The following is a 72,089-nucleotide window of genomic DNA, read 5'->3' as shown; positions in this document are numbered from 1 at the left end:
AGTAACACTTTTAAAACATGCACTTTAACAATCTAACAACATTTAATCTTCCAAAATGCAAGATTAAGCAAACCCATTTCAAAGTTCATATTAGTTACTCCAAATCGACAAATCGAGCAAACAAAACATATATTCATGTTATACACGAGCCATAGACACTAACTAACACAATTTCAAGTATATAAAACGAATTTAGAGAAATTTATTGATTTTAGAAAGTTACCCAAAATGGATGAAATTGGTACCAAATCGAAGAGGATGATGAGAGGATCACGAATATGTTGTCGGATTTGTTGTGAGCTTCCAAGATTGAATTTAGATGATGAATGATTGAATTGGGTGTTTGTGTGTGTTCTTGCTAGAGAGAAAGAGAGAGAGATGGAGGGATTGAATGGTGGTGATTGGGGTGGACTAGTTGACCTAGTCAACTAGTTTGCCCCGTGTCAATTTTAGTCCCTCGAGTTTAGAAGCGGGTGCGGAAAATACCTAAACGGAATATTTTAAAACGCGTATTAAAATCCGATAACGAGAATATTTAGAATGTTAGCTAACGGAGGTTACGAATCTAGATACGAGGAATATTATCTAAAAAGAAAAAGACGGCGTTAAAAAAAAATAATTTGACGGAAAAATGCGGGATGTTACATTATCCACACCTCAAAAGAAATTTCGTCCCGAAATTTAGTTGGAAGTAGTAGTCGATATCTCTTACTCGAGACTTAGAGTAGTAACTCTACGAATGAGTGAAGGTACTTTCTTGGACATTCCACGAATCCGTATAGTCGGGGTGTTACGTTGTATTGAGGTTCGATTTCACGATCCATGATTTCAACCAGTTTTCCCATGAAGAGGAGTTTGTCATCAATAGTTGGTGCATCTAAAAGGATTGCACATTCCTGTTCCGCATGACACGTTTCTAAGTTTGTTACACGAAATGTAGGATAAATGGAAACTTAATTGAGTCGGAAGTTCTAAACGGTAGGAAGCGGTTCCAATACGCCCCAAGGTTTCAAAAGGTTCGATATTGCGGATATAGCCTTTCTCGATTTCCCAAAATGGATTACACCTTTCCAAGGTGTGGTTTCTCAATATTATGCGGTTACACACTGGGATTTGTGAGGTTTTCATCTAAGTTTGGTATAACTCTTCTGGCGACTACGGGTCATCTCGAGCCCTTCTCGGACTTGAACGATCTCAATTGTTGTTTCCTGATGTAGTTCAGATTTCGGTGTTTGTTTGCCACATGCGTTGGTCCAACGAATAGGGGTATGACATTTGCGGTCATATAGGGTTTCGGAAGTGCGGCGTTAGTACAAGAACGGTAACTATCGTAGTATGAGGGATCAACTAAAAGCGACCATGCAAGTTTGAAACATGTCTTTCGAAGACGTAAATCGTTCGTTTGTTCGGTTCGTCTGTTTGTGGGAGATACACGGTACATGTGTCTAAGCGGGTTCCCAAGGTCTCTTGTAACGCTAGAAGTGAAACGAGTATTTCGATACAGGATAAATGACGAAGATACACCGTGTTGGAATAGAATCTCTTAAGATATGTTTGAACAAGTCAGTTAGGGTTCGAAAAATGTTCGTTAGGACTATTCACCCTCGTGGCGAATACTAATGTAATATGAGGAGTTTCTCTATCCATGGAGAAATGTTACAAGGAGTTTCCTTAACGGAAATGCGAGCGATGAGGATAGGAGTGAAATGAGGACTTTGAATAGGATGAGCTTACATCTCGAGGTTGCCATAACGTGCCTCTAGTTGTAAAAAAAAAATGAAGCCTGAAAGAGAAACGAGATAGTACACGTAGTTGTATAGTTCGGGGTTGAATAATAGTTGGCCGATTATCAGGAACACAATGACATTAAGTCAAAGAAGAGTGAAGTATCATTGGATTGTGTGTTATCTTAAGTTCCAGTAATATCAGACGGTAACTGTGAAATATCAGAGGTGTGTAGTGTGGTACGTGATGACGAGAAAATTGATCGGATCCACAATTTAGTATTCGACTTCTTCGTGCAAAATAACGAATTTTAGTTACGTTAATTTTTGAGTCGAGAGAGTATGCCTTTCGGCGTTCATGTAGAAATATTTCCATGTTTGAGTTCCATCTGTTGCTATACGATTTTAACTAGAAATGTTGGTGTGAAGAATCACGCTCAAGGTTCGAACACGGAGAGGTTTAAAGTTTTCCCTTAGTGAGTTAACGAGTTTAAAAGTCGGGTAACACGAGAAAAGTCAGAAATGAATCTTCGGTGATAACAGGCTAGTTCTAAGATTTTACGAATACAAGTCTGAGTTGAGAGAGTTTCATGATCACGTATGGCTTGATTTCGAGATTGATTGTAATGCCTTGACCATTAACATCATGGTCTAGAAAATTTGACTTCGTTTAACAGAAATTCTCACTCGGAGAATTTGGTATAGAGTTGCTCTTTTCTCAAAGTTCGAGCGTAAGATGATGATGTTGTTCGTTTGCCTTCTTTACTTGAATAAGTTAAGATGTCATCTATAAATGTGATAACAGATTTGTCTAGATAAGTTGCATACGTGGTTTAGGAGGTTCATGAATACGGACGGATTCCTAAATAAATCAAACGGTACTAAGAGAGATTTACAACTAACGTTGCGAGTTCGGAAATGGCTTAGGAGACATCGTCTCACTTAACCCCCAATTGATGATAACCGGAACGGAGGTCGTTTTGGAATACACACGGGATTCATGCAAGAAATCATGAGGTCATGGATGCGAGGGAGAGGGTATCGGTTTTCCAACCGAAAATTACTCAGTTCACAATAATCTATACAAGATGATGGGGAAACAATTTTTTTTTTTTTTTTTTTTTTTTTTTTTTTTAACGAATAGGTTTCGAGCTCCCTAGTTCTATAGGTGTCAAGTCAAAAGTCTTAACGTATATCCTCCAATAAAATTTATAGGCACACAATATTTTCCGTTGGTCACTTAAATCGTCTAAGTAGTATCTAGGGGAAAAAGTGGAATGTAAAGAGCACGAGTCAAAGACTTGTTTATAAAATGTCTAACGGTAACCGAATCGAATAAACATGAAACGTGAGAATTTCGAGAAGAAACATACCCGTGACTAGTCCATCGTCGTCTCGGGCATCCTAGGCGTTGATGTTGAAAGTTTAACGGCGTGCGTTGGGGTTGATTTTCTTGTTTGGGCACGCACTCCTAAAATGACCCGGTTGGCCACATTCAAAACAAACACCCGTCTTGGGTGCATTGTGCTCCTTTTGGGGGACGGGAGCGGTATTCCTACAATCGTGGGCTACATGGCCACTTCTTTGACACTTCAAGCAAAATGGTTTGCCACATTCACCTAAATGATGTTTGTAGCACTCGTTACAATACGGTAGGTGTCCGGTATAACCTTTCTTGCCGTTGGGGATGAAGGGCTTCTTGGCGGGGTTGTTGTAATTGCTTGATTGGGGGGCTTCCCATTTTCTTTTGTTATCACCCGACTTATCCTCGGCTTTACGTGTCGGCACTTCAATCTCGTCCACTGTTTCAATCAATTGGCGGGCCATATTCAAAGCCTCTTGGTGGTTAGCGGGTTTGGATGACATTACTCCTTGTTTGATGCTCTTGGGGAGACCATCCATGTAAAGTTCAACCCTTAAAGATTCGGGGTTCACAAGATTTGGGCACATCAAAGCAAGTTCGGAGAATCGTTGATTATAGGCCTTAAGGTCGTTCCCGACCGCTTTCAGAGCTCTTAGTTCTTGTTCGAGCCTTCGGGTTTCTTCGCGAGGAAAATATTTGGTGATCATCTTTCCTCTTAAGTCGGCCCAAGAGAGAGCGTGGGCTTCGTGGATACCCACCGATTGTACATACGAATTCCACCATGTGAGAGCGATACCGGCGAAGGTGTGAGTGGAATATCTAACCTTGTCTTGGTCTCGACAACCGCTTATGCTAAAGACGGCTTCCGTTTGCTCAAACCATCGGGTGAGCACAACCGGTCCCCCGGTTCCATCGAAAGTGTGAGGTTTGCACCCTATGAAATTCTTATAGGAGCATCCTTCGTTGGAATTTCCGGCTCCATTGTTGTTGTTATGATGATTGTTGTTATTGTTGTTGTTGGAGGAGTGACCGGCCATGGCCGCATCCACGGCAGTGGCTATCATACGTTGGAGGGCTTGTTCGGGAGTTTCGGGAGGAGCGCGTCGACGAGCCATTGTTCCTTCATGACACAAGAATATCGTTGGTTAGTATTTTCAACAATACTAACCGGAGTATGGAATAAGGATAGAGAGAAAATTTTCCTTGACTCGCCCTAAATTCTTTATGTCATAATGTCGGAACGTCCATGTGAATCACCGTAATATAATCCCGGAAATTATATTACCCTGATTCTCATGTGCATTTAACATTACTTCATAAAGTCAAGGTGGCGCGTCAACAAAATTTATCAACGTAAGATCAAGATCGAATACGAGTTAGATATGATAGAAGAGTTCGAGTATAAATGCACAAATAGTCAAGTAATTCCTACTGCAGTCTATATGCCGGTTGTAGTCTAGATTCACCTATGTACCCTATGACTCGGGGTGGACACAAATGAACTCTAAATCCCTACAACCAAGGCTCTGATACCACTTGTAGCGACCCCGACAAATCGTCAAGTGACGGCGTCGGCTACATGGGTCCCATTACCTGATTATAAGTCTTTAAGATAACGTTTGACCAAAATATGTCGCCTTCATTTCAAAATAAAGATTGTTTCAAAGTTTACAAGAATTGTTCAACCAAAAGTTAAGTTACAAGGTTATAAGTACAAATGAAATCTAGGCGACACGGTTTAAAGTAAAGTCAAAAGACGCTCCCTGAAAAACATGTATACTCGACATCCAATGCAAGTATCAAATAATGAGCGGAAGCATGTATCACATATCGTGCAAGACCTGAGAAAAACATAGAAATCTGTCAACGAAAACGTTGGTGAAATCATAGGTTTAGCAAGTAAATTGTATTGAACCACAAGGTTCTTTAAGAATTGTTCAACCAGAATCGTTCACATTCCAAAATAGTATTTGTATCACGAGCACCCAATTATCAAGGCTTAACCGAATCTTCCCTCTGAATTTTGAATTTAGTGTTAGAACTTACACTATACATTGTTGAAATTATATTTCATTCACTAACGGTAGCGAACCGTCTGAATGAGGGTTTGTTAAACCCGTATGGCCACACAACATAATTACACGCTTACACTTACACCCTGCAAGTGGAACTAATGATAATTGGATTGAGGACTTTTGTTCAAACTCGTATGCATCTTTGTATTCGTATTTGTTCACAATGTAAAAGCATGAAAAGTAAATAAGTATGAAATGTATGTGTTTCTCAGCCCACGATGTAAAGAATAAAAGTGATTGAAAAAGTGGGACTATGATCTCACCTTGAGTGCAAGAGTTAATAAAGTACTTCACAAAGTAACGTATGCATGAAAGTTGCTTAGCCTTGACCTAAACAAGTAAGTTGTATCAATTAACCGGTTACGACACAAGGTCGGGTGAAATGTGTTCAATTAGTCCTATGGCTCGTTACGACTCGATTAAGTATAGCATGTGAATCACGTTGTCAAGTTTCATACAAGAAACAAGTATAAAATCATGTTAGAAAGATTGCATAATTAATTGGTTAAGTTTGACAAAAAGTCAAACTTGGTCAAAGTCAACGAAAAAGTCAACATGTTCGGGTCGGGTCTCGGACAAATTTTCTATGCTAGTTATTCATATATAAGCATGTTAGAACAAGTTGCATGCGAATTGGAAGTCTAAAACATGGCAAACATTTCACGTGAAACGGACATTGGAGACAGAAGCTGGGCACGGCTTATGCCGCGCCGCGGCCAGGCCTGTCGCGCCGCGACAATGGCCGTGGCCTGGTCCCAGGCCTGTTTCACTTGTTCAAGACTTGGTCAATTTTCAAACAAACGCAAAACTCAAACCGTAAACAACTAGAAGACGTATCTTATACCGTTGGAAAGCTCTTTTGACAAGGAACACAACTAAACATGTTTCACCAAACAAAAACATCATTTATAATAGCTGAAAACTCATCAAGTGATCATTAAATGTTCATTTTTAAGGTTTCAAATTCTTCAAATGCAATTTGAGTTTCGGGAAACCAATTCACACATATAATATGCCGTTTTGAAGGTAATGAAACATACATTACAACTAAACACTAATAATTAACATTCCATGGCATTCAAGCATCCAAAAATTCATGTCAAGAACTATCAAACCCTAGTCAAACATCTCAAAATCAATAATCATGTTTTTGGAGTTTCCTTAATCAACCTATACATCAAAATGAAGCTAATGATACTAGTAACACTTTTAAAACATGCACTTTAACAATCTAACAACATTTAATCTTCCAAAATGCAAGATTAAGCAAACCCATTTCAAAGTTCATATTAGTTACTCCAAATCGACAAATCGAGCAAACAAAACATATATTCATGTTATACACGAGCCATAGACACTAACTAACACAATTTCAAGTATATAAAACGAATTTAGAGAAATTTAGTGATTTTAGAAAGTTACCCAAAATGGATGAAATTGGTACCAAATCGAAGAGGATGATGAGAGGATCACGAATATGTTGTCGGATTTGTTGTGAGCTTCCAAGATTGAATTTAGATGATGAATGATTGAATTAGGTGTTTGTGTGTGTTCTTGCTAGAGAGAAAGAGAGAGAGATGGAGGGATTGAATGGTGGTGATTGGGGTGGACTAGTTGACCTAGTCAACTAGTTTGCCCCGTGTCAATTTTAGTCCCTCGAGTTTAGAAGCGGGTGCGGAAAATACCTAAACGGAATATTTTAAAACGCGTATTAAAATCCGATAACGAGAATATTTAGAATGTTAGCTAACGGAGGTTACGAATCTAGATACGAGGAATATTATCTAAAAAGAAAAAGACGGCGTTAAAAAAAATAATTTGACGGAAAAATGCGGGATGTTACAATTTGCCTTTCCGGGATGGTAACGAAGCTCGCAATCGTAATCGTTTAAGGTTTCAATCCACCGTCGTTGTCTCATGTTTAGTTGCTTTTGATTAAAGATGTGTTGGAGACTTTTGTGATCAGTAAAGATAGTACTCTTGGTTCCATAAAGATAGTGTCTCCACATTTTAAGTGCAAAGACAACTGCTCCGAGTTCGAGGTCATGTGTCGTGTAGTTTCGCTCATGAATTTTTAGTTGTCGCGAGGCATAAGGAATGACTTTCTTTCATTGCATTAATACACACCCAAAACCATGTTTCGAGGCATCGCAATATACAACAAAATCATCATTGCCTTTGGGGAGTTACAAGATAGGAGCGGTGGTAAGCTTTGTCTTCAAGATTTGAAATGCGGATTCTTGTTCGGTTGCCCAAGTGAATTTTCTTCCCTTATGAGTTAACGCGGTTAGAGGACGAGCAACCAAAGAGAAATCTTTGATGAATCTACGATAGTATCCGACGAGACCCAAGAATTGACGAATGTGAGTAGGAGTAGTAGGAGTCTCTCATTTACTAATGGCTTCGATTTTTGCGGGATCGACTTTAATACCTTGATCACTTACAACATGACCAAGAAATTGAACTTCCTTCAACCAAAATTCACACTTGGAGAATTTGGCATAGAGTCGTTCTTGTCTCAAGAGTTCAAGCACGAGTCGGAGATGTTGTTCGTGTTCTTCTTCGCTTTTAGAATAGACCAAAATATCATCGATGAACACGATAACGAATTTGTCGAGGTACGGTTTGCACACGCGGTTTATAAGATCCATGAACACTGCCGGTGCATTAGTTAGACCAAATGGCATTACAAGAAATTCATAACTACCATAACGAGTCCGAAAAGTCTAACGACCCGTCATAATCCATCTGGACGAATACATTACATTTGGTTACATCGCGAGGTACTTGACCTCTATATGATACATCTTAGAAACATTGCATTCATTTTTAAAAGACAAACTTTCATTACATCGAAACTTGACGGCATGCATACAATTTCATAATATATCCAACTATAATTAACTTAATAATAATCTTGATGAACTCAACCGACTCGAATGCAATGTCTTTTGAAATATGTCATGAATGACTCCAAGTAATATCTCTAAAATGAGCAAATGCACAGTTGAAGATTTCTTTCATACCTGAGAATAAACATGCTTTAAAGTGTTAACCAAAAGGTTGGTGAGTTCATTAGTTTATCATAATTATTCATCATTTTAATAGACCACAAGAATTTCATTTCCAGTTCTCATAAATATACGTCCCATGCATAGAGATAAAAATCATTCATATGGTGAACACCTAGTAACCGACCTTAACAAGATGCATATAAAATATCCCCATCATTCCGGGACTCCCTTCGGACATGATAAATTCGAAGTACTAAAGCATCCGATACTTTGGATGTTGCTTGTTGGGCCCAATAGATTTATCTTTAGGATTCGCGTCAATTAGGGTGTCTGTTCCCCAATTCTTAGATTACCAGACTAAAAAGGGGCATATTCGGTTTAATAATCCAGCCATAGAATGTAGTTTCGATTACTTGTGTCTATTTCGTAAAACATTTATAAAAGCGGCGCATGTATTCTCAGTCCCAAAAATATATATTGCAAAAGAATTTAAAAAGGGAGCAAATGAAACTCACAGTAATGTATTTTGTAGTAAAAACACATATGACGATGTTGAACAATGCAGTGTTGGCCTCGGATTCACGAACCTATATTATTCATATATATTAATACATATATTCGTAATTGAGCAATTTCATATATTATAACCTTATATATTATATATATAATTTGTATATATGTTTAAAAATGGTTATCTTTTATATAGTTATATATTTATATATTTATTTATTCTAAAATTATTTAATTTGTTATGTGTGAATATTTATATAAAGATTGTTAATATAAATAATTTCTTACTTTTATGTAATATTACTTATAAGTATATTTTTATATATGTAATAATATTAATAATAGTTGTATTTGATAGTAATGATAATATAACAAAAATAACATTACATATAATTATTATAATAAGAATCATAGTAATAATAATAATATTGATATTAGCAGTAAAAATGATAATAATAATAATAATTATATAGTTGTAATGATAATAAAATAACAATTTTTGTAACAGTGATAATAAGTTTTAATAATAACAATACTAATAATGAATATAATACTTGAGTTAATAATAATAATAATAATAGTACTACAAATGGTACAATTACTAATATTTACGAAAATAATAATAAGTTGCATTATTTTGTCACTAATTATAATATTTACAATGATAATTTTATTATGTTCATAATAATGATAATAATAATAATAATAATCATAATTATAATAATAATAATACCTATGTAATATTAGTAATAATAATACTAAGTAATAATAATATTGGTAATAATAACAATTTTAACAATACTAATTATTACTATTAATAACAATAACAATCATAATAATAATAATAATAATAATAATAATAATAATAATAATAATAATAATAATAATAATAATAATAATAATAATAATAATAATAATAATAATAACAATAATAACAATAATAAAATTAATAAAAATTTTAAAATGAAACTACCTCTTAAGAGCTTAAAAAGAATAAACTGCTAGAGCCGGGACTCGAATCCGCGACCACCCGCATACCCGCTAACACCCACAACCACTCCTCCGTTTTCTGTCTTTCTGATATATACTGTCCTAAAATAAATATATACTGGTTCTATTATTCATCATCTTCTTCATCTCCAAAATTAGCCAGAGATCGATCCCCTTTAAACACCAATTAATTGTTGTTTTAGAATTATAAAATCAAACAGAACACGACCTATAATACTTGCTTGAATCAATTAAATCAAATAATTAGAAAATTTTGCTGTAACAGACTCATAAACCCGTTTTTAAACTTGAAATCACATTTGGATTTTTATCATGTTTCAGACCACGATCAAAACATGAAAGATGTTTTTAATCTCTCCTAGAAACTAACTGAATCTATAATTTCACTCAAAACCTCAGATCGAAATCGAATTTCATGATGAACTATACGTTTGACTTTTTGATATAAATCTTTGACTTCAAGAATATGTAATGAATATAAAGAACTGGATAATGAGAACTTACAGATGGATTAAATGATGGATTCTTAACACAAATGCATTGTTGGATTTTACAATTTCATTCAAAATTGGGAGTTGAGCAAAAAGTTGCACGTACAGAGTGCTTGTTTCGGTTTTAAAGAATTTTTCTGTTTTCTTTTTATAATTGCAGTAAATAACCTATAGATTGAGATTGAATAATTGATGGGGGACATGAATTAGTCACATGTTTGGTTTATAGCAAGATAATTCGACCATGGAATCAATCATAAACAGCAGATGAAGAAACAAGAAGAAAAAGATAAAACTGATATATATTTCATATGGAATTCGTACAATTCACAGATCCTAATATCAGATAAATAATTGAAAGGTGATTATGACATCTACTGAATGCGTACCATCTGTATATATATGTATATAACCGTATATATAAATAGCCGTATATATACTTGTATTATATAAATCTGTATTTGTATTTTTGTATTTAATTAACTATCTGTTATGTATTTATATCAGTACTTATATAATATCTAATCAATATTAATAACCATTATATATATAAGTAATAATAATAATTCTAATAATACTCATAATACAATAATTTTTATTAATAATAATAATGATAATATTATTAATGATAATAATAATAATTTTTAATGATAGTAATATCTAATGATAATACAAATAATAATTATGATATAACAACTTACCAGTTTCGACTTATATATATATATATATATATATATATATATATATATATATATATATATATATATATATATATATATATATATATATATATATATATATATATATATATATATATATATAATACATATATTAATATTAGTATTAACATTAATAATAATAATTGAAGTAATACTAATAATATTTGATATAACAGTTTAAGCTTATCAAATCTCATATATATTATTTACTAAACTAATAATATTGATAGTACTAATATCATTATTAATAATGTAAGTAATATTTATTAATATAATAATTATATCTTAACTTGTAATTTAATATATATATATATATATATATATTGCACGTAATATATATATATATATATATATATATATATATATATATATATATATATATATATATATATATATATATATATATATATTACACATTATTAACTACGTAATACTTATATTATATAATAACTTATTTAATATTTATATAATTTATATATATCACAATATAATATTTATTGTATACAGGAATCATATATAGACTCATTTTTATAACAACTTGATTATTTTATATATTATTAATTCAAATGATAATTTGTATTTTATTATTTCAAAACATTATATATACTTCTTAAATTCCAATTAATTAATGTACATTTTATTAAATCAAAATATTATACATTATTATATTTATAATACATATACGTATTTATTTCTAAATAATTGTTCGTGAATCGTCGGGAACAGTCAAAGGTTAAATGTATCCATGTAAACAGTTCAAAAATTTTGAGACTCAACATTACATACTTTGCTTATCGTATCGAAATCATATAAAGATTAAGTTTAAATTTAGTCGGAAATTCTCGGGTCATCACAGTAAGCGGTTTTGGAGACATCTTCCCCCTTAACCCTTAGTTGATGATAACCCGAACGGAGATCGATTTTTGAATATACACAAGACCCTTGTAGTTGATCAAAGAGGTCATCGATGCGAGAAGAGGATATCGGTTCTTAATCGTCAATTTGTTCAGTTCACGATAATCAATGCACATTCGTAGGGATCCATCTTTCTTCTTAACGAATAAAATTGGAGCACCCCATGGTGAATGGCTAGGTTGGATAAAACCACGATCAAGTAGTTCTTGTATTTGACTTTGCAATTCTTGCATTTCGGATGGAGCAACTCTATACGGTGCACGTGCTACGGGTGCGGCTCCCGGAATAAGATCGATTTGGAATTCAACCGGTCGATGAGGTAGAAGACCCGGCAATTCGTCGGGAAATACATCGGAAAATTCACTAACAATTGGAACATCTTCGATATGCTTCTCATCGGACTCGACTTTCTTAACGTGAGCTAGAATCGCGAAGAAACCTTTACGAAGTAGTTTTCTAATCTTAAGGCACGAAACGAGGTTAAGTCCGGTGCAATTCTTGTCGCCATAGACAATCAAGGGTTCACCATTCTCGATAGGAATTCAGATTGCATGTAGGTCGCAAAGGATGTGAGATTTCATTTTGACCATCCAATTCATACCGATTATTACATCGAAACTTCCTAGTTCCATAGGTATCAAGTCAATTTCAAACTCGTTACCCAAAATTTTTAACGTACACCCCCGGTAATATGTGTCGACACTTAATAAGTTCCCGTTGGCCACCTCAATGGCATAAGTAGTATCTAGGGGAAGTGGTGAAGTGCAAAGAGTATGAGCCAAAGTCTTGGATACAAAGTATTTATCGGCACCCGAATCGAATAAGCAAGTAACATAAGAGTTGTTGAGAAGAAATGTACCCGTGACTAGTTCATTGTCGTCTCGGGCCTCTTGGGCGTTAATGTTGAAAGCTCGGCCGCATGTGTTGGGGTTGGCCTTCTTCTTCGGGCATTCATTCCTATAATGACCTGTTTGGCCACATTCATAATAAGTGACCGTCTTTGGTGTATTGGGCCCCTTTCGAGCGACGGGGGTGGCACTTTTACAATCATTGGCCTTATGGCCACTTCCTTGACACCGATGGAAAATTAGCTTGCCACATTCACCAAAGTGATGCTTGTTGCATTTGTTGCAAAGTGGTAGGTTTCCGGCATAACCCTTCTTGCCGTCGGAGGTGAAAGGCTTCTTGGCGAAGTTGCTGTTGCTTGATTGGGGGCTTCCCATTTTCTTTTGTTACCACCCGACTTATCCTCGGCCTTAGGTTCTGGAACTACGATTTCATCCACCGTTTCTATCAATTGGAGGGCTATTTTCAAAGCTTCTTGGTGATTAGCGGGTTTGGATGACATCACCCCGTATTTGATGCTCTTTGGGAGGCCATCCATGTAGAGTTCAACCCGGAGGGATTCGGGATTCACGAGAGCCGGACAAATTAGAGCTAACTCAGCAAACCGTTGATTATAAGCCTTGAGGTCGTTCCCAACCGCCTTTAAACTCCTTAGCTAGTTTTCGAGCTTGCGGGTCTCTTCACGTGGGAAATATTCGACGATCATATTTTCCCTTAAATCGTCCCAAGAGAGGGCGTGAGCTTCATCGGTACCCACCGATTATACATAGGTGTTCCACTATATGAGAGTGACAACGACAAAAGTGTGAGTGGAGTATTTGACCTTGTCTTGGTCCAGACAACCGCTTATGCTAAAGACGGCTTCTGTTTGCTCAAACCATCGGGTGAGTACAACCGGTCCCCCCAGTTCCATCGAAAGTGTGAGGTTTGCACCCCACGAAAGATTTGTAGGAGCACCCTTCTCTTGAGTTACCGGCCCCTTGATTGTTGTTGTTGTTGTGGTTGTTGTTATTGTTGTTGGAGGAGTGACCGGCCATGGCCGCCTCTACGGCGGTGGCTACCATTCGTTGTAGAGCTTGTTCGAGAGTCTCACAGCATGGTACCCGGCAAGGAGGCGTTGTTCCTTCAAAACACAAGAATATCGTTGATTAGTATTCTTAATAATACTAACCGTTATATGGAATAAGGATAGAGAGAAAATTTTCCTTGACTCGCCTTAAATTATTTATGTCATAATGTTGGAACGTTCATATGAGTCACCGTAATATAATCCCGGCAATTATATTACCCTAATTCATATGTGCATTCGACGTTATTTCATATAGTCAAGGTGGCGTGTCAATCAAATTAAACAACGTGAGATTAAGATGGAATAGAAGTTAGATATGAATAGGAGAGTTCGAGTATAAATGCACAAGTAGTCAAGTAATTCTTGAGATGACCCGTCCCAATCCATAAGGACAAATACAATAACATATGATTACATTGCGAGGTATTTGACCTCTATATGATACATTTTGCAAACATTGCATTCGTTTTTAACAGACAAACTTTCATTACATCGAAAGTTGACGGTATACATACCATTTCATAATATATTCAACTATAAATGAATTAATAATATTCTTGATGAACTCAACAACTCGAATGCAACGTCTTTTGAAATATGTCAAGAATGACTCCAAGTAATATCTCTAAAATGAGCCAATGCACAACGGAAGATTTCTTTCAAACCAGAGAATAAACATGCTTTCAAGTGTCAACCAAAAGGTTGGTGAGTTCATTAGTTTATCATAATCGATCATTTTCATAATTTAATAGACCACAAGATTTTCATTTTCATTTTCATTTCTCATAAATAAACATCTCGTATCAGGCATTTCGCAATCTGCATAGAGATAAAAATCATTCATATGGTGAACGCTTGATAACCGAACTAACAGGATGCATATAGAATATCCCCATCATTCCAGGACTCTCATCGGATATGATATCGAAGTACTAAAGCATTCGTAACCCGAATGGGACTTGTCAAGGTCCACAGATCTATCTTTAGGATTCGCGTCAATTGGTGGCAATTATAATAAACACCAATTCTTAGGCTACCAAGCTAAAAAGGGGCATATCCAAATTTGATAATCCAACCATAGAATGTAATTTTTGATTACTTGTATCTATTTCGTAAAACATTTATAAAAGCAGCGCATGTATTCTCAGTCCCAAAAATATATATTGCAAAAGCATTTTAAAAAGGGAGCAAATGAAACTCACAATACTGTATTTCGTAGTAAAAATACATATGGCGTCATTGAACAAGTGTAGTGTTGGCCTCGGATTCACGAACCTATATCATTCATTTATATATTAAAACGTATACTGGAAATCACATGATTTCATTTATTAGTTACATAAAATTTATATATATTTGTAGTTATTTAGGATTTATTCTAAACTTCATTAAAAACATATTCTTTATTTATGTATATCATAACTTATATGTTATATATATTTATTTATATATATATATATATATATATATATATATATATATATATATATATATATATATATATATATATATATATATATCATTACAATAATTAATATCTATACTTTTAGTTATATTAATATCTATATATATTTATATACACATATGTTTAGTAATATATTTAAAAATCAATATTGTATAAGTATTTCAAATGTTAGCCTGTTTGATATACAATTATATGAGATATTATTTTAATTATAGTATATGTAATAAGCATCTTTTATGAAACTAATATTTATTTGTTAAAAATGATAGTTTTGATGATAATAAGTTACTAATGATAACAACTTTATTAATAATGATAATACTAATAATAATAATAATTTTGTCAATATTAATACTTAGTTTAATAATAATAATAATACTAATAATTACAAAACTGATACTAGTACTAATATTAATGAAAATAATAATAATTTATATAATAATAATAATAATAATAATAATAATAATAATAATATTAATAATAATAATAATAATAATAATAATAATAATAATAATAATAATAATAATAATAATAATAATAATAATAATAACAATCCTATTATTAATGATAATGTCAATAATTATCCTACTTAATACTATTAAAGATAATAATATTAGTAATAACATCAATAATAATATTAATCATAATTGTAATTATAATCAAGATAATAATAATAGATGATAACTAATACTTATATTAGTAATAATTAAAAAAAAAAATAATGATAACAATAATAATAATAATAACAATAATAATAATAATAACAAAATTAGAAAACTACCTCAATCGAAATGAGTTTAAAAAAAATAGTCCATGCCTGGACTCGAACTCGTGACCACTAGCTAACACGCAAACACCCAGGACCACTCCACCATTTTAGTTTTTTTGATAAAACTCCAAACCAATTTCTTTTAACTCCTAATTCACGATGTTCATCTTCTTCATCAATGAACTCAAATCAAACTCAAACCAAATCCTAACCGCGAATTACATAGTCAATTTAGGACTAAATATCAATGTATAAACACTTATTTGCGATTACTTGGTTTGAAAAAGAAAAAAAATATTGAAAGGACCTGTTGCTGCTGCTCGTCGCTAGTAAGGAAAAAAAATGATCTTGATTTCGAGAAAGTTTTAGACCAAGCTTACAACATGAAATAGGTTGTAATAAACTCCTAGAAACTATTAGAATCGTTAATTGAACTCGAAACATCAAAACAAACTCGAATTTCTTCAAGAATGAATTCGTTGACTTTTTGTATTAAATATTTGACTCCAAGATTCGAATTCGATAATAAGAATTGAAAGTTGGGATTTTAGAGAAAGTTTACATAAACGATTCCTAACACAACTACATTAATGGATTTTTGAAAACTGATTTGATTTTTAATTTTTGGCCAAAAAGTGAAAATATAGAGGAACCGTCTGAAAAAAATATATATCTGTTTTTCGATTGTGATTGCTGAAGACGAGTTATAGCATGATTGTAGTCGACCATTCCAAACAGAAGAAACCAAAAAATTAAAAAGCAGAAAATGAAAGGTAACAGATTTCGTACGATTGATGATCTCTGATATCTAATAATTTTGTTTCCATCCGATTATTACTGATTTTATAAGTATAATTGTGTTAATAATTAAATACAGATAATTTATTAATAAAAATACTAATAATAATATTTATAGAAATAATAATAATAATAATAATAATAATAATAATAATTATAATAATAATAATAATAATATTAATAATAATAATAATATTAATATTAATAACAATAATATTACTACTAATATTAAGAATAATGATAATAATAATGTTAAATAAAAATGATTATGAAACATATAATTATGATAATAATAATAATAATTATAATACTATTAATAATTATAATACTAGTAATAATAATATTACTAATAATCAATAAATGATACATGCATTGATCATATTAGCTAATAATATCTTAATTAATATTATATTTTTATCACATTGTAAAATATGAATATTTTTATTTAGAAACATAAATTCGTACATAATATATTTAATTGAAATATTTATTTAATAATATAATATTTAGTTTTTCAAAACTAATTATATTTCAAAATTTAATATGTATAATTTAAAATTGTTTAAATAATAGAAATTATCATATCATCTAACGTTTACGCTCTAGAACTTAATTTGATATAATTCATTTATGCGCCAACATTTATTTTAACTCCTCAAACGTTCTAATTAACATAACTAAATATTAATTGAATCAAATAAACAAGTATTACTATCGTTTACTTAACTAATTTGAAAACATATATACATAAACACGTTGTAAATACACATTGCAAGTTATTAATATATTTCTATTTAATTAAATCACGGACCGTTATCATTTGCAATTTGTCAAAAGGTTTCTAGAAAGATTCTAACTTTTAAGATAACGTTAAAACCTTTATCCTTATTAAAATGGCTCGTTAACAATTTGTCAAAAGTGGTTTCAGATATTTATAAAATTATATTCCTTTTTAAAGAAGACGTGACATTTAAATCATATTACATAATTTCAATAATTCTTAATAATAACAGATAACAATATTAAACTTAATAATTACATCTTGACTTGTTGTAAAATGTACTAACCTTTCGAAATATATCATAGTATGTTTTATATTTTTAAAACAATAATTATATGTATTTGTGATTTAATATATATAGCATAAAACTTTATTTAGGTTTTATATACATTTTCAATTTACATTATGAAACATTTTAATAATAGACTTCTTTTAGACTAAAAACGTTTTCGTACGTTTGAAATTAAATCAAATAACTATTATAGAGTTTATCCTTCTAAACTGATTATATTCAAATCACATAATTTATTACTAGAACTTATGTTCATCTTAAATCCTTATAAGTTTGTGTTAACTTGTTTAATAACAATCAAGTGTTACTATATCTATTAACTGTATTCGAAACCACTCAAATATAAGTTTAATATACATATATACACATTTCACATAACACGTTTTATTACGTAAACGTTTATCTATAACGAACAAGTATAACGTCATACGTTTAATATTTTGCTAACATTTACAAGTCATAAAATAGATTTCCTAATATATTTACATGTCAATCAAACCGTTTAATGTTTTGTTAATATTTCTCAAATTAACAATCACACATATGTATATATTCATACATATCTATTTACACATATTTGCTCTTGAATCGTTGAGCACAGTCAAAGGGTAATTGATTACATGAATATAATTTCAAAAATTTTAAGACTCAACATTACAGATTTTGCTTATCGTGTCGGAATCATGTAGAGATTAAAGTTTAAATTTGGTCGGAAATTTTCGGGTCATCACAATACCTACCCGTTAAAGAAATTTCGTCCCGAAATTTGATCGAGGTCGTCATGGCTAATCGAATATGAGTTGATAAACAGAGTTTTATCATCATTGAGTAATATGGATAAAACAATTTGATTACGCGAAGAGTATAAATGAAGCTATTGCAAGAGAGTGAAATGAGTAAATGTATATTCGTTTTAGCCGATGACGTAGTTACGTTTGTTTTGTCGGATATTTCACTATAAATCTACCCCCTTTGTTTCCTTATTTTCCACAACTCACACCTTTTATTCTTTCTCCCTCAATTCATACTTTAAACATTCGTTAATATGCTCCATCCACTACTGATTCTTGATATACTCTTAACTTTTATATCTGTCATTCTTCTTTTTCATCTACCACCGGAGGAAGTTATTTTCTTCTACCATTACCTTGGGGTTATAGTATTTTTAATTCTCCCGTGTCTTTACGTTGCAATACGTATTGATATACACGGTTTGTAATTGTTGTCAGGCTTTATATTTTCCTTTATATTTTGGAGTTCCATACTTTTGTTTTCTCTTCTCGACTTTAAGTCAAGCGAATAATGGTCCAGAATTCGTAGGTATGGATTTTGAAATGAACATAGTTAATGTTCTAATAAGGGAATTGTAATGGCACGATTTTGATTTGTCAAATTACCAGAATATCCTGGAAAAGACCGAATCATCAAGAAAAATATTTCTTGATGTGTTTAGAGGTTAAGTAGAATACAAGAGTCGTGTAACATGGCACATGATGACGTTATGATCTATGAATCATCACGTTCCATTTAGAAACTCAGCATGACTTACTATAATATAATCACGTTGATCAAGTGTCATTATATTATACTAACTCATGCTTCAGTTCCCAACACTACTTCAAAACATTCATATTTTAAATTTGAATTTTTTAGAATTTAGAAACTAACACAGTTTCTTTTATGTTGTAACGCAGATATTGCGAAGAGATAAATGATTTTAGATAAGAATAGTTGTGAATATATCTTCAGAATTATCGAAGATATTTATAATGAAAGATCCAATGATGTTTTAGAATTTTAAAATATCTAGAATCAAAAGATGATGCGGGAAATCTGTCTGTGAAGGTTTAGAGTAAGAAGTAAGGTGTTTGCTAATGATTTCAGCAGACACTGAATCATTTGAATTCTTTGAAGGTAGATTTCGTCCTTGTGATTTGTCCACAGCCTTCTTCATAGTTTGCTCAATCCATTTTCTAGTTTCAAACCTTCTCTTTTTCTGAGCTTTGCCAACACACTATTCTTTATCATCAAACTTTTGACTATTGCGGTTGTCTACAGTTTCCGCTGCTTCATTCAGCTTTTCCAAAACTTCAGAGAACTAAATCGTAGGTTGGGGTGTTTTTCAGAAACTTCACATTCGAATTATGTAAGTCTTGGAGGTAGACGTTATATGTATATATATAACTGTTGGTGTAGAAACGCTACGAAATTCAAAATACTGATTGCTAATTCCCGGTAATTGGTACGTCAATTTTTGTTACAAGGTGTGGGTGAATATACGGTCGGGTTTTAACGAACAAATATAATGGTTTTTCAGAGAGACTTAAACCATTGAGTAATGAAGTTGTTGGTAACTTTACTGCTAATGTGGTGGAATATGAAAGGTTCCCCAGTAACGATGGCGAAAGGGCAACGTATCTATTAAGGTTATAATAAGACTAGTCCGACTGAAAAGTCAAAGTTGACTTGCTGGAGCTGTGACAAAACTGGCTACTTTGAAAAAGAATCGTAAAGTTGTTTTTGCTAATAAATGCTAAAGGATCTGACGCGGGTATGTATTAAACTATGACTTTAGTTTCGAGAGTTTTTCAAGTGCATGACTGTGGGTAACATGTGGTTGGATCATCATCTCGATGATTCATTATTTGAAGTGCCTTCAGGAATTTCAAAGGGTTTGATGAAATTTCCCGTTTATATTGATTATAAACGTTCCCTATTAATTGATTTCGTCGCGAGGTTTTGACCTCTATATGAGACGTTTTTCAAAGACTGCATTCATTTTTAAAACAACCATAACCTTTATTTTATCGATAAATGTTTAAAAAGCATTAAGTAGATTATCAAATAATGATAATCTAAAATATACCGTTTACACACGACCATTACATAATGGTTTACAATAAGAATATATTACATCAAAAATAAGTTTCTTGAATGCAGTTTTTACACAATATCATACAAGCATGGACTCCAAATCTTGTCCTTATTTTAGTATGCAACATCGGAAGCTCTTAATAATCACCTGAGAATAAACATGCTTAAAACGTCAACAAAAATGTTGGTGAGTTATAGCTTTAACCTATATATTATCAAATCATAATAATAGACCACAAGATTTCATATTTCAATATACATCCCATACATAGAGATAAAATTCATTCATATGGTGAACACCTGGTAATCGACATTAACAAGATGCATATAGAATATCCCCATCATTCTGGGACACCCATCGGAAATGATAATTTCGAAGTACTAAAGAATTCTAAATTCCAGAATGGGACTTGTTGGGCCCGATAGATCTATCTTTAGGATTCGCGTCAATTTGGGGCTCTGTTCTCAAATTCTTAGGCTACCAAGCTAAAAAGGGGCATATTCGGCTTCGATCATTCACCCATACAATGTAGTTTCATTTACTTGTGTCTATTTCGTAAAATATTTATAAAATTGCATGTATTCTCATCCCAAAATATTAAATTTTAAAAGTGGGACTATAACTCACTTTCACAGATTTTTACTTCGTCGGGAAGTAAGACTTGGCCACTGGTCGATTCACGAACCTATAACAAATATGTACATATATATCAAAGTATGTTCAAAATATATCTACAACACTTTTAATACATTTTGATGTTTTAAGTTTATTAAGTCAGCTGTCCTCGTTAGTAACCTACAACTACTTGTCCACAGTTAGATGTACAGAAATAAATCGATATATATATTATCTTGAATCAATCCATGACCCAGTGTATACACGTCTCAGGCTGTGATGACCCGGAAAATTCCGATCAAATTTAAACTTTAATCTTTATATATATCCGACACGATAAGCAAAAATCTGTAATGTTGAGTCTTGAAAGTTTTGAAACTATATTCATTTAATCAATTACCCTTTGACCAAGTTTCAACGATTTACGAACCATTATTTGAACGGATATGATTATGTATGTATATGTGTATATATAATTATAGCTTGGAAATTTTAACAAAGTATTAGACGTATAATACTTTACATAAACGTAGCGGCTGCAAAATATATTCAAATAATTATTGATGGAATTAAAAGATAATATTCAAGTGATTGAATTATCAGATGCATTGAATTATGATTACGAGTCTCTATTAAGAGGTCCACTTTTATTTAGAAAACCTTTTCTTTTTAACGGTATCTGGAATATCTGATAAGGGTGATTTACAAAAATGTCATTAGCAAGAGTTAGTCAAAAGTTAGTAATCATTTCCGTTTAAAATTCAAAAATGTACTTTAATTGATTAACTCGCGTCCCTCGATAAATCAACTCTTAGTTTTTATATTAAACACAGTAGTTAGTAAAATAACTACTATTATTTAAAATAAGTAAATTATATAAAATAAACTTGAAATGTAATCGCTTTTGAAAGACAAAATACTATATCATTTGACAAATATTTCAAATATATATATTGAACAAATTTACAATTTTAAATGAAAATATATATTTTTAACTTAGTCATAAAATGTCCTGACTTAAAATAATATATCTTGACAAATAACGAGCCACTGATTTATAGAAGGAAATGACCACAACACTCAATTATGTAAGATACATTTGTCACAAAGTAATTTTTCAATAACTAAAACTAAAGTTTTATAATGGTACGAGTCATTAAACGTAAAAGGCTAGTTTTTTCTAAACGTACGAAAGTGCGCTCGAAAAACCGAAAGTGGTACATGAGTCGTGAGACCACGACCGTGTCATTTTTATAAAAATTATATTTTTACCATGAGCGTAAATATAATATAATATTTAATTAATTCTAAAGATTTAATATATTTATATATTAAATTAATATTATTTATGTAACCAAATTACAATGAAGAATGAGTGTCGGTATAATGTGACAAAAGTATATGAGCTGTAAGGAAAGCTCATGTGATCGCAAAAGATTCCAGGAAAATTCTATAAAGCTCGCATTTTATTTGCTCCGAATTCATTTTACCTTATCCCTATATCTCTGCTCTCTCTATATACATATTAATATTATTATTATTATTATTAAGATTAATATTATTATTAAACTTATTATTATTAGTATTGGTAGTATTATTATTAGTATTATACATAAAATATTACGACGAAGTCATGGGCGGGTCACTTTCAAAACTGGTTATGGAGTAGGATAGGGCTAAGGAAATTATGGGTTATAGCTATGGAGGTTATGGGTATGGATCATGTGTATGCTCGCGAGGCCAATTTAGTGTTCATCATCTCCGTTGCGTCTACGTACATTTCCTGCAATATTGAATCTCAATATTGATACGTGAGTACTCGTAAATTAATTTTTACATATTAATAGTGTATCCCTGACTAGTGCTCGAGAAAATAGGATTATGCATGTTTGTAGTTTTGATATTGCCCTTAAATAGGTTATGTTGAATCTTGAATTAGTTACACCTGCGGTTGAGGTAAGATATAAGATATGCATGTCCTTGGAAAGCTAGCGAAAAATTAAGAACTTTTCCTTTAGATATCGAATGGTTTCGATGAACGGATTAGAAGTTATAGCCAATTGAAGTTTTGTAAAAATGATTACTATTATCGTCATTATCGTCTAATTTTTATCAAATTACTATTATTACTATTATTATTTTTATTATTACTATTATTATTATTATTATTATTAACATTATCTATAAAATGTATTATCGTTAAAATTGTTATTTTTATTATTATTACTATAGTTATAGTTATTATCGTTAAAAGTATAATTAGTATTATTATGATTATCATTAAAATAATTATTAACCTTATCATAATATTTATTATTATTAGTATTATTATAATTAAAAATTAAAATTTGTAACACTTAATTATTATGATTACTATTATCACTAAAAATGAACGAGATATAAAAGACGATTTAAAATCTATTAGCAAATTGATTAGGAAATAATGAGTATGAGTATCATGATGAAATTTAAATATTGTAAGATAATAATTTAGATAAAATTATCGTTCTTATTATTTTTATCATTACTATTATTATTAAAGGAATCGTTAGTACTAAAACTATCATTTTAACAAAAATTATCATTTTAAAGGAGATGTTATTGTTATTACAAAATATATATATTTTTTATTATCATTTTAAATAAAATTATTATTTTAATGTTAATATTAAATAGTATTGTAAATATTAAAGTTATCATAATTAGAATTATCATAATATCTTTGTTAGTAAATATAAATATTGATATCTTTATTAATAGAATAATAATAATTATAATTACAAAATAATACAACTTCTACTTACTATTATTATAGATATTATTTTATCAAATAAATATGTGATACAAACATATTTTACTTTGTGTAATAAAATTTCATTAATAATACCTATCATCCTATCTTTATGATATTAAATAAATTTTATAAATTTTATTACTTAATATATATAGAAGTATATTTTATTATATAAATATTAATATAAAGTTTTAATTATTAATAAATGAATTATATTATTTACTCTAATAAATCTTTTAAAAAATATATATATTTAAAAATATAAAACGACGATATTTAAATTATATAATAATCATGTATAAATTTTGGAAAATCATTATGAGTCAAATAGACTTTTGTTGACTTTTGCATATTAGACTCGAGCATTAGGATTGTGGTACACTATGACTTGACCTAATTTGTTAGACAAATATTGATAAACACATAAATATATATAATTAATTTAGGTTCGTGAATTCGAGGCCAACCTTGCACTTGTTCAATGACGATATATGTATTTTTACTACGAAATACAGTATGGTGAGTTTCATTTGCTCCCTTTTTACTCATTACATTTTTGGGCTGAGAATACATACAAATACTTTATTAACTGTTTTACAATATTTATATGCGTGAGTTTCATTTGCTCCCTTTTTACTCATTACATTTTTGGGCTGAGAATACATGCAAATGCTTTATTAACTGTTTTACAATATTTATATGCGTAAGTTTCATTTGCCTTTTTACCCTTTATATTTTTGGGACTGAGAATACATGCGCTTTTATAAATGTTTGACGAAATAGACACAAGTAATTGAAACTACATTCTATGGTTGAATTATCGAAATCGAATATGCCCCTTTTTATTAAAGTCTGGTAATCTAAGAATTAGGGAACAGACACCCTAATTGACGCAAATCCTAAAGATAGATCTATTGGGCCTAACAAACCCCATCCAAAGTACCGGATGCTTTAGTACTTCGAAATTTATATCATGTCCGAAGGAGGATCCCGGAATGATAGGGGATATTCTTATATGTATCTAGTTAATGTCGATTACCAGGTGTTCACCATATGAATGATTATTTTTGTCTCTATGCATGGGACGTATATTTATGAGAACTGGAAATGAAATTCTTGTGGTCTATTAAAATGATGGAAATAAATTATTATGATAAACTAATGAACTCACCAACCTTTTGGTTGACACTTTAAAGCATGTTTATTCTCAGGTGTTAAAGAAATCTTCCGCTGTGCATTTGCTCATTTTAAAGATATTGCTTGGAGTCTTTCATATCATATTTCGAAGAACGTTGCATTCGAGTCATTGAGTTCATCAAAGATTATTATTAAATCAATTTATAGTTGGATAGTGGATATTATGAAATGGTATGCATGCCTGTCAATTTTCGATGTAAAGAAAGATTGTCTTTTAAAAATGAATGCAATGTTTGTAAAATGTATTATATAGAGGTCAAATACCTCGCAATGTAATCAACTATTGTGAATCGTTTATAATGTATATGAACGGGTCCTTTCAGTTGGTATCAGAGCGGTGGTCTTAGTGAACCAGGTCTGCATTAGTGTGTCTAACTGATAAGTCGATAGGATGCATTAGTGAGTCTGGACTTCGACCGTGTCTGCATGTCAAAAGTTTTGCTTATCATTTTGTGTCGAAAATTAACTACTTATCATCCTCAGGAAATTACCTGCTTATCATTTTTAGTCTAAGACACGTCTTGCTACATTGATTGCATGAATAGTGTATAGACAAAAATTCATATCTTAGCAAATCTGCTAAATCATATCTTATCGTATCTGTTACTTTAAACTTTGCCTGACATATCTCGCAAAGTCCTCCGTAATCTACGAAATCTTTTGATCTATATATATATATATATATATATATATATATATATATATATATATATATATATATATATATATATATATATATATATATTTTTTTTTTTCTATGTAATTAGAATACCATCCGTTAGCCAAAATCATTTCATATCGAAAAAAAAAATCCTTCATCCAATCGTACGAAATGGAATTCGTCATCAGTTCAAGTCACTCAGATTCCAAAATGGAATCCCATTCAAGCTCCGAAAGCAGTATGACCGGAATAGATCAACCAATCAGTCATCACCTATTCTGGATGAATTGGGGATGGGTTCGTAGCCTCCTCAATCATTGGAGACAAGAAGAAGGTGATCCCTTCCACCCACCACATTGCCCTATTGACGAAGAACCTGAAGCACTTACCGGCGAACCTGTCCGAAACACCATTTTCTCGCTCATTTCCAGAGTATCTCGTCACGATTATATATTACATCAAATTTTAGATTTTATTTATCCGCTTGTCCGAACCGACAATCACCCCGGTGTAATAGAAGAAGTCAATGAGCTTCGCGCTCGGGTAGTGACTTTGGAGAATATGGTGCAGAGATTACAAACACCAGCAGCAGCATCAGCAGCATAACCAATACCACCATCATCAACGCCAACAGTACCATTACCATCTCTAACCACAACCGCGTCGTAAACCTCAACTTCACAATCTGTCCCACGAGCATCAACGTCATACGCACCATAGATACCAAGGAGTACCAACAACAATAACTGACGAAGTATTAATTCATAACTTCATTGGAGAAACATTCCGCGGCGATTATGTAATCTCTAAAGTCTTGGAGATTATCTAATCTAGCCCTAACCATAAATCAGTTAAGCGAACCAAAATGATAGAAGGAAGAGTAGAAACCCTGACAAAAATGGTGTGTGATAAACAAGCTAAACTTGCTTTACCAACAACATCAACAGTACCGTCAGCGTTACCAGCATCGTCAATACAGTCAACATCCAAATCAACAACACCGATAACATCACAAACTCCGTCAGTTCAAGAATCACTGTGGATATCATTACGAATCAATAACGTGTATATTGTATCAACGAGTTATGAAGAATTAACTCATTCCCTCTGGAAAAAAAATTATATGTATATTATATATATATATATATATATATATATATATATATATATATATATATATATATATATATATATATATATATATATATATATATATATATTTTGAAATAAATCTTTCCGTGCTAAGCTATTGTGTGTGAATCTTAACTACTCGGTTAATTCATATTACAAATATGCAATAATGTACGTCCTTCGACCGCAACTTAACCAGCGTTAACTACAATCTCTGTCGCAATTCAACAAATTCCAATTCATAATAAATCAAGTATGTATTTGATTTTACACTTTCATCATCGATGTACCCAAAACTTTTCAGATAACATCATTCGTACTTTGCAAAATTCACAAGAATTCCACGAACAGGACATCATACATCAACAAATAACGAAGTATTGATTCATAATTTCAATGTCATTAAAGAAATACTGCGTAAAAGTTATGTACTTTTTAAACCCTTTAGGGATTATTCAATTCTAGTTTCAACCGTAAATCAAATGAGTTTAATTTAACATTAACTCATTAAATCTATGTTATATCTGAAGAAAATATACATATATATATTTTCATAAAGACTGTAATAAAATTCTTTTGTACAAAATATTAATTGTGAAAATTTTTTAACGGGTAGGTAATACCCGAGAGATATATAAATTCACAATTAATATGTTACATTCTTCGAATCTGATTCAGCAAATCATCCATTATACTCCCTAATTTCACAACAATATACATTCTTTTATAGAAATCAAATCAACCATACTCTTTCAAAATTTAATTACATATTCTGATTTTGAAATCTCAAAATTCAACTCGAGATATGACCAAAATCATCACTCTTAGATCCTTACATCTTTCACAAGCTATATTTTGACTTCAAAACTGTGTTAGAACATCAAATGTATGTTAACGATTACAATCTGTGTTCAAACCCTTCAAAAATTTCTGAAGACACTTTGAATGATGAGCAATCGAGATGATGATCCAACCACATGTTACCCACAGTTATGTACCCCCAAAAAAAAAAAACTCTTGAAACCAAAGTAAAAGTTTAAACAACGTATCCGCGTCAGATTCTTTGGCATTTATTAGCAAAAATAACTTTGCGACTCCTATTCAAAGTAGCCAGTTTTGTCACAGCTCCAGCAAGTCAACTTCGACTTTTCAGTCAGACTAACCTTATTATAACCTTGAGATATACACCATCGTTACCAGGGAACCTTTTACATTCCACCACATTATTAGCAGATGTACCAACAACTTCATTACCTTTTGACTTTAGCCTCTCCAAAAAGTCATTATAATTATTCATTGAAACTCCATCATTTACTTATTCGCATCTTGTAATGAGAATTGCCATACGAATCATTGGAAATTAGCAATCAGTATTTTGAAATCTCGCAGCATGTCTACGCCAACAGTTATATGTGTATATATAACATCTATCTTCTGGACTTAATTTGAATGTGAAGTTTCTGAAAAACACTCCGAACTACGAATTGGTTCTCCGAAAATGGAAAAAAAAATGCTAATGAAGCAGCAAAAACTATAAACGACTTTAAACGGTAAAAGCTGGATGATAATGATGAAGTGTGCTGGCAAAGCGCAGAAAAATAGAAGTTTTGGAACTGGAAAACGGATTGAGCAAAGTAGGAAAGAGGCTGTGGACAAATTACAAAGACTGAACCTGACTTCAAAGGATCCAAATGATTCAGTACCTGCTGAAGTCATTAACGAATACCTTGCTCCTAACTCTAAACCCCTGCGGACAATATTCTTCATCATCCTCTGATATTAGAAATTCTAAAATATCATCATATCTTTCATTATAAATATCCTCCATATTTCTAAAGATATTTTCTTAATTTTTCTTATTTGAAATCATTTACCTCTTCGCGCTATCTCTATTACATCATAAAAGAAACTATTTTAGTTTCTAAATTCTGAAACATTCAAGTTTAAAATAGGAATATTTTGAAGTAGTGTTGGGAACTGAAGCATGAATTGGTATAATATAATGACACTTGATCAACGTAATTATATTACAGTAATTCATACTGAGTTTCTAATGGAACGTGATGATTCACAGAACATACTATCATCATGTGCCATTTACACGACTCTTACATTCTGTCTAATCTCTAAACATATCAAGAAAATATTTTACATGATGATTCAGTCTTTTCCAGGGTATTCTGGTAATTTGACAAAGCAAGATCGTACCATTACGATTCCCTTCTTAGAACATTAACAATGTTCATTCCGAAATTCATATATGTGAATTCTGGACCATTACAAGTAGTGCTTAATCACAAGAAGAGGAAACGAAAAAATGAAAACTCCGACATAGAAATTGGAGTATAAATCACAACAAATAGAAGAGAGCATTAACTGTGGATGACAATGATTATAGAAGACAGAAGCAGGGGCATCGAAGTATAAGGGAAGATGTAAAACCTAACAACCACCCAGAAATTATAAACCGTATATGTCAATGCATATAGCAACGTAAAGACACGGGAGAACTAAAAACACTATAAACCCTAGGGTATAGTAAAAGTAAATAGATTCTTCCAGTGACAGATTAAAAAGAAGAATGACAGATATGAACGTTAAGAGGATATCAAGGATCAGGATGAGATGGAGCATATTAACGAATACTTTAAGGTATGAATTGACGAAGAAAGAATAGAAGGTGTGAGTAGTAAGGAAATGGAGAAGGTGAATTTATAGGGAAATATCCGACAGAAAAATCGAAGCAGATTATTGCGTTTAACCAAAGAAGATCTGAATCTCCTTAATTATCGAAGAATCAAATCTTATTATGAAGATTTCTTCCAAATTCCTTAAATTTCGGAAAATCAATCTTGACTACGTCACCGGTTAAGTCAAACCTGCATTTATTCATTTTCACTCTTAAGTAATAGCTTCATTCGTGTTCCTCACAAAAATGAATTGTTTTATCCATATTACTCAATGATAATAGAACTCTAATTCGTCATGAAAACATTCTTATAGTTAGCCATGACGACCTCGACCAAATTTCGGGGAAAAATTTCTTTTAACGGGTAGGTACTGTGATGACCCGGAAATTTCCGATCAAATTTAAACTTTAATCTTTATATATATCCGACACGATAAGCAAAAATCTGTAATGTTGAGTCTCAAAAGTTTTGAAACTATATTCATTTAATCAATTACCCTTTGACCAAGTTTCAACGATTCACGAACCATTATATGAACGGATATGATTATGTATGTATATGTGTATATATAATTATAGCTTGGAAATTTTAACAAAGTATTAGACGTATAATACTTTACATAAACGTAGCGGCTGCAAAATATATTCAAATAATTATTGATGGAATTAAAAGATAATATTCAAGTGATTGAATTATCAGATGCATTGAATTATGATTACGAGTCTCTATTAAGAGGTCCACTTTTATTTAGAAAACCTTTTCTTTTTAACGGTATCTGGAATATCTGATAAGGGTGATTTACAAAAATGTCATTAGCAAGAGTTAGTCAAAAGTTAGTAATCATTTCCGTTTAAAATTCAAAAATGTACTTTAATTGATTAACTCGCGTCCCTCGATAAATCAACTCTTAGTTTTTATATTAAACACAGTAGTTAGTAAAATAACTACTATTATTTAAAATAAGTAAATTATATAAAATAAACTTGAAATGTAATCGCTTTTGAAAGACAAAATACTATATCATTTGACAAATATTTCAAATATATATATTGAACAAATTTACAATTTTAAATGAAAATATATATTTTTAACTTAGTCATAAAATGTCCTGACTTAAAATAATATATCTTGACAAATAACGAGCCACTGATTTATAGAAGGAAATGACCACAACACTCAATTATGTAAGATACATTTGTCATAAAGTAATTTTTCAATAACTAAAACTAAAGTTTTATAATGGTACGAGTCATTAAACGTAAAAGGCTAGTTTTTCTAAACGTACGAAAGTGCGCTCGAAAAACCGAAAGTGGTACATGAGTCGTGAGACCACGACCGTGTCATTTTTGTAAAAATTATATTTTTACCATGAGCGTAAATATAATATAATATTTAATTAATTCTAAAGATTTAATATATTTATATATTAAATTAATATTATTTATGTAACCAAATTACAATGAAGAATGAGTGTCGGTATAATGTGACAAAAGTATATGAGCTGTAAGGAAAGCTCATGTGATCGCAAAAGATTCCAGGAAAATTCTATAAAGCTCGCATTTTATTTGCTCCGAATTCATTTTACCTTATCCCTATATCTCTGCTCTTTCTATATACATATTAATATTAATATTATTATTATTAAGATTAATATTATTATTAAACTTATTATTATTAGTATTGGTAGTATTATTATTAGTATTATACATAAAATATTACAACAAAGTCATGGGCGGGTCACTTTCAAAACTGGTTATGGAGTAGGATAGGGCTAAGGAAATTATGGGTTATAGCTATGGAGGTTATGGGTATGGATCATGGGTATGCTCGCGAGGCCAATTTAGTGTTCATCATCTCCGTTGCGTCTACGTACATTTCCTGCAATATTGAATCTCAATATTGATACGTGAGTACTCGTAAATTAATTTTTACATATTAATAGTGTATCCCTGACTAGTGCTCGAGAAAATAGGATTATGCATGTTTGTACTTTTGATATTGCCCTTAAATAGGTTATGTTAAATCTTGAATTAGTTACACCTGCGGTTGAGGTAAGATATAAGATATGCATGTCCTTGGAAAGCTAGCGAAAAATTAAGAACTTTTCCTTTAGATATCGAATGGTTTCGATGAACGGATTAGAAGTTATAGCCAATTGAAGTTTTGTAAAAATGATTACTATTATCGTCATTATCGTCGTTCTAATTTTTATCAAATTACTATTATTACTATTATTATTTTTATTATTACTATTATTATTATTATTATTATTAACATTATCTATAAAATGTATTATCGTTAAAATTGTTATTTTTATTATTATTACTATAGTTATTATCGTTAAAAGTATAATTAGTATTATTATGATTAACATTAAAATAATTATTATCCTTATCATAATATTTATTAATATTAGTATTATTATAATTAAAAATTAAAATTTGTAACACTTAATTATTATGATTACTATTATCACTAAAAATGAACGCGATTTAAAAGACGATTTAAAATCTATTAGCAAATTGATTAGGAAATAATGAGTATGAGTATCATGATGAAATTTAAATATTGTAAGATAATAATTTAGATAAAATTATCGTTCTTATTATTTTTATCATTACTATTATTATTAAAGGAATCGTTAGTACTAAAACTATCATTTTAACAAAAATTATCATTTTAAAGGAGATGTTATTGTTATTACAAAATATATATTTTTTTATTATCATTTTAAATAAAATTATTATTTTAATGTTAATATTAAATAGTATTGTAAATATTAAAGTTATCATAATTAGAATTATCATAATATCTTTGTTAGTAAATATAAATATTGATATCTTTATTAATAGAATAATAATAATTATAATTACAAAATAATACAACTTCTACTTACTATTATTATAGATATTATTTTATCAAATAAATATGTGATACAAACATATTTTACTTTGTGTAATAAAATTTCATTAATAATACCTATCATCCTATCTTTATGATATTAAATAAATTTTATAAATTTTATTACTTAATATATATAGAAGTATATTTTATTATATAAATATTAATATAAAGTTTTAATTATTAATAAATGAATTATATTATTTACTCTAATAAATCTTTTAAAAATATATATATATTTAAAAATATAAAACGACGATATTTAAATTATATAATAATCATGTATAAATTTTGGAACATAATTATGAGTCAAATAGACTTTTGTTGACTTTTGCATATTAGACTCGAGCATTAGGATTGTGGTACACTATGACTTGACCTAATTTGTTAGACAAATATTGATAAACACATAAATATATATAATTAATTTAGGTTCGTGAATTCGAGGCCAACCTTGCACTTGTTCAATGACGATATATGTATTTTTACTACGAAATACAGTATGGTGAGTTTCATTTGCTCCCTTTTTACTCATTACATTTTTGGGCTGAGAATACATACAAATGCTTTATTAACTGTTTTACAATATTTATATGCGTGAGTTTCATTTGCTCCCTTTTTACTCATTACATTTTTGGGCTGAGAATACATGCAAATGCTTTATTAACTGTTTTACAATATTTATATGCGTAAGTTTCATTTGCCTTTTTACCCTTTATATTTTTGGGACTGAGAATACATGCGCTTTTATAAATGTTTGACGAAATAGACACAAGTAATTGAAACTACATTCTATGGTTGAATTATCGAAATCGAATATGCCCCTTTTTATTAAAGTCTGGTAATCTAAGAATTAGGGAACAGACACCCTAATTGACGCGAATCCTAAAGATAGATCTATTGGGCCTAACAAACCCCATCCAAAGTACCAGATGCTTTAGTACTTCGAAATTTATATCATGTCCGAAGGAGGATCCCGGAATGATAGGGGATATTCTTATATGTATCTAGTTAATGTCGGTTACCAGGTGTTCACCATATGAATGATTATTTTTGTCTCTATGCATGGGACGTATATTTATGAGAACTGGAAATGAAATTCTTGTGGTCTATTAAAATGATGAAAATAAATTATTATGATAAACTAATGAACTCACCAACCTTTTGGTTAACACTTTAAAGCATGTTTATTCTCAGGTGTTAAAGAAATCTTCCGCTGTGCATTTGCTCATTTTAAAGATATTACTTGGAGTCTTTCATATCATATTTCGAAGAACGTTGCATTCGAGTCATTGAGTTCATCAAAGATTATTATTAAATCAATTTATAGTTAGATAGTGGATATTATGAAATGGTATGCATGCCTGTCAATTTTCAATGTAAAGAAAGATTGTCTTTTAAAAATGAATGCAATGTTTGTAAAATGTATTATATAGAGGTCAAATACCTCGCAATGTAATCAACTATTGTGAATCGTTTATAATGTATATGAACGGGTCCTTTCACAGGCTAGATCACAACTCAAAGTATATATATTTATGGAATCAACCTCAACCCTGTATAGCTAACTCCCACATTACTGCATATAGAGTGTCTATGGTTGTTCCAAATAATATATACACATGGGTCGATATGATATGTCAAAACATTTGCATACGTGTCTATGGTATCCCAAGATTACATAATATATTAGAATACATGTATAATACAATATAAGTTAGCTAGGATATGATTAATATAGATTTGTTACCAATTTTCACGTTGCTACAACAAGAAAAATTATCCAATCTTGTTTTACCCATAACTTCTTCATTTTAAATCCGTTTTGAGTGAATCAAATTGCTATGGTTTCATATTGAACTATATTTTATGAATCTAAATAGAAAAAGTATAGGTTTATAGTTGGAAATATATGTTACAAGTCATTTTTGTAAAGGTAGTCATTTCAGTCGAAAGAACGACGTCTAGATGACCATTTTAGAAAACATACTTCCACTTTGAGTTTAATCATGATTTTTGGATATAGTTTCATGTTCATAAGAAAAATAATTTTCCCAGAAGAACAACTTTTAAATCAAAGTTTATCATAGTTTTTAATTAACTAACCCAAAACAGCCCGCGGTGTTACTACGACGGCGTATGTCCGGTTTTACAGTGTTCTTCGTGTTTTCAGGTTTTAAATCATTAAGTTAGCATATCATATAGATATAGAACATGTGTTTAGTTGATTTTAAAAGTCAAGTTAGAAGGATTAACTTTTGTTTGCGAACAAGTTTAGAATTAACTAAACTACGTTCTAGTGATTACAAGTTTAAACCTTCGAATAAGATAGCTTTATATGTATGAATTGAATGATGTTACGAACATCATTACTACCTCAAGTTTTCTGGATAAAGCTACTGGAAATGAGAAAAATGGATCTAGCTTCAAAGGATCCTTAGATGGCTTGAAAGTTCTTGAAGCAGAATCATGACACGAAAACAAGTTCAAGTAAGATTTCCACTCGAAATAAGATTGTTATAGTTGTAGAAATTGAATCAAAGTTTGAATATGAGTATTACCTTGTATTAGAAAGATATATTACTGTAAATAAGAAAGATTTCTTGAGGTTGGATGATCATTCTACAAGATTGAAAGTAAGCTAGCAAACTTGGAAGTATTCTTGATTTTATGAAACTATAACTTGTAGAATTTATGAAGAACACTTAGAACTTGAAGATAGAACTTGAGAGAGATCAATTAGATGAATAAAATTGAAGAATGAAAGTGTTTGTAGGCATTTTTGGTCGTTGGTGTATGGATTAGATATAAAGGATATGTAATTCTATTTTCATGTAAATTAGTCATGAGTGATTACTCATATTTTTGTAATTTTATGAGATATTTCATGCTAGTTGCCAAATGATGGTTCCCACATGTGTTAGGTGACTCACATGGGCTGCTAAGAGCTGATAATTGGAGTGTATATACCAATAATACATACATCTAAAAGCTGTGTATTGTACGAGTACGAATACGGGTGCATACGAGTAGAATTGTTGATGAAACTGAACGAGGATGTAATTGTAAGCATTTTTGTTAAGTAGAAGTATTTTGATAAGTGTCTTGAAGTCTTTCAAAAGTGTATGAATACATATTAAAACACTACATGTATATACATCTTAACTGAGTCGTTAAGTCATCGTTAGTCGTTACATGTAAGTGTTGTTTTGAAACCTTTAGGTTAACGATCTTGTTAAATATTGTTAACCCATTGTTTATTAAATCAAATGAGATGTTAAATTATTACATTATCATGATATCATGATGTATTAATATATCTTAATATGATATATATACATTAAATGTCGTTACAACGATAATCGTTACATATATGTCTCGTTTCAAAATCATTAAGTTAGTAGTCTTGTTTTTACATATGTAGTTCATTGTTAATATACTTAATGATATGTTTACTTATCATAATATTATGTTAACTATATATATATCCATATATATGTCATCATATAGTTTTTACAAGTTTTAACGTTCGTGAATCGCCGGTCAACTTGGGTGGTCAATTGTCTATATGAAACCTATTTCAATTAATCAATTCTTAACAAGTTTGATTGCTTAACATGTTGGAAACATTAAATCATGTAAATATCAATTTCATTTAATATATAAAAACATGGAAAAGTTCGGGTCACTACATTATGTGACTCACATGGGCTGCTAAGAGCTGATCATTAGAGTGTATATACCAATAGTACATACATCTAGAAGCTGTGTATTATACAAGTACGAACACGGGTGCATACGAGTAAAATTGTTGATGAAACTGAACGAGGATGTAATTGTAAGAATTTTTGTTAAGTAGAAGTATTTTGATAAGTGTCTTGAAGTCTTTCAAAAGTGTATGAATACATATTAAAACACTACATGTATATACATTTTAACTGAGTCGTTAAATCATCGTTAGTCGTTACATGTAAATGTTGTTTTGAAACCTTTAGGTTAATGATCTTGTTAAATATTGTTAACCCATTGTTTATTATATCTAAAGAGATGTTAAATTATTATATTATCATGATATTATGATATATTAATATATCTTAGTATGATATATATACAGTTAAATGTTGTTACAACGATAATCGTTACATATATGTCTCGTTTCGAAATCATTAAGTTAGTAGTCTTGTTTTTACATATGTAGTTCATTGTTAATACACTTAATGACATGTTTACTTATCATTTATCATGATTAAACATAGTTTATCAATATCTTAATATGATTCATATGTATTTAGTAAGACGTTGTTATAACGATAATCGTTATATATACCGTTTTGAGTTTCTTAATTCAATAAACTCAATTTTATGTATATAACTCATTGTTAAAATACCTAATGAGATACTTACTTATCATAATATCATGTTAACTATATATATTCTCATATATATGTCATCATATAGTTTTTACAAGTTTTAACGTTCGTGAATCACCGGTCAACTTGGGTGGTCAATTGTCTATATGAAACCAATTTCAATTAATCATGTCTTAACAAGTTTGATTGCTTAACATGTTGGAAACAATTAATCATGTAATTATCAATTTCATTTAATATATATAAACATGGAAAAGTTCGGGTCACTACAGTACCTACCCGTTAAATAAATTTCGTCTCGAAATTTTAAGCAGTTGGAGGTGTTGACGTATCTTCTGGAAATAAGTGCGGGTATTTATTCTTCATCTGATCTTCTCGTTCCCAGGTGAACTCGGGTCCTCTACGAGTATTCCATCGAACCTTAACAATTGGTATCTTGTTTTGCTTAAGTCTTTTAACCTCACGATCCATTATTTCGACGGTTTCTTCGATGAATTAAAGTTTTTCGTTGATTTGGATTTCGTCTAACGGCATAGTGAGATCTTCTTTAGCAAAACATTTCTTCAAATTTGAGACGTGGAAGTGTTATGTACAGTCGCGAGTTATTGAGGTAACTCAAGTCGGTAAGCTACTGGTCCGACACGATCAATAATCTTGAATGGTCCAATATACCTTGGATTTAATTTCCCTCGTTTACCAAATCGAACAACGCCTTTCCAAGGTGCAACTTTAAGCATGACCATCTCTCCAATTTCAAATTATATATCTTTTCTTTTACTGTTAGCGTTGCTCTTTTGTCGACTTTGGGCGGTTTTCAACCGTTATTGAATTTGGATGATCTTCTCGGTAGTTTCTTGTATTATCTCCGGATCCGTAATCTGTCTATCCCTCACTTCACTCCAACAAACTGGAGACCTGCACTTTCTATCATAAAGTGCTTCAAACGGCACCATCTCAATGCTTGAATGGTAGCTGTTGTTATAGGAAAATTCTGCTAACGAAAGGTGTCGATCCCAACTATTTCTGAAATCAATAACACATGCTCGTAGCATGTATTCAAGCGTTTGTATCGTCATTTCACTCTGCCCATTAGTTTGTGGATGATAGGCAGTACTCATGTCTAGACGAGTTCCTAATGCTTGCTGTAATGTCTAACAGAATCTTGAAATAAATCTGCCATCCCTATCAGAGATAATAGAGATTGGTATTCCATGTCTGGAGATGACTTCCTTCAAATATAGTCGTGCTAACTTCTCCATCTTGTCATCTTCTCTTATTGGCAGGAAGTGTGCTGATTTGGTGAGACGATCAACTATTACCCAAATAGTATCAAAACCACTTGCAGTCCTTGGCAATTTAGTGATGAAATCCATGGTAATGTTTTCCCATTTCCATTCCGGGATTTCGGGTGGTTGAAGTAGACCTGATGGTTTCTGATGCTCAGCTTTGACCTTAGAACACGTCAAACATTCTCCTACATATTTAGCAACATCGGCTTTCATACCCGGCCACCAAAAATGTTTCTTAAGATCCTTGTACATCTTTCCCGTTCCAGGATGTATTGAGTATCTGGTTTTATGAGCTTCTCTAAGTACCATTTCTCTCATATCTTCAAATTTTGTTACCCAAATTTTTTCAGCCCTATACCAGGTTCCGTCTTCCCGAATATTAAGATGCTTCTCCGATCCTTTGGGTATTTCATCCCTTAAGTTTCCCTCTTTTAAAACTCCTTGTTTCGCCTCCTTTATTTGAGTAGTAAGGTTAGTGTGAATCATTATATTCATAGCTTTTACTCGAATGGGTTCTCTTTCTTTTTTGCTCAAGGCATCGGCTACCACATTTGCCTTCCCCAGGTGGTAACGAATCTCAAAGTCTTAATCATTCAACAATTCAATCCATCTGCGCTGCCTCATGTTCAGTTGTTTCGGATTAAATATGTGTTGAAGACTTTTGTGGTCGGTATATATAATACTTTTGACCCCATATAAGTTGTAACGACCCGACTTTTTTGACTTGTTTTTGTGCCTTGTGTTTTTGTGAAACTGTGTATTTGTGCGTATTGTGCTACTTTATACTCTGGAATCTTTTTACACATGGCTTACTTTCATTTATGTGTTAAAACGTGCCTTTAAGTACGTAGGATACTTAACTTGATCACCGGAAACCTTTATGACCTTTCGTGTCACTTGACGTTACGAACAAACTGCGTACTGTGTACACATTTAACTTTTGTCGTAATCAGAATATTATGACTACGAAATCTTAATTATTATTTTGTAATAATAATTACTTGGGTTTATGGATGCTTAATTACGCGTAGTAATTTACTTATGCTTACTAGTTAGTTTTGTTGGACTTTCTACCTTGTTGGAACTTAGCCTACCCTACACTAGTTAGTGGACTATTTAATTAGCCTAATTATTATTAGCTAGTGACTCATTAATATATAAGACAAATGCCCATTTATTAGAGAGAACATGCTAGCATTTATGTCAAGTATTATCCTTAATGTTACATGGTATCCCAACATAAGCACCAACTTTAGACAACCATTAACCAAAAAGCAAACTTTTGTCCCCCTTGTCCCCCCTCCAAATTCACGGCCCAAACCCCCTCCCCTTACCTCATTCACCTATAAATACAAGCCTTATTTCATTCATTTTACACTTGCTTTCATTTGTAATTCACACTCACTCACTCTTTAATTCTCTCTAGTTCTTTCTCTCTCTAAAAGTGTAAGTATTTTGAACTTTTCTTCTTCTTCTCCTTCTCATCATCACGAAATCATCATCATCATCATCATCATGGGTCTAGCTTTTTAGCTTTTGATCTTGATTACATCCTGTAGATTCAAACATGGATTTGAATCTTTCAAGAACATGGAAGATTCAAGCTTTCTAGCTTTGAATCTTCACCCACTTTGTAGATCTATATTTTTTTTAACTTTAATCTTGTTATTTTGTTATAAAGATTTAAACTTGTGTTTGTAATCTTCATATAACTTAAAGATCCAAGCTTTATGCTTCAAGATCTTCAAGAACAATCAAGATGCAAGCTTTATAGCTTAGATCTTCATATCTTTTGTTGGATCTAAGTTTTCTAACTTATGATCTCATTATTTTGATATAAAGATCAAAACTTATGTTTATGGTCTTCATATAACTTAAAGATCTAAGCTTTATGCTTCAAGTTCTTCAAGAACACTAAAGGTTCAAGCTTTCTAGCTTTGTGACCTTACAACTTGTGTGAAAGGGATCCAAGCTCTCTAGCTTAGGGTTTCATCACTTCATTTGACTTAGATTATGTTCATACTTGCTTGATTGAAATAAATTTTGTAGCTTTAGTTGTAAATTTAACTTGTAATTGTGTTAATACTAAGGATATGATGTAACCTTGGTTCATCATCCATCTAAGACTCTTAAATGAGTTGTGTTCTTACTTAGTCTTAACATATTGTGCGTTGATGATAGAATCTTGGTCAAGGTGATGCTAACCCATCAACGAGTTGTACACTTGAAGCTACAAGCATCAAGGATGAGAACCGTGATGAGCATCAAGCACTAAGAACCCCACCGGAGCAACTTGCTTACTATTTTAGGGATCTGATCAGACCACCTGGGCTACTGGAAAGATGATTTTCAGTTATTTCGGTTCGAGTAGATGATTTTCCATTTAGACCTCGTCTTAATCCGAGTTACGATTTAGGATTTACGGCCCTCCGAAAGTCACTACGCCGTTGTAACGTTGTACTGAAATTTCTGACCTACTCGCACTTAAACCATCGCCACGGTCAAACGAAGACGAATTAGGTTCTAAAAATTGGTCAGCGGTTAGGGGACTCATAAACGGAGCCATAGCCACTGATTACGCATCTTTTCGATTTTTGTAGAGGTGGTAGCATCTGACCGAAGTCAGCCTATTGTTTCGATCTCTATTCTTGTCAAACTTACTTAGCTTTTATGATGATGAACGATGACGATGATGACACTTAAACTTATTTTATGCACTATTAGAACTTATGAGGATAACATACTGACCTAGTAACCTTTAACTTAGGTTGACGACCTTTCAGACCGACTTACTACTTGCGTACTTTCATTATCGACTTTACCGCTCTTATCACTATGAGTTATAGCATCCCTTTTTACTTTAACTATTTTGGGACTGAGAATACATGCGCTTTTTACGTTTTACATACTAGGCACGAGTACTTAAACTTTATATATGTGTGGGTTATACAACGACATAAACTTTCCCCTTAGCTCGGTAATGTTTAGTCATTGGTTTTTGGAACCAGTGAACGCGAATCTTAGATATGAATCCATAGGGTTTGACATCCCCACTCGGGCTAGTCGCGCTAGCATTTAACGGGTGTTTAATACTTTGTAATCATACGCACTCACCAAGTGTACTTTTAGGGGGTTATAAACGTTAAGTTAGTTACCAAGTGCCTACGGTTAAACATATACTTTTCATACTGTTTTGGAACACTGAAATCTCGTGGCCTACCTTACTTTATTGTTACAACTTAAACTATAGCTCACCAACATTATTGTTGACGTTTTTAAGCATGTTTTCTCAGGTGCTTAGAAGTTTGTTGCTTCCGCTGTTTAGACTTGCTGTTTTGGTGTTAAACTTGCTGTTAAGGACCTGCTGTGCTAGAATTCCGCTGCATAATCTTAGAGATGTCTCAATCATGGAACTTTTTCTTTTGAATTCGTAGTTTATGTTATTTTCAAATAATGACTTTGTAACGACCTTTGTGTCACGTTATCTTTTGTAAACACTATGTTTTTATGAACGCAAACTGGTTTTCAAACATCATGTAGTACTTGACCGTGTAAAGATCCTGTTGTTGATGAATCGTACACGATGGTTTTGTACGGGGCATCACATTTAGTATCAGAGCATTGGTTATAGGGAATTAGGTTGCATTAGTGAGTCTAGACCGGACCAAGTAGGATTCACTAATAGGACTAATCTACAACTTGCTAGTTTACTTGTTTCTGCGGAACTTACTGCATGCTGCTGCTTACTTTTACTGCTATATGACGTATACTGCTACTTGATTTTCATTACTGCATGCTACTATCTGCTTTCGATTGCATGATACTTCTGTACGATTTGCTATTATTGCCATGCTATTTACTGCTATAGATGATCTAGACTGTCGTAGTTATTTTTGCCTAATACGTGCTTGCTTTATGACTTACTGACATGGAAAAAGATATTTTTCCCTGTTCAGATGTCGGATGTCCCGCCCGTTATCATTTTGGAGAGCGACTCAGACTCATCCTCCACCTCGCCTGCCGTTGTTGCTGATTCACAGATCTCGTCGTCGACACACTCCAGTGACTCTGGCGCTTCGTCCTCTGGAGCCAGTGGCCATGCACCCGACCCAGTGATCACCTCAGACGAACACGAGGATCCACCACATATTCCAGCTCCACTCATCCTAGGACCCTCAGAGCCACAGCACCATTCCGGTGGTGTTGTGATTCCCGGGGAATACAGGGACGTTCCATTCCGTAATGAGCATAACCATTGGTGTAGAAGCCTTCCTGATGGACGTTCGTGCTGATTCCGCCTTTCAGATATCGGATTATGACTACCGGCCGAGCACACCCACCTTCCGATAGTTCAGATGACTCATCATCCGACGACTCATCCTCTAATGACTCCAGTGACGAGGATTTCGACGAGGACCCTGAGGAGACGCCCGTGAAGCCACCCTCTACCCCGCCGAAGAAGTAGTATCATTTCGATGGTACCGTTATTCCAGGGGATAACGGAGGTAGGTCATTCGTTAGCGCACATGGACTGAGGACTAGGGTTACCGCTCGTAAGCGGGTTGTGCCTTATCCTGCCGATCCATTCGTGCGTAAGACTTACCGTTGTGCACCATCTACTTCTGGTGCTGGACCATCTGCACCACCTGCACCACCTGTACCGACTGCACAGTCTGCCCCACCATCTCCCTCCGTCGAGGAACTAACGAGGGAAGTGGAGATCCTTCGTGCTCGCGTAACTAAGCTCGAGGACCAGATGTCTCACGTAATGGACATCCTTTACCCACCGTCACCATAGGACATTTTAGTAGATTTCATTATGTAATCTCGTTGTAGTTTCATGTTTTACTCATGTATTGTGCGAACCTATGCGGATGTATGCAACTTACTATTAATGAATGGAACTTAGTGTTGTTTACTTTTGTACGGTGTTCTAATTACGTTACTGTATGTTGTTTCTGTGGTATCTGTATCTAGTGCATTACTTAGTTAACATGTGTTGCGTTGATTCCATGTTGGTAGCCTTATACTATATTACTATTTATTAAATGCTGGATTTTGACTTAAGTCAAAATTTCTGTTTATAAGAGCAATGGCAAACGGAAGAGAAGCACCCACAGCAGCACAAATTAAGGAAATGATTGCGGAAAGAGTAGCCGCAGCTATTGCAGAAATCAACCCACAAGCTCCACCAGTTAACCAACCCATTCGTAACGGGTGTACATATAAGGAGTTTCAAAGCTGCAAGCCCCATAACTTTAGTGGTACTGAGGGGCCAGTTGGATTGACCAGATGGTTTGAGAAACTAGAAGCTGTGTTCCATGTAAGCAACTGCTCAGAGATGAACAATACCAAGTATGCCTCCTGTACGGTATCAGACGGTGCCCTAACCTGGTGGAACACACTTGCTCAGGCCAAAGGCATTGACGAGGCTTATGCTACTCCATGGGAAGAATTTAAGGGAGCCATGATCGAAGAGTACTGCCCCAGAACAGAGATACAGAAAATGGAGGCTGAGTTCTAGGAGTTGAAGGTTATGGGAAACGATCTTGATGGTTACAACCGTAGGTATCTGGAATTAGCACTGATGTGTCCCTCGATTGTTACCCCGGAGTGTAAGAGAATGGAACGATACTTGTGGGGACTTCCCAAATCCATTCAGGAAAATGTCACCTCTTCTAAGCCACCCAACATCCCTGAAGCTATGCGCATGGCGCACACCTTGATGAACCAAATCACCCGCAAGGAACCTGAGAAAGCGAAATCAGAATCGGGGACTAGTCATGAGAAGCGTAAGTGGGATGGAAACAAGGGAAAGGTCTTTGATCAAAACCTAGCTAAGAGGCATGAGGGTTTCAAGGGAAACAACGACTGGAGGAACCCCAACCCGACCCCTAGCTCGAACTCTTATATCGGGCAAAAAGTCACGTTTTTTCCCCTAAATCAGGCCCTAAAACAATAAAGATTAAAACTTTGTCCACAAAATTAGCATTTTTTAGGTTGATTTTGTAGATTAAGTAATTACAAAGGCGATGCAAAAAGAATCAAGTAAAACGGAGCTAAAATGAAGATTCTAGAGCGAAAACGGTGAAAGACAAGAAATCAAGTTACGATCCAGTGAATCAGGCCTGATCAGCAAGCCATACGGCCTGCCATACGGCCTGCCATACGGCCTGACACTATGGAAACGGCCTGCCAGGCGTGTTGTAACGACCCGTCCTTATCCACCTGGACGAAGTCATCAACATTTGGTCCCATTGCGATGATCGACTCCAAGTAATGTCCTTAAATTGAGCAAATGCACAGCGGAAGACTTAATTCGTACCTGAGAATAAACATGCTTAAAAGTGTCAACCAAAAGGTTGGTGAGTTCATAAGTTTATCATAACAATCATTTCAATATCTTAATAGACCGCAAGATTTCCGTTTATAAATATATGTACACTCGCAAGTGTATAAAAGTATTCTATAAGTTGTAGGCACCCGGTAACAAGCCTTAATATTCATGTTTTACCCTCTGAAGTACACCAGATCAGGTGTGTTTAAAATAACCTCGAAGTACTAAAGCATCCCATAGTCAGGATGGGGTTTGTCAGACCCAATAGATCTATCTTTAGGATTCGCGCCTATCGTACATAGACAAGTAGTTTAATGTTACCAAGCTAAGGGTATATTTCTGGTTTAAACCCACATAGAATTAGTTTCAGTACTTGTGCCTATTTCGTAAAACATTTATAAAACAGCGCATGTATTCTCAGCCCAAAAATATATATTGCAAAAGCAATTAAAAAGGGAGCAAATGAAACTCACCAGACTGTATTTTGTAGTAAAAATACATATGACGTCATTTAACAAGTGTAGGGTTGACCTCGGATTCACAAACCTATATTAGTTGCATATATATTAACACATATTCCATTTGATCAACTAAGTTTACTTATGTTTCATAATTTATTACAATTAGTATTTTTAAATATAATTATACTTATAATAAATATATGATATATAATTTAATTAAAGTTTTATCAATATAATTGGTAATATATTAGTTAAAAACATATTAGTATGTAGTATTAGTTGTTTTGTAATATATTTTTATATAGATAATATTTGTTTAAAAATAATAATTATAATAATACTAAAAATAATAATAGTAATAATAAAAATAATAGTAATGATAAAACAATAATAATACTAATAATGATAAATAAAATGATAGTTTTTAATAAAAATGATAACTTTATTAGTAATGAAAATAAAAATGTTATCTTTAATCATAAATGATAATTTTAATAATAATAATAATAATAATAATAATAATAATAATAATAATAATAATAATAATAATAATAATAATAATAATAATAATAATAATAATAATAATAATAATAATAATAAATAACTACCTCAAAGAAGTATCCCTTAAAAATGCCCAAGTCCTGGTTTGAACTCGCGACGTCCCGCTAACCCGATAATTCCCTTAACCATTCAAGCTATTCAATTTTTCTGATATATTCCTATTTTAATTTTATATAACTGTATTTTTTGTTTTCCCTTTTCTTCTTTCTCTACAAACATTATAACCGTATTATTATCTATATCAACATCATCATCTTTATTCTTATGTATCATAATCATATTTTAAGTCGTTACCAACATCATTGAATCGCCATCTTCATCATTAATCTCGGTTATCATTAATAATTTACCATCTCATCATCATAATACCGAAACCATTATCATCATCTAATTACTATATCATCATCGTTAGCATTTTATCATCCGTTATCATCATCATTAATTCGTGAATCACCATCATAATCATAATTCATAGCCATAACTCTTAGTCTTAATCATAAATCATAATCATGAATCATAATCACAATCACGTACGTTCATCATTAATATTGATATCACCATTTTAAATGTAATCTCGCCATTAACATAGATTATCAATATCATCATTAAAACCCAAATGTCCATGTATAACTAGGCCCAATAAGTTCACGGCCCAAAATGAAAACTGAATAAGGTAGCCATAACAAGTAACCCGCTAACTATATCAATCAATGAAGTTAACGGTAGCATGGAAACAACTCGTACAGTGTTTAGCAAAAATAATAATCGGTGGTTTCTTACAGCCTAATAGCAGTTTAATCACACTCTTAATCAAAGCCTGTTTAGGTCAGGAGAAATCTAGGAGCACTTCACGATGATTTCGAAAGGAAAATCAGAAATAGAAAGAAACTTTTACAGCGATATTTCAGTGGGTTTTTCAAATAGATTTAACAAATGGGTATTTCAAGTAGGTTTTGTTTTGGGTTGTGGTGGTTTTAATGTGAACAATACAGAAAATGGGTAGCAACAGATGGCTGTAAAAAGGACGGTTGTAGGGTCGTTTTGTTGAGCAGGAAACCAGAAAACAATTCGATGGGTGTTGCAAATTCTAGCCCAAGTTGTCTCACAAACCCAAGTTGTCTCCCATAGCCCAAGTTACAGCCCGATACCCAAGCCACTTGTGGGTTTGGTTTTGGTACTTTTCGTATGAAATAAAAACCGAAACAAGGAAAAGTGCAGTCGCTATCTCTTCACCTTTACAGCTCATTCTAATATCATCATTTTATTTGTCATCATCATGAATCATAATCATCCTCATTCTTCACTATTATAGTATTAAAAATAGAAAAAAAATTTATAGCCACTTGTGATGGAGAGGCAACAGAAATAGATTAATGGCGAGCAGCAGCAGAAATTTTTAAGGAGATTACAGGTTGGTTTCGAATACCATGAAAGAAGAAAAAAAATAAATAAATAAAACATGTGCGGAGGTTTGATGGTGGTACCTTCTATGGTGTTCTATGAAACTTGGAAGTAAGCATAAAAGTACGTAGGTATATTTATATAGAGAAAGAGGTGGTCAAGTGGTTGTTCGTGGTGATACCGGTGGATGGTGGTTTGATTCAAGGTTAGAGACGGTATTGGTAGAGTGGCGGGTTGGTGTGGTTCACGAAGGGTAATTGTAATTGTAGAGAGAGAGAGAGAGGTGTTAATCGATTATGATTCGAGTAGTAGTAAAGAAGCAGGAAAATTAATAGGATTTAAGGTGTTGTGTTGGTTTTGTGGTGTTTAAGTGGTAATCACGATAGGAATAGGAGGGAGAGAAAGATGGCCGGTTGTTCTTGGTGGCTCGTTTGGTGGTGCAGCTAGGGTAGTGATGTCGGCTGCAGTTGCAAGAGAAGGAGAAGAAGTATGAGAGAAAAAAAATGGGTTTTGTGTTTGTGAATCATTCAATGTATCATCATGTATATAATATTCAGTTGTTGAACTGAATTCAAAAAGAAAACAGAATTCGATTAATAATAATAATATAATAATAATTTACATGAAACGTGCAGTTTGAAGAATTTCCGATTAGAAACAGTAATCTCACAATTATCAAATATAGAATAGTGTAGCAGCCCCCTATGTTGGATGCTTATACCGACACTTTTAACACGCAAACTATATCGTGGTCCTTTGCTAAACAGTTAATATATAAAACTGTTCCTAAAAATCTCAAAATTTTAAATTAAGACCATTTATTTATTCTGGTCATTACCTGTTTGAAACCTGATCAAAAAGATTCGATAATTAATTATTTTCTGTTCCAATTTATATGTACGGAGTACAAAGACTTAGATTGAAATGGTAAAAAAAATGTTTATCAAAACTATTATCTTTTTAATCAAATTTTGGAACAACTTTTATTTTAAAACATTCTTATATATATATATATATATATATATATATATATATATATATATATATATATATATATATATATATATATATATATATATATATATATATATATATATATATATATATATATATATATATATATATATATATATATATATATATATATATATATATATATATATATAATAGACCTGTTTAAAAAAAAACTATTAAACGTCAACCGAAAGTTACAGACATTTACCATTTAATCTCAAAATTAATTATATTTAATATATACTATGTATATATATAAACAGTTTTAAATAATAAAATTTACTATGCAAATAAATATATATTAAATAATTAAATTAAATATAACAATATTTATATACAAGAAATATACATATTAAATAATAGTTTTTATTACAATGTATTTTATTTTACATATTTATTTATAACAATAAATGTATATAATAGTTCATTAATGTTCATGTTATAATATATAGTATACATATATTTATATTTACACATTTTATAAATATCCACTTATTTACAAGCAATGGTTCGTGAATCATCGGGGATACTCAAAGGGTTACATGAAAATAGTTCCAATATTCTGAGATTTAACATTACAAACTTTGCTTATCGTGTCAAAATTATATTAAGATCAAGTTTAAATTTGGTCGGAAATTTCCGGGTCGTCACAGTACCTACCCGTTAAAGAAATTTCGTCCCGAAATTTGAGTGAGGTGGTCATGGCTAACAATAAGAATATTTTTCATGGCAAATATGAGTTGATAAATAGAGTTTTATCATTATTGAGTGATATAGATAAAATGATTCAATTATGTGAAGCGTACGAATGAAGCTGTCACAAAAGATTGAGATAGAGATCTAACTTTTGACGTAGTCACGGTGGATTTCTGGAATTCAAGGAATTTAAGGAAATCTTCTAATCAGAAAAAAATGTAATAGCACGATTTATTAGCAGACTGTTGGAATTACGGAAGAACATAAACATCAAGGAAATATTTCCGTGATATGCTTAGAGCTTAAGTAGAATGAAAGAGTCGTGTAACATGGCACATGATGAGGGTATGATCTGTGAATCATCATCACGTTCCATTAGAAACTCAGCATGACTTACTGTAATATAATCACGTTGGCCAAGCGCTATTATATTATACTAACTCATGCTTCAATTTCCAACATTTCTCCACAATTCATTTCTAATTTATTCTTAGATTTTACAGAAGTTTCCAATATAATGTAATACAGAAAGCACGAAGAGGTAGATAATTTCGGACAAGAATATTTAAGAAAATATCCTCAGAAATATCGAAGATATATATGATGATATTTTGGAATTTCTAAGTTCGAAGGTTGATGAGGAAAAATTTTCTGCAAGATTTTAACATTACTTCGGAGCAAGATATTCTCTAAAGATTTCATCGGATCCAGAATTACCTGGATTCTTTGAATATAGGGTTTGGTCCTTGTATTTGTCATTGGTCTCCTTTATGGTTAGCTCAATCTATTTTTCAGTACCAAATTTTCTATCGAGCGTTCCTAACATTCCTTTCTTTATCATCAAACTTTTGGCCGTTTAGACCATCTACCATTTTTCTGTTTCCTCTGCATTCAATGCTACGATATTTGAATCATCGGTTCTCAATCCGAGGTGTTTTCAGGAGAATTGTGTTTTTAGGTGATTAAACGCTGATGGTAGTATGGTGGAATATAAAAGGTTCTTTGGTAACAATAAATGAGCACGCATATATATCAAGGTTATAATAAGGTTGTTTTGAATGAAAAGTCGAAGTTGACTTGCTGGAGCTGTGACAAAATTGTCTAATTTGAAAAAGAGTGGAGATGTTATTTTGGGTAAAAATAACACTAAAGAATTAGCACAGCTACGTGTTAAATGTTTACTCAGTTTTTGAGAGTTTTTCAGGTGCATAACTATATGCATAATCCTTTCCTTCCGTAGATGAAGTGCGGTTGGTTCATCCTCTCGATTAAGGTGTTTTCAAGAATCATGAAAGGTTTGAACGCAGATTGTAATCGTCAGGATACAAATGAGGTTTTAAGATGAAATCAAGTGGCAGACTTGAAGAATTGTTTAGTTTCATATGTTATAATCAATATTTTAATTCATTTTAATTGTCCAATGTTGGTAGTCCACAGTTGATAGTCCACAGTTAGCAATTCAATAATTCATATATAGTTTAATATATAATTTTCGAATTAATTAATACGTATCGTGACCCGTATTCGTCTCAGACTCGATCACAACTCAAAGTATATATATTATTTGAGAATCAACCTCAACCCTGTATAGAGAACTCGATCATTACTGCATATAGAGTGTCTATGGTGATTCCAAATAATATATATAGATGCGTCGATATGATATGTCAAAACCTTGTATACGTGTCCCGATATTTAAAGTGCGTAAAAATAAATAACAGAAATTAAATGACGATAAATAAAGTGCGTAAAGTAAATAACAGAAATTAAATGGCGATAAATAAAATTGCGAGAATGTAAATTGCGATAATTAAATTGCGATAAATAAAATGTAATCAGTTAGCTAGGAACAGTTAGCGTGGATTCTTAACAAAATTCCTCATAGTTAATTTGTTTGTTTCTAACAAATTTTCTTTTGTCAAATGTTTTTCTTAATTATGCCACTTGTTGGATTCTGATAAATCAAAATCCAACTATGAAATTGGATGAATATGGTTATTTTGTGGTGAACGGATTTGTATAACGGTGGATGTAAGTAGGATAGTAAACGACTGTTGAATCAGCTTTGAAGAATGTACATTGTAACTTATTAATGTGAAATCTAAATATTCCTCGGGTATTACCTACCCGTTAAAATATTTTCACAATTAACACTTTGTACGAAAGAATTTTTAATTACAATTTTTATGAAAACATATATACATATATATTTTCTTCAGATGTAATCATGTATTCATTGAGTTAATATGATATTAAACTCATTTGGTTTACCGTTAGAACTAGAATACCTAATCTCTAAAACATTTAGAGATTACTTAATCGCCATGATTAACGAAGATAATTGATGTAGAACGATACGTAGAACGATGATTATACTCGAGGTACAGAATGAGATGTTAAGGCATGGATTGTTGATGGTACTGGTGATGTTGCTAAAACTGGTAAGTTTTGCACCATATTTTCCAAGGCTACAACTAGGGCGCGAAGCTCGTTGACTTCTTCCATTACTCCAGGATGATTGTCGGTCGGAACGAGCGGATGAATGAGATTCAAAATTTTAGATAGAATATAATCTTGGCAAGATATTCGGGAAATGAGAGAGAAAATAGTATTACGAACAGGTTCGCCGGTAAGTGCTTCAGGTTCATCACCAAGAGGTAAATTCGGTTGGTGGAAGGGATCGTCTTCTTCGCGTCTCCAATGATTAAGTCGACTACGAACCCATCAGATGAATTGGGGATGACTGATTGGTTGATTCATTCTGGTGACGCTGATAGGTGAAACTCCATATCGGAATAGCTGTCGGAGTTCGAGGAATTCGAACTGGTTGAGGGATTCATCTCGTACGATCAGATGAAAGACTTTTCGATAAGAAATAGATTATAGGATGTAGATTAGTACCCTGCAATACATAATTTACATATGCATATATAATACTAAAATCCCATAAGTTACGGAGAAATCTAGGGAAGCTGTCAGGCAAAGGTAACAATAACGGATACGCTAAGATATGAATTTATCTATATAATGTCTACGCAATAGAGGCAGTAAGACATGTCTAGACTAAGAATGATAAGCAGGTAATTTCCAAAGGATGATAAGCAGATGATTTCTGACTAGAAATGATAAGCAAAACTTTTGACATGCAGACACGGTCGAAGTCCAGACTCACTAATGCATCTAAACAACTATCAGTTAGACACACTATTGCAAGACCTGGTTCGCAAAGACCACCGCTCTGATACCACCTGTAACGACCCGTCCTTATCCACCTGGACGAAGTCATCAATATTTGGTCCCATTGCGATGATCGACTCCAAGTAATGTCCTTAAATTGAGCAAATGCACAGCGGAAGACTTAATTCGTACCTGAGAATAAACATGCTTAAAAGTGTCAACCAAAAGGTTGGTGAGTTCATAAGTTTATCATAACAATCATTTCAATATCTTAATAGACCGCAAGATTTCCGTTTATAAATATATGTACACTCGCAAGTGTATAAAAGTATTCTATAAGTTGTAGGCACCCGGTAACAAGCCTTAACATTCATGTTTTACCCTCTGAAGTACACCAGATCAGGTGTGTTTAAAATAACCTCGAAGTACTAAAGCATCCCATAGTCAGGATGGGGTTTGTCAGACCCAATAGATCTATCTTTAGGATTCGCGCCTACCGTACATAGACAAGTAGTTTAATGTTACCAAGCTAAGGGTATATTTCTGGTTTAAACCCACATAGAATTAGTTTCAGTACTTGTGCCTATTTCGTAAAACATTTATAAAACAGTGCATGTATTCTCAGCCCAAAAATATATATTGCAAAAGCAATTAAAAAGGGAGCAAATGAAACTCACCAGACTGTATTTTGTAGTAAAAATACATATGACGTCATTTAACAAGTGTAGGGTTGACCTCGGATTCACAAACCTATATTAGTTGCATATATATTAACACATATTCCATTTGATCAACTAAGTTTACTTATGTTTCATAATTTATTACAATTAGTATTTTTAAATATAATTATACTTATAATAAATATATGATATATAATTTAATTAAAGTTTTATCAATATAATTGGTAATATATTAGTTAAAAACATATTAGTATGTAGTATTAGTTGTTTTGTAATATATTTTTATATAGATAATATTTGTTTAAAAATAATAATTATAATAATACAAAAAATAATAATAGTAATAATAAAAATAATAGTAATGATAAAACAATAATAATACTAATAATGATAAATAAAATGATAGTTTTTAATAAAAATGATAACTTTATTAGTAATAAAAATAAAAATGTTATCTTTAATCATAAATGATAATTTTAATAATAATAATAATAATAATAATAATAATAATAATAATAATAATAATAATAATAATAATAATAATAATAATAATAATAATAATAATAATAATAATAATAATAATAATAATAATAATAATAAATAAATAAATAAATAAATAAATAGCTACCTCAAAGAAGTATCCCTTAAAAAATGCCCAAGTCCGGGTTTGAACTCGCGACGTCCCGCAAACCCGATAATTCCCTTAACCATTCAAGCTATTCAATTTTTCTGATATATTCCTATTTTAATTTTATATAACCGTATTTTTTGTTTTCCCTTTTCTTCTTTCTCTACAGACATTATAACCGTATTATTATCTATATCAACATCATCATCTTCATTCTTATGTATCATAATCATATTTTAAGTCGTTACCAACATCATTGAATCACCATCTTCATCATTAATCTCGGTTATCATTATTAATTTACCATCTCATCATCATAATACCGAACCCATTATCATCATCTAATTACTATATCATCATCGTTAGCATTTTATCATCCGTTATCATCATCATTAATTCGTGAATCACCATCATAATCATAATTCATAGCCATAACTCTTAGTCTTAATCATAAATCATAATCATGAATCATAATCACAATCACGTACGTTCATCATTAATATTGATATCACCATTTTAAATGTAATCTCGCCATTAACACAGATTATCAATATCATCATTAAAACCCAAATGTCCATGTATAACTAGGCCCAATAAGTTCACGGCCCAAAATGAAAACTGAATAAGGTAGCCCTAACAAGTAACCCGCTAACTATATCAATCAATGAAGTTAACGGTAGCATGGAAACAACTCGTACAGTGTTTAGGAAAAATAATAATCGGTGGTTTCTTACAGCCTAATAGCAGTTTAATCACACTCTTAATCAAAGCCTGTTTAGGTCAGGAGAAATCCAGGAGCACTTCACGATGATTTTGAAAGGAAAATCAGAAATAGAAAGAAACTATTATAGCGATATTTCAGTGGGTTTTTCAAATAGATTTAACAAACGGGTATTTCAAGTAGGTTTTGTTTTGGGTTGTGGTGGTTTTAATGTGAACAATACAGAAAATGGGTAGCAACAGATGGCTGTAAAAAGGACGGTTATAGGGTCATTTTGTCGAGCAGGAAACCAGAAAACAATTCGATGGGTGTTGCAAATTCTAGCCCAAGTTGTCTCACAAGCCCAAGTTGTCTCCCATAGCCCAAGTTACAGCCCGATACCCAAGCCACTTGTAGGTTTGGTTTTGGTACTTTTCGTATGAAATAAAAACCGAAACAAGGAAAAGTGCAGTCGCTATCTCTTCACCTTTACAGCTCATTCTAACATCATCATTTTATTTGTCATCATCATGAATTATAATCATCCTCATTCTTCACTATTATAGTATTAAAAACAGAAAAAATTTTTATAGCCACTTGTGATGGAGAGGCAACAGAAATAGATTAATGGCGAGCAGCAGCAGAAATTTTTAAGGAGATTACAGGTTGGTTTCGAATACCATGAAAGAAGAAATAAATAAACAAATAAAACATGTACGGAGGTTTGATGGTGGTACCTTCTATGGTGTTCTATGAAACTTGGAAGTAAGCATAAAAATACGTAGGTATATTTATATAGAGAAAGAGGTGGTCAAGTGGTTGTTCGTGGTGATACCGGTGGATGGTGGTTTGATTCAAGGTTGGAGACGGTAGTGGTAGAGTGGCGGGTTGGTGTGGTTCACGAAGGGTAATTGTAATTGTAGAGAGAGAGAGAGAGGTGTTAATCGATTATGATTCGAGTAGTAGCAAAGAAGCAGGAAAATTAATAGGATTTAAGGTGTTGTGTTGGTTTTGTGGTGTTTAAGTGGTAATCACGATAGGAATAGGAGGGAGAGAAAGATGGCCGGTTGTTCTTGGTGGCTCGTTTGGTGGTGCAGCTAGGGTGGTGATGTCGGCTGCAGTTGCAAGAGAAGGAGAAGAAGTATGAGAGAAAAAAAATGGGTTTTGTATTTGTGAATCATTTAATGTATCATCATGTATATAATATTCAGTTGTTGAACTGAATTCAAAAAGAAAACAGAATTCGATTAATAATAATAATAAAAATAATAATTTACATGAAACATGCAGTTTGAAGAATTTTCGATTAGAAACAGTAATCTCACAATTATCAAATATAGAATAGTGTAGCAGCCCCCTATGTTGGATGCTTATACCGAAACTTTTAACACGCAAACTATATCGTGGTCCTTTGCTAAACAATTAATATATAAAAGTGTTCCTAAAAATCTCAAAATTTTAAATTAAGACCATTTATTTATTCTGGTCATTACCTGTTTGAAACCTGATCAAAAAGATTCGATAATTAATTATTTTCTGTTCCAATTTATATGTACGGAGTACAAAGACTTAGATTGAAATGGTAAAAAAAATGTTTATCAAAACTATTATCTTTTTAATCAAATTTTGGAACAACTTTTATTTTAAAACATTCTTATATATATATATATATATATATATATATATATATATATATATATATATATATATATATATATATATATATATATATATATATATATATATAATAGACCTGTTTAAAAAAAACTATTAAACGTCAACCGAAAGTTACAGACATTTACCATTTAATCTCAAAATTAATTATATTTAATATATACTATGTATATATATAAACAGTTTTAAATAACAAAATTTACTATGCAAATAAATATATATTAAATAATTAAATTAAATATAAAAATATTTATATACAAGAAATATACATATTAAATAATAGTTTTTATTACAATGTATTTTATTTTACATATTTATTTATAACAATAAATGTATGTAATAGTTCATTAATGTTCATGTTATAATATATAGTATACATATATTTATATTTACACATTTTATAAATATCCACATATTTACAAGCAATGGTTCGTGAATCATCGGGGATAGTCAAAGGGTTACATGAAAATAGTTCCAATATTCTGAGATTCAACATTACAAACTTTGCTTATCGTGTCAAAATTATATTAAGATCAAGTTTAAATTTGGTCGGAAATTTCTGGGTCGTCACACGTATGCAGGCAAATTCCAAGTCTATTTAAAGGGCCTTTCTCCATTCATTCCAAGACATACTCAACTTGCAATTCAATTTACATTTTCAATATTTTAGGTAGTTTTTAGTAGTAGTTAGCTTAGCTTTTATTTTCCGGAGAATATCCCGGCGAGTCCCTGCGATCCAGGGCAGATTAGTTCGGCTTTTTCAGGTTCTTATCCGAAACGCTTGTCTTTTGTATTAAACATGTATTCTTACTTTTTATGTTTAATAATGCGTTCCGATATTGCCATGATAGCTTAATTTATCTGTATGTTGCCATGATAGAAGTTTGGGTTAGCGTAATTATGTTAGTTTAGTACGATTACTGTTATAATACTGAACTAGGAAGTCCGATAGATTTGTATGCTAGCATCTTAAGGATTAGCCAACTTAGGTTGTGATCAGGAGTTGTCCACCTATATGAAATTAGCTACTTCATAAGATTAAGACCCCTAGTTATACTGTATCTGAAGATTCTATGAACTCGGTATGGCCGGAGTTCTCGAGAGACATCTAATGCACTTTTAGGACACGGAACCTAGGAATTGAGACATGAATGACCTAGTATGCCTATTGACTATTCCGAAGAGACCTCTTAGGAGCTGTTAAGATCTAGTTAGTGCCCCTACTGTATGACCCAAGCCTATTGCATGTTCTTGTCTAATTGTTGCCTTAGGTCTTAGTCATATCAACGGTTTAGGTACTTATTAGATTTCTATCTGCTTTACTATCAGTATATTAACTGTAATGCTGTATAATGTTTGATTTGTTGTGATCTCACTAGTATGATGAAATGGTTGTTAGTTTTCAATTAAGGTTTTGCCAACTTAAACCGACGGACTCCTTCCGTTTGTGATCAGTGTTCAATCAACACGGCACGTTGTTATTCAGTTATCTAAACTGATAACGAGGGTTAGTACTAGAGCTTAACTCACTAATAAACCTAGTACTCTACTGAGGATAACCTCTGAGGTATTGTTACACTTCAATTATCCGACCAAGTGACTTACTTCTCACTGCTCAAAGAGAACTCCGAGAGTTCAGAGATAAGTAGGTCTGTGTAATTGGCTCATCCAACCAGATCAACATCAATCCAAGCATAGTCTTAACATAAGCATAATTGATGATGTAGCGTGAGGGTATGAAATAGTATTGTTTTTACTAGGAAATACTACAAAATATGACACAAGTTTTATTAATTTATGAATGGGATATACCTAAACCTTGCTACAACACTATAGGCAGTGTACCTAATCGTAGAGTAGTGTAGTTTTTAGTAAGTCCGGTTCGTTCCACAGGGAGCTAGTGATTACGTACTATATTTTTATAAAACTATATTTATATAAATATATATATATAAGTAGTAATATTATTATAAAAGGGGGGTTTTTACCGTTTAATGACCGGTTTGTCGATTTTATATTTTTAAGCGTAAAGATAAATGACAATAATTAAAGTGCGTAAAATAAATAAATGACGATAAATAAAATAACAATAAATAAAATTGCGATAGAATATGAAATAAAAGGATTATGCTTATTTAAACTTTCGTAATCATGATGTTTAGCGTGTTGATTTTAATTTAGTCCGATGGGTTAATTGTCCTTTATCCTGGAATTATTTGAAACCTATCTGGCTTTTGACCAAAATAGTTCATCGGTCATAAATATAAAGTGCGAGTGTCCTCGTCAAATTACCCTTATGTCCGAAGTCAAATATTCCAACTAATTGGGGACTGAAACTATAATTACACCAAGTGTCCTTGTATATAATTCACCCCTGTTTTAATTAGTCAATTAACTATTAATCCATCCCCGTGTCCGGATAAATGAACAATTATTAGTACTTATAAATATCCCGCCCATCGTGTCCGATCGAGTGTATGTGGTTATTTATAGGTACGTCCAATTGTAATTTTTATATTAAATTAACGAACTGTCATTCAATTAACAAATATAAAACCCATTAAAAGCCCATAGTCTAATTTCCACAAGTGTCGGTCTTTTATCCAAACCCCAATTATGGTCCAAAGTCCAATTACCCAATTTTAGTATTTAGCCTAACATCACGATTACTTCGGTATTAAATAAGCATAATAACGGCTTAGCTACTAAACAATAATGAAAATAATATAAACATAACTTACAGTGGGTATTAATAGCGTAGTATTACAAGGGCAGAGCTTAGACTTAAAACCCGTAAAACATTTCTTACAATAACCCAATTATTATTAAACTTAAATTAAAATTAAAATTATAAATATAAATTACATATAGGGAGAAAGAAAGATTGAAAAAGGTGTACTTAAATTCATCGATTACATGGCCTTTTATAGGCAAATGATTAATTTGAATTTTCACTTATGATCCCTGAACTATGCTCAATTAACAACTTTTTATTATTTAATATTATTCTTATTATGAATTATTTAAATATTATATTATATTCTTGTGCATAGTTGACTTGTACTTTCAGCTCTGTTGCGTCGAGCGTTGAAAGTTGGTTCATGCCTCGGTTCCGGATTTTCGAACGCCTTTTCGTACAATTTTATATCGTGTACTTTGCGTTTTGTAACTTGTACTCTTGTCGTTTTTAGACGTTCTTCATCAATAATTTGAACCTTTTTAATTGTATCTTGTACTTTTTAGCTTTTTGGACCTTTTTGTCTTTGAATCTTCGTTTTCGCCTTTTGTCTTCGCACTTATTTAATATAAACGAATATTACTTGAAAATGGAACAATTGCAACTAAAATCTTGTCTTTCTTGGGGAATAATGCTATGAAATATATGTTCCTTTTTAGCTTTATCAATATCCCCACACTTGAGCGTTGCTTGTCCTCAAGCAATACAGTCTTGAAATAATATAATACATCACACGAATCACTTCTTTATTCTTCACACTTTGTACATCAGTGATTTTGATATGGCGGTATAAACAATGATAGTAACAATAGAACCATGGTTAAAGGTGGGTGTGTCATCCACAGTTGCCTCGGGTTTAGGTCAACGACACTTGCAATCAAATAGCCGATTTACTTTCGGTTTCCAAAGCAAAGTGCACATTTGAAAGGTGGTTTACAGTCCCACATGACTATGAAAATGTAGATCCTTAAGGAAATTGGATCTTTATGAAAACGTTTGATCTTTTTGAAAATTTAATCTAGCTTTTACCCTAGATAAGTTTTCCGGAATAACCCTTCACCGGTGTTTGCAAAATATTTTTTTTTGGGTTGTGTGGGTTTCAGATTTGAAAATTTTAGCTCAACACTAGTGGTTTTGTGTTACCCACTTGCTAACCTTGTATTGGGAAAGCAACACGTCCAGTTTACTTGTTCCGTATATTACCTTTCGGTAAACTACCGTCCAGTTGTAAAGGAAAGCGATGAACAAGAAACTGTTAAGGCAATGTCTAATGACATGCATATGATTATGGTCTTAAAACGTGTCGGATGCTAGTACTATCCTTTGTAGGAGCAATAGTAAAGATCATCCTATGATTTTTCGGTCTGGCACAAGGTCCTGTCTCCGACCATGCTATGCAACCACCGTTTCTTACGGTTGACACCCAATTTGGTTCAGGTGACCTAATGAATTCTGATGAATTCTCAGGATTTTACGTTCAATGGTAATGAACGCATTGAAAATAGGTTTTCAGAAAACAAATCGGTTTTATTTTTGATCAAAATATTTTCTCGTTCAAGCTCGAGTTTAGATATCATTGAATTCCATGAGTTTGTAATTCTCAATCTTTAAGGTCAATCTCTAGGATTGAGTAATATCAGTCTTAAAAGCTGATTTTTGATCTTTAAGGAGATTATCCTTTCTGGGGATTTGATTTATTAGTCTTATCAAGCTAATTTGCACGGTGCCCTCCCCATTTTACGAGATAAATCCTTCTCATGGTTAGTGTGATGACCCGGAAATTTTGACTAAATTTAAACTTAATCTTAAATGATTAATGATTTCGACACGATAAGCAAAGCCTATGAAGTTGAATCTCAAAATTTTGAACTATTCAATTACCCTTCGGTTGTTCTCAACGATTCGCGAACCATTATATGTAAATAGATACATATATATACTATAACTTGAAAACGTAACAAAGTTTTAATTGCATGATACCATACATTAAACTTATTGGTTTATATATCTATTTGAATATATATGATTTCAAGTTATTTAGTAAACGATAGTAACATTCGTTTATTGATTCGATTGATATTTAGATAAGTTAACTAAAGCGTTTAAGATGAACCAGTAAAACACTAATTTGCTACAGTGTTTTCAAATTGCCACATTACTCAAAATGTAACAGTGTTTTCGAAAATCACTATTTGCTACAGTGAAATTGACTTTGCTACAGTGAATTGCTACAGTAAAAATTGACTTTGCTACAGTAAAACACTATTTTAAAATGTATTTTAACAAATAGCGAGACGATGATTTATAGAAGTAAATGACCAAAACACTCAAATGTATAAGTTATAATTTGAGTGATATAATTTAGGGATAATTTAAGTTTATATTGTGACAAAGGTACGAGTCACAAAACGAAAAGTACTAGTTTTCTAAGCGTACGAAAATGCGTTCGAGAAACCGGAACCGGGACATAAGTCGAGTGATGACGTACGACTTATCGGAACGAAAATTTCAAATCAACTATGCACGTGAATTTAATATAATATATAATTAATTATATAAATTATATATATTATATTAATATTTAATTATGTCGATGAACTACAAAACAAATCAAATTTGAGCTGATCGCATGAGCATACCAAAGAAACTCCATGCGATCGCATGGAGGCTGGATCCAGAAAACATCTATAAATTCAGTCGAATTCGTTCCATTTTTTTTCACATATATTACTCCGTATAATATTTATTATTATTATTATTATTATTATTATTATTATTATTATTATTATTATTATTATTATTATTATTATTATTATTATTATTATTATTAATCTTATTATTTTTATTATTAGTGTTATTATTTTTGCGATACAAAAATAATAATGTACATAAAATATTACGACGGAGTGCTGTCCAAGTAATTTTCAAAATGAGTTTCCAAGCGAGCTAGAGCTAGGGAAAATATGGGTTATTACCAAGGAGGTTATGGGTAATGTTTGGGGGTATTTTTGTGAAGCAAACCTCGTGTTTATCATCTCCGATGCGTCTACGTGCTTTCCTACAATATTGTATATCAATATTAAACAGTGAGTTTCATTGATCCCTTTTTATACATATTTTTGGGCTGAGAATACATGCGCTGTTTTATGAAATGAATACAAAAACTAAAACTGATTTGTGTGAGTTTATAGTATCCCTTTTTAAATACTTTAAATATTTTTGGACTGAGAATACATGCAACTGCTTTATTAACCGATATACAATATTTATATGCGTGAGTTTCATTTGCTCCCTTTTTAATTGCTTTTGCAATATATATTTTTGGGCTGAGAATACATGCACTTTATTTTAAACGCAATGGATACAAGTACATACTAAATTCTACACTGAGTTTGAACCGAAAATCCCTTAGCTTTGGTAACTAGTAACTGCCAGTTATAAGAACTGGTGGGCGCGAGTAGTAGTATATGGATCCATAGGGCTTGATATCCCCGTCCGAGCTAGAGCACTAGCCTTTTAACGGACGTATGCTATTTGAGAAGCGTACACGTTGGTTTGCGTGTATTATTAAGATGATTATACAAAGGGTACAAATTATATATACGTTAAGTTTAGTTACAAGGGTGCTCAATTTCGTAGAATATTTTGATAAACGTTTCTGGATGAAACAACTGAAATCTTGTTATCCACTTTTATATGCAGATTATGCGAAACACTAAAACTATGAACTCACCAACCTTTGTGTTGACACTTGTTAGCATGTTTATTCTCAGGTTCCCTAGAAGTCTTCCGCTGTTTGCTTATATGATAGACAAGCTATGTGCATGGAGTCTTACATGGCATATTTTTCAAGAAAACATTGCATTCACCAATTCATCACCATGTACCTTATTTAGACTGCATTGTCAACGGAAGTACTGTTGTAAACTATTATATAAGGTGATTGTTTATATGTAGAAATCATCAGATGTCGAAAACCTTTGATTTAATATTCATTTATGGTGTGCCTTTTCAAAAGAATGCAATGTTTATAAAACGTATCATATAGAGGTCAAATACCTCGCAATGAAATCAATGAATGACGTATTCGGCCAAATGGATTTGGAGCGATCGTCACAGTTAGGATAAATCTGACCACTTGGCGACCCTGTTTGTTGCTGAGGTCCGTGGATTTCCTGCTGATTTTAGTGATGACTTTTCTAGATTTTTCGTCAACCTACAGCTGGTCTGGACGACAACTTCTTGACCTAAATCAAGAAGCGCGTGTCTTTTTTGGAAGACTTTACTTCCTTTTAATGATGGAATTGATTCATCGTGTAGATCCATCTTTCTTACAGTAAATCGGGTAAACCAGTTAATTTAGTCTAAAGTAAAAGCACCTGCAATAACTTTACAAAAACATGTGATAGATAGTTTTTAATTGAATAACTTGGTACATTCTCCCCACACTTGGCTTTTTTCATGCGTCTTTTTATATCTTAATAAATAAATTCAAGCGTTTTAGTTGTTTCTCAATTTATGTCCTTTCCGAGGTAACAATAATTTCGGCATTAACACCTAGTTTTATCATTCATAAATATGTATAAACATGATTTTGAATTCATTTAGTTAAAAAATTTTAAAATTTTCATAATATTTAGAAAATATGCCAAGTATAAACCCGAGAGAATTTATAACCATTCCCCACACTTGAGATCATGCAATGCCCTCATTTGCATGAAATCAGACTATAATTATAAATTCATGAGGGTGATTAGTGTAGGAAAGTGATTAAAAATATCCAGTTTGTAATTACAAAGCTCGTCGAATGATAGATGGCGCGCCTCATCGTTCATTCCTTCATTTATTATATCACATTTGTTATTTTGCATCTTGTCGTCAAAATCAGTAGCTTTTGCTGAACTTAATGTTAGTCTTTGAAAGTGCGTTGTTTTACCCTGTTGTTTACATGATAAAATACAAGCATATATACATATTTTTAAAGTTGGGTATATTACTCCACGTTCAAAAATTTATAAAATCAAATATTATTTTTTTTGCATACTTTAAATCAATAAAATTAAAAATAATGATGACAAAATTTTTCGCCCCGCCCTCGGGTAAAGTAATTTCGGCTCAACGACCTAGTCTTCAACTCACGACGAATTTTAGAAATCATTTTTTTTCAACTTAATGAAATAAAGTAAATTTTTGTTTTTAAATTCACACAAAACTTAAAAAGAAAACATATTAATTTCATATAAAACCTAAAAAATAAAAAAATTCAGAATGGGGGGAGAAAACTAGTTCTTTAGTGTCTGCTAGTGGAAAAGACCAATCGGATTCCATTCTCGGAACTACACGAGAACAGAACAACTAACTCCAAACAGCATTTTCTTTTTAGAATATTTGAATCTCCTCACACTTAGGCAGATGTGGTGTCGAAATTGTGATTAACTTCATCGTCAATTTCTCTTGGACCATAATCAACTTGCATATCTGTGACTTTTGCTTTAAGCCAGTGACCAGCTTTTTCCGTAATATCCACAAATTCAACTAGCCTCGCCTTTTCTTTAGGCGACAGATTGGATACTAACCGGTTATATAACTTAAAGTTCCCCTTACTTTTAGCATCAATAACCCGTTTAAAAAGTTTCTTCATTGAACTGTTAATAACGGGGTCATTTAATTTCGTATCAACTATGGGGTTCTTTATTATCAAGTCATCATTAGGTGTTATTTCATTTTCCCCACACTTAGGCGTTCTATTATTGTTAAGCATTACCGTTGGAGTTGGTAAAACAACATGGTTCTTACCAATCGTTTTTGTCGGTTCAACGGTTTTGGTTTGTGGATATTTAGACTTTCGAATCATAAAGGTGATCGATTTCTCATCATTACTAAGTGTCATTCTACCCTTTCTTACATCAAATAACGCCCCGGTGGACGCTAAGAATGGTCGACCTAAAATTAGAGGAACGTTTGAGTCCTCTTCTATGTCAATGACAATGAATTCGACTAGAAAGGTTAAATTACCTACTTGAACGGGTAGGTTGTCAGCAACTCCAACTGGGTGCTTAATGGTTTGATCAAGGAGTCGAACACTCATATCCGTTGGAGTTAACTCACCTACACCTAATCTCTTATATAATGAAAGAGGCATAACACTCACACTTGAACCTAAATCTGCTAGTGCATCATACATGACACAGTCACTAAGTAGACAAGGAACAATAAATTCACCCGGATCACCTACCCTAGGTGGAGGATTTGGTGGAACTGTCTTCACCGGGTTTACTTCTACTGTTTTTGTTTCTTGCACTTTTTTATTCTTCTTCTTCTTCTTTCCAGAGGTATCACAAACTTTATTACCTATTACTTGCTCATACTCAACTCCTTTTCTTGGAAACGGGATGGGTGGTCTGTATGGTGCCACCACTGGCTTTACATACTCGGGTGGTGGTGGTGGTGTAACTTCTTCATTGTTACTTACATCTAAAACCTCCCCATCTTCTGATGCTGGTTTTTCAGAATTTGTTGAAACCATATTAACATTTTCATCCCGAGGATTTACTTCAGTATTACTCGGTAGCTTTCCTTGTTTCCTTTCACTCATCAATCTAACAAGAGTACCTACTTGTTTTTCTAGATTCAAAATAGAAGCTTGTTGAGTTCTAAATGACTGATCAAACCTCTCATTCGTTTGAGTTTGAGTTTCAATAAATTGTTTTTGAGATTCAATTAGCTTAAATACCACTTCTTCCAGATTTGACCTTTTCTCTTCGGTTTGTTGTGGTGGTTTATACAAGCCAGGTCTTTGTTGATTGAAAGTGTTGTTTTGAGTTGGTTGGTTATTCGGACCTTGTTGGTTATACGAGTTATTGTCGGGTCCTTTTGGATTGTAAAGAATGTTTTGATTTCGATTGAAGTTTGGCCTTGGCGGTTGATAATTATTCTGATAACTATTTTTCAGCCTTTGGTTCATGTAGACAACATTCTCACGTTGTTCCATGTTTGTTCAATGTGACAGTCTTTCATTAAGTGTGGTCCACCGCATTGCTCACAACTGATTCGTATTGCGTGAATATCTTTATTCATCTTTTCCATTCGTCTCTCGAAAGCATCTATTTTTGCAGAAACAGAATCAAAGTTATGGCTAGAATCGGCTCTAGCCGCTTTAGATGACCGATATATATCTTTCTCTTGGTGCCACTCGTGAGAGTGGGAGGCTGTGTTATCAATAATTTTGTAAGCTTCAGTTGCGGTTTTCTTCATAATAGAACCACCAGCTGTTATGTCGATGTCTTTTCGTGTAGCAACGTTGACACCTTGGTAGAATATTTGTACTATTTGATAAGTGTCTAAACCGTGTTGAGGACATCCTCTCAACAACTTTCCAAATCTTGTCCACGCCTCATATAGAGTTTCATTTGACTTTTGTGTGAACGTAACAATTTCTCCTTGAAGTCTCACGGCTTTAGATGCCGGAAAGAATCTTTTAAGAAATTTCTCAACTAAAACATCTCATGTGTCAATCGCCCCTTCAGGTAACGATTCTAACCAATCTTTGGCTTCTCCCTTTAAAGTCCAGGGAAACAACATGAGATAGATCTGTTCATCCTCAACTTCTCGGATTTTGAATAGTGTACAGATCCTATTAAACGTACGAAGATGTTCGTTTGGATCTTCCTTCGGCGCACCACTATATTGGCACTGATTAGTTACCATGTGTAGGATTTGTCCTTTGATTTCATAATCTGGCGCATTAATGTCTGGCTTAATAATGGCGTGACCTTGGCCCGTGCGTGTGGCTCTCATTCGGTCTTCCATACTTAGAGGTTCCAGATTTTCCATAATTGAATTTGTTGAATACGAATCACTAGAAGATTCTGATTTAATAGTTTGTGGTTCAGGAGGAATGATTAGTGGTTCTGGATCTTGGAATTGTCCCTGAATATTCTCCGGATTCTCAATTGTGAGTTCGGGTTCAAAAGATGGATTATCGAAAATTTGAGTTGGAGTTCTTGGTCGACTAGATGATGATTCTAAAGAAAAATCAACGGCGACAATATTGGCTAGATGTCTTGATCGAGTTATAGGTGGTGAACGTATGAAAGGTGGTGAACGTTTTACTCGGTGCATTCACAGAATATCCTATTAGTTATAAAAATAGAAAAACTTATATAAGTTGTCCAATTAATAGACTTTTCTGATTTTGCCCACGTTTCGAATAGCCAAAAGATGCAGCAGAGGGGCAGGATTCGTTTGGTCTCAATATAATTGAGGACTGTTTGGCTCCAATAACCCGGTCCACGTACAAATCCAACTATTACTACGAACCAGAAAATTTTGATGTCTATCAATTTAACCACTTAAAATAAATTTTCGTAATTTTAAGAAATTTAGATAAGAAGTAGAATAAAAATCTTATCCTAAAACTAGAATAGCGAGAAATAAGAAAGAAAAAAAAACGCGTCGAAAAAGGTCGAAAATAGGCGTCGAAAAATAAAAATAAGAAAGTAGCGCGAAAAACGGCGTCACAAAATTCTAAAGCACATAAATCTTAGTCTAAGGAATAAGCACTTAAGGGATTTTACGGCAAACCTAAAAATTCTAGAAATAAAAATAACTATGGCAAAACTAAACTTAATACTAAAAATTGTAACTAGAGTCTAAAAATTTAAAGGTAATAAAAAAAAAAAAACTTTTTTTTTAATTTTTTTTTATTTCGTTTTTTAAGGATTTTAAAATTTTTTTTTTTAAAAATTTTTTTTTTATATAATTTTTTTTTAAAACTTTTTTTTTTTTAATTTTTTTTTTAAAAAAAACGATTTTTTTTACTTAAAAAAAACGATTTTTTTTACCCAATTTTTTTTTAAAGGAATTAATAATTTTTTTATTATTATTATTATTTTTTCAAAACTTTTTTTTTAACTCATTTACTATTCATGAATAGTAAATGAAAAGAAATTAATTAATTTACTATTCACATGAAAGCGACATGATAGAAATTATTAATTGCAAGTTACATAATATACCCCTGAAATATTTAATAAATACGACTTTTTAAAACTTTTACGATTCAAAATAGTAAAGGAAAGAAATTAATTAATTTACTATTCACATGAAAGCGACATTGTAGAAATTATTAATTATAAGTTACATAATATACCCCTGAAATATTTAATAAATACGACTTTTTAAAACTTTTAAAACTTTTACGTATCAAATTTGATTCTAAAATATTATTATATTATTATATTTTATTTCAATATTATTATATTATTATATTTATTAAATTATTATATTTAAATTAATATATCTTTAATCAATCAAAAACTAAAAAAAAACTTTAATACCCCGTGAAAACACAAAAAGTGTCCCCGAAATTACTTTTTTATAACTATATTTTTACAGAGATAAATTAAAAATATAGCGTTTTAGCGCTCCCCGGCAGCGGCGCCAAAAACTTGATGTAGTAGCGTGAGGGTACGAAATAGTATTATTTTTACTAGGAAATACTACAAAATATGACACAAGTTTTATTAATTTACGGATGGGATATACCTAAACCTTGCTACAACACTATAGGCAGTGTACCTAATCGTAGAGTAGTGTAGTTTTTAGTAAGTCCGGTTCGTTCCATAGGGAGCTAGTGATTACGTACTATATTTTTATAAAACTATATTTATATAAATATATATATGTAGTAATATTATTATAAAAGGGGGGGTTTTTACCGTTTAATGACCGGTTTGTCGATTTTATATTTTTAAGCGTAAAGATAAATGACAATAATTAAAGTGCGTAAAATAAATAAATAACGATAAATAAAATAACAATAAATAAAATTGCGATAGAATATGAAATAAAAGGATTATGCTTATTTAAACTTTCGTAATCATGATGTTTAGCGTGTTGATTTTAATTTAGTCCGATGGGTTAATTGTCCTTTGTCCTGGAATTATTTGAAACCTATCTGGCTTTTGACCAAAATAGTTCATCGGTCATAAATATAAAGTGCGAGTGTCCTCGTCAAATTACCCTTATGTCCGAAGTCAAATATTCCAACTAATTGGGGACTTAAACTATAATTACACCAAGTGTCCTTGTATATAATTCACCCCTGTTTTAATTAGTCAATTAACTATTAATCCATCCCCGTGTCCGGATAAATGAACAATTATTAGTACTTATAAATATCCCGCCCATCGTGTCCGATCGAGTGTATGTGGTTATTTATAGGTACGTCCAATTGTAATTTTTATATTAAATTAACGAACTGTCATTCAATTAACAAATATAAAACCCATTAAAAGCCCATAGTCTAATTTCCACAAGTGTCGGTCTTTTGTCCAAACCCCAATTATGGTCCAAAGTCCAATTATCCAATTTTAGTATTTAGCCTAACATCACGATTACTTCGGTATTAAATAAGCATAATAACGGCTTAGCTACTAAACAATAATGAAAATAATATAAACATAACTTACAGTAGGTATTAATAGCGTAGTATTACACGGGCAGAGCTTCGACTTAAAACCCGTAAAACATTTCTTACAATAACCCAATTATTATTAAACTTAAATTAAAATTAAAATTATAAATATAAATTACATATAGGGAGAAAGAAAGATTGAAAAAGGTGTACTTAAATTCATCGATTACATGGCCTTTTATAGGCAAATGATTAATTTGAATTTTCACTTATGACCCCTGAACTATGCTCAATTAACAACTTTTTATTATTTAATATTATTCTTATTATGAATTATTTAAATATTATATTATATTTTGTGCATAGTTGACTTGTACTTTCAGCTCTGTTGCGTCGAGCGTTGAAAGTTGGTTCATGCCTCGGTTCCGGATTTTCGAACGCCTTTTCGTACAATTTTATATCGTGTACTTTGCGTTTTGTAACTTGTACTCTTGTCGTTTTTAGACGTTCTTCATCAATAATTTGAACCTTTTTAATTGTATCTTGTACTTTTTAGCTTTTTGGACCTTTTTGTCTTTGAATCTTCGTTTTCGCCTTTTGTCTTCGCACTTATTTAATATAAACGAATATTACTTGAAAATGGAACAATTGCAACTAAAATCTTGTCTTTCTTGGAGAATAATGCTATGAAATATATGTTCCTTTTTAGCCTTATCAATAATTACCTTTCCCTAACCCAATACTGATATCTTGGTCAACATTTCCCTGATCTGCATACTTCGGATATCCTCCCACTTTATTTACTTTTCTGCATTTAGGACTTTTAGCTAAAATCAACTACTATCATTTATTCAGGTAATTTAACTAAAAGACAATTATCCACTTGATCTTCAATTCATTAATCCGCATAAAATTCGACACTAGGTTAACTTACACCTTCTACACCTTAGAAAGTAAAAGTAAATTTAGGTCCCGCAAAATATAAATAAACGAAGATGCTGTGTGCCACCGAATCGGACACCCTGCGACCTAACGACACCGCAGAAATAAAACCGTCCATTAGTGGCATATCAGTAGCTTTTCTTCTTCTTGGCGCCGCTGCCGGGGATCGAATATTTTGATCGAGAAAGATTTTTAAGCAAACAAAGTATTGTTTGGTGGTGTCTAAGAAAGACAATTATACACGGACTTGGTTATTGGATTTTCCAAACAGTCTCCAATTATATTGGAACCAAAAGGATCCTGCCTCTATGTAGTCGGCCTGGCCACCTCGATACGAGTAATCTGTGAGAAGTCCTATCAGTTAAGATATCCGATCTGGTTAGCGACCGAATTTCAAGAATAATTGTTTTTATTAAATTATCGATCCTTTTAGTAAATTAATATTTTCTAAAAGTTATTTTTTAGTTTTTTTTTATCCAGAAAATTAGAAAATCTAAAAATGGAACAACAAGACACCCTTGCTTCTACGCATAAGTCATGCTTAGAGGAAAGAGGAGGACCAATCACCTTAGGAACCGAAGGAAATCCTGAAATCAGTTCACACATGATTAAACTAGTCAGTATGATCTGTAAATTTCAAGGATTATCGACTGACGATCCTAACTTCCATATAAACAAATTTATCAGTCTGGTTGACTCTTTTAAGAAGGAATCAAGAAAAACATTTTAAAACTTCATCTTTTTCAATATTCACTTTCTAAACACGCTTCAGCATGGTTTGACGCACTTAACCCGAATTCAATCCATACGTGGGAGGATTTAGCCACTAAATTTCTAAATAAATATTATCCACCTTCCCTACAAACCTGTTTAAGAAATGACATCACTAACTTTTCCCAAAAAGAAAATGAGTCATTGTGTCTTGCATGGAATAGAGTAAAGATGATGCTTAAAATATGTCCGAATCATTCGTTAAGTCGGGCAGACATAGTCTGTACGCTTTACATTGGTTTGACCAAGGATGATAAGTCTCTCCTAGACGTGGCCTCGCAAGGCAATTTCATGTCTCGAACAGAAGATGAAGCATGGGATTTCTTGAACACAATAGCTACACAACAGGAAAGCTAGAACAATGAAGCTGCTGAGAAGGATGATGTCTTCGCTCATACGGTAAAAATGCTAGAAACCAGGTTACAAGATCTCACCCTCACTCTTAAAAGTTTACAAATTCCTAAGAACTCCGACGCTACTAGAACCAATCTAAGGTATCCTTACCCTAGATGGGCACACAAACAGCAAAATAGCTTGGATCATAATATAATTTTCCCATTGCACAAACCTACTCTCCACTCTAAGGAAATTTTAGCTGAATTTATGAAAAAGCAATATATGATAAACCTTCAACTCATAGAATGCCAGAACAAGTTTGACACTTTGATAAAGACTTTTGAAGAATTAATCACAAATTTTCAGCTTACGCTTAAACGTTTAACCACTAAAATTGATATAGAGTGTAGCGAGTTTGATGCCCTAGTAATTACTAGAGGAGGAAAAGAAACAACTATTAATATACCCATACAAGATTTTTCCGATAAGGAACCTGTGTCAATTGACCCAGTCGTCAATCCACCGGAACCTATCACTCCTAAGACCCCAGAAATTATTCAGCGCGCCCGCATACCTTTTCGATGTAGGCTTAGGAAGGAAAAACAAGAAGCACAATTTGCTAAGTATTGGGATATTATTAAGAATTTGCATTTGAATGTACGTCTAGGACATGCTTTAGTAGAAATGCCAAACTGCGCTAAATTTTTCAAAGAACTGCTTTCAAACAAAGAGAGATTAATAGAGATAGTTAGCTTGCCCTTACGTGAAGAATGCTCGTTAGTGTTACAGCATGGAATTCCCCTTAAGTTAGGAGATACAAGAAGATTTATGGTACCTTGCTACCTGCAAGATGTCCAAATTAGCAATGCGTTAGCAGACTTAGGAGCCAGTGTAAACCTAATGCCCTATTCATTATTCAAGAAGCTAGGATTAAACGACTTAAGGCCAACCAGAATGACTATCCAACTCGCGGACATATCAGTTAAAATCCCTAGGGGAATAGCTGAAGATGTCCTAGTTAGAGTGGATAATTTCGCATTCCCCGTTGATTTCGTCATTGACGTTCACGAGAAATCATTAAAGTTAAGGCCATAATTGACGTTCACGAGAAATCATTAAAGTTAAGGGTTGGAGGAGAAGAAATCACATTCAATGTTGATCGCCTCATGAACCATCCTAAGGAAGAGGATGT

The sequence above is a fragment of the Rutidosis leptorrhynchoides genome, chromosome 3, assembly GCF_046630445.1.
Source record: "Rutidosis leptorrhynchoides isolate AG116_Rl617_1_P2 chromosome 3, CSIRO_AGI_Rlap_v1, whole genome shotgun sequence".
Lineage (NCBI taxonomy): Eukaryota > Viridiplantae > Streptophyta > Magnoliopsida > Asterales > Asteraceae > Rutidosis > Rutidosis leptorrhynchoides.
Note: the sequence above shows the minus strand (reverse complement) of the source record.